The 72,089-nt window shown below is 34.7% G+C and overlaps 1 protein-coding gene across 2 annotated transcripts; it reads right to left on the reverse strand.

The window, feature by feature from the left end:
- Positions 1-2,633: 2,633 nt before the first annotated feature.
- LOC141553689 (uncharacterized) lies at positions 2,634-26,269 on the reverse strand. 2 transcript variants are annotated; one of them, XM_074285215.1, is made up of 5 exons: positions 25,989-26,269; positions 15,095-17,149; positions 6,124-6,198; positions 5,586-5,731; positions 2,634-2,996 (listed from the first exon to the last, which is right to left on the reverse strand). In XM_074285215.1, the coding sequence occupies exons 1-2, from the start codon at positions 26,029-26,031 to the stop codon at positions 15,486-15,488; spliced, it is 1,707 nt and encodes a 568-aa protein (XP_074141316.1). In that variant the 5' UTR covers positions 26,032-26,269; the 3' UTR covers positions 2,634-2,996; positions 5,586-5,731; positions 6,124-6,198; positions 15,095-15,485. The 2 variants fall into 2 exon arrangements, 1 of the variants encoding a protein (XP_074141316.1); XR_012485584.1 differs by lacking the exon at positions 15,095-17,149 and having other exon boundaries at positions 2,642-2,996.
- Between the last annotated feature and the right edge of the window lie 45,820 nt (positions 26,270-72,089).

The raw sequence follows: 72,089 nt of genomic DNA on the forward strand, positions 1-72,089 counted from the left end.
AGAAGCAATACGACCCAGTCTTCCAACAATTACTCCTAATGAATCTAGGAGTGTCAGGCTGAATAATGAAATTCATTATTCCAGTGGGAATGGGAATAAGCCAGTTCCCAGCAACATCTGTCACCTCAGAGCTTGACTGGAGATCTAGTACAGACTTTGGAAAAGGCCAGATCTAGGTGTAAGCCAACTACAGCTGTATTCCAGGGCAAAGAGCAGCCCCAGACCCAGCAGAGATTGGGCTTGCAAGTGTAGATCAGTAATAGGAGCCAGCCTCAGCTCTAGGCTCTGAGCCCAAAGTTGATTTGTGAAGCCATGTGGGCTTAGGAGAGCACCTGAGCTGACCTGTAGCTGTGTTTCCAGAGCAAAAAATAGTGACCCAGCCCACAAATCCCACTTGGATCTACTTGAGCCATGTTTTGGGCAAAGAACAGAAGGGAGCAGCAGCTGTTTGACCTCGACCCCAGAAGTTAAATTGCACGTTTCCTTCCCAGGAAGATCTGAGGCCTGCAGGTGGATGACCAGAATAAGGGTCCTGAACTTTTAGCCTGCAGAGATTTTTACCTAGATCACCAAGCCTAGAGTTATCAGCAATCTACTGGCAGTACTCCCGGGGAGAACCCACAGCTGTGTCACTCAGGACTGCTACCAGAGTCAGGCACTTGAAAAGACAAGAAGAGGTCTTGGTTAACCTGCTCAGGACAGAGGCATCCAGGGTGGAATAAAGAGGCAATGTTTCCAAGTGTAGTGAACCAGATTAAATCGTAATTGGGAAATATTTAACAGAATACAATAGAACATTGATAGTTTTAAATATATAGCTTTGTAGGGTCAATATGCAGTTCATAGTGATTCTTATATATGTCTTAGTGACCTCCCCATTTGAGTTTTGCACCATTGGCTTAAGACATGCTAAAAGTTTGCAGGTTTCTGGCCTGAGTCTCTCTGAGATGAAGAACTCAAGAGTTCAATATCCAAAGAAAGCAGCACTCCATAGATTATGTATTAGGATCAAATTAGACCCAAACATTGCCTTCTGAAGTGAACAGTCCGACCTTAAGGCAGCTATGTGGTTGATGGAATGTAGTGGTGAGCATGGAGTCAGAAAGAACTCAGACATTTACTAGTGACTCTGGGTATGTCATTTCTGTTTGCCTGTTTCTTCAACCAAAAAAATGGGGATAATCTACTTCACAAGGTTGTAGCAAATTCTGGCTCTTATTACTTCATAAATGTGTATTCCTTTCCCTCTTTTATTCCTATTCCTTTCCCTCTTTTATTCCCTTCCACTTCTTCCTAAAACAAGGTTCCCATTTTGCAAATAAAACTGGAAAAATAATCCACAGAAGAAAATGAGTTCAAAATACCTGTCCACAAATTTTCAAAGAAATGCAGCTTGGGGGGGAGGGGCACACACCAGCCCTGAAGTCAGGAGGACCTGAGTTCAAATTTGGTCTCAGACACTTAATTCTTCCTAGCTGTGTGATCCTGAGCAAGTCACCTAACCCCAATTGTCTCAGCAAAAAATAAATGCAGCTTAGTTAAAGGTTAATTAGAATTCCTAGACAGTATGAAAAGTTTGTTTTTAAATAAAAATTTTGTAAATACAAATGAAAGTTATGGGGAAAGTTTTTTTTGGGGGGGAAATGAGTGTTTTGGAAGAAAAATTAACATTTATTCAAAAGGTATAAAACCTTAACCAAGTTAACAAACTTAAGGAAATTATAATGCACCACTAAGTAGAATTTTATAAAACAGGAATAGTACCACAAAATTAAGACTGAAAAACTGTAAGAAAATTTGAGAGGCCATACATTAAACACAACCTAGAATACTGACAAATTAGAGTGGGGGCCTTGTGTGTAGATATAGCAGGTACAGATATAAAAAAATTAAGAGCTCAAAAACCAAATTTGGCAACTGATGGTTTATGGAGAGAGGAGTGAATGTGTGAAGAAAAATTGAGGATAATGCCAAGGTTCTGAATCTGAATGACTGGAAAGATGGTGGTATACTCCATAAGTTAGGAAAAGGAATTCTATTTCTCAGATGAAATTTAATTCTATTTTGAAAATAATGAATTTGGAATAATTATGAAACATCCAATAATTGAAAAAGTCTAATAGATACGTGGTCATATTGAATTGGAGCTCAGCAGAGAGATGCCTGTGTTGGTAAATTTTGGAATAATTGCCATGGAGATAACTCATGGAAGATAACAGAACTTAATAAAGCAGGGAGATTCTAGAGGGAACAAGACCAAACTCGAGAGGAGAAAAGGGAATAAGGAGTCCATCCATGCAAAGGGGAGGCGTGTGCTGATGACTGAGCAAAGGTGGCTCAGAGACAGGGGAAGAGAAGCTGAAGAGTGCAGCATCATCACAAAGACAGGGTCTGCTTGTCCCACATATATGCCTATGAAAGAACCTGATTTTCTCTAGTTCAGTCTCCTGAGTGTACCCAACAGGTAAAGATACAATGAATCTCTCTTGCCAAATATATCTTTTGCAATTCTTTATTAATAAATTGGCATTCTAATTTACCTTTTGTGAATTGAAATCACATAAACATGTTTTTTCCAGAGATCTAGAGGTCAGAGCTGACCTTGAGGTCAGGTCAGAAGGCGCACTCTGCCACAGGAAGCAAGCAGCACTGTTTGAGTTGTCATCTAAGCCTCTCATCACAGACTCATCTACCTTTTTTATAATGGGAAGGTTTTCAAGGTCTTTCACATATTATCCCACTAAAAGTTCCTCAAAATGGGTTGTGAGTTATGCATATTGGGTATTATAATGCTCATTTTATTTATGAGGAAACAGTTCAAAAAAATCAAACACCACCATTTGACAATGATTTATTGTACAAGATTAGGGAATGATGAGACAAAAATCTCTGTCGTGGGAAAAGTGGAAGATATTTTCAAATCTAACTTGTGTCTGACGCTACATATACTGCCAGACAGATGAACACCACAAGATCATTTCATTTGATCTTCAAACCTGAAAAAGGTGAAAAACAATCATCATGACTCTCAATTAATTCACTTATTCTACTTTAAATCTTTAAATTAGGAGGGCTTTAGGAGTCATTTTGTCCAAACTGCAAATAAACAGAAATCCCCTCTATTTCATCACCTCTGTTGTCAAGTGAGATGACCTCATTAATGATTATCTTAAAAAGTATGGCCAACAATGGTCCCAAAAATTCTTGAAGTCAATCTCCAAAAGTACATGTAGGATTGGTCATCTGCATCTTGAAGAAATTTCCTAATGAAAATATTGAGTATTGGAATATGAATTTGCTTCTTAAATGTGTGTGTCATACACACATACAAGCAAATCTTCATTTTCTGATTCCTTTTGTCTATACCTCTAGCAAATGTAGATCAGAGATTAAAACTTCTATCTTCCTAATTCCATTTGTCCTCTGCAGTCTTTGAAATAATGTACAGAGTTTGTCATAGATATTGAAAAATAATACATGCAAATATACATATGTATATATTCCAATATGCATATCGCTGTCCCATTCATAGAAGCTTCTTGCCTTTTCTCTTTGTGGTGGACTTAGCCACAAAGACCTAAGTCAAATCCCACCTCAGATACTTACGGAATAAGATCATGGGTGATTCACTGACGTTCTTTGTGCCTGTTTTTCTCTAAAATAGGGGGTATAGATTTGATACTTTCTAAGGTCCCTTCTAGTTCAATGTTTATAGTTCTATGACCTCCAATTCAAGACTGAAGCTATGATAGGACCTTCTCTTTGCCACATGGATCAGCAGTAGACCTCATCTCTATTTCTATTAACTTTCCCTTCTCCCCAAGGCCCCACTTGTCTTTTCCTGATGAGCATTACTAGACTACTCTCTTTCCCTAACTATAATTCTCAAACTCCATACGGGAAGTCAAAAGAAAAGAAGAAAAATTTACCATGTTCCATTTACTAGAAATTTTTAGTTAGATCCTAAATCACCAAAAAAAAAAAAAAAAAAGCTTTTTCACTTGATACTGAGAGCTATTTTATGGTAATCACCTAATTAGACTTGAAGTAACAGTGACATTAGCCTACCCCTGGAAGGCCTATCTCAGGTCTTTTGTTCTAGGAGAGAAGTGTGTTCCATTTTTTCCCCCACACTCTTTGGTAATATAGAGATACAAGGATTAAATGTGATCCTTGCTTCTTCAGGAAGGTGTTAGGAACTCTTGTTAGAGAAGTCTCACAACCAGCTAAGTGGTATCTGATTTCCACTAGATTGGAAATAACAACTTATATCCTGTCTTGGATTAGGATAAAACCACAATCAGTGGGTGAAACTTTTGGGTCTTTCCCCCCATCATCTCCAAATAATATCCTCTTCCTTTCTGTAATTCCTCACACATGAGGAATCAGTCATCTCAGGTTCTGGGGCATTAGGAAGGCAACAAGTGTTTAACTGTTGACAAACACCATATTATACTCTTAAGAATACAAATATAAATAAATACAGGGCAGTTAAGTGGTGCCATAGTGCAAAGAGTACTATGCACTCATTTGCTGAGCTCAAATCCGGCCTCAGCCACTCACTAGCCATTTAACCCTGTTTGCCTCTGCTTCCTCATCTATAAAATGAACCCGAGAAGTAAGGCACTGCTTTCTTTGCCAAGAAAAAGCCAAACGGGATCTCAAAGAGCTTGACAAAACTGAAACAACCAACAACAAATAAATGTAACTCCTGCCCACAAGGAACTCATATTTTAATGAAGAAAGACACCATATACAAAGGCACTGAAAGAGGAGGGGAAAGGGCAGGATGCTGAGGAAGACTCTCCAGTCTTTTTCTGACAGAGGAATCAGAACGTAACTGGGGGGGAGCATAGCTGATGTCTAGGAAGGTCATTCCTCATCTCGTGAGGATCTTTCCTCATGGTGAGTCAACCCCTCACCAAACTCTCTGCTTTATGTTCTGTATTCTGGGGCTCTGAGCACTGTGCCCTCTTCTTATGTCCCCTGATTTCTAAGCAGTGCTTGGTCTACTCTGACTCCAGACATTTGATGTTAATAGAAAAGCCTTATCAATCATTTGCACATTCAGAATAGTCCGTGTCTTGTTTATGTCTTAATAAATCCTTAATAATCCTTGTGAAATTTCCTTATGTTTCTGCTTGCAAAGGTGCAAAATATTATGAAATGTAGGACACAGATTTCAAGGAGATTTCAGTCCAATTGGGCAAACAAAATGTAGACAAAATTGTATAATATTACCATGTGGCACAGGATCTATAATTTAGTAGGGAATATAGATATCACTAACATGACCCACTCATTTTACAGATGTTGGAGATCACACATGTTCAAGATCATGTCTTACGAGGAAGAAAACAACTAACACAGACAACAAATGTTACAGATCCAAGTGATGGTGCAGTAAATGGAGTGCTGGTCCTGGAGTCAGGAAAACAAGATCAAGTATGACCTCCTACATTTCCTAATGGTGTGACCTTACACAAATCATCAAACCTCTTTTATAATATGGGTATAAAAATAGCACTCAATTCCCAGGATTTTTGTGAAGATAAAATAAAATATATCTAAAGATCTTTACAAACCTTAAAGTGCTTTATAAATGCTTGCTGCTGCTGTTGCCGCCACAATCGCTGCTGCCACTGCTATAGGTCTTAACAGTCTTAAGAGATCATAGTAGATACAAAATTGGAGTTGGACCTCCATTAAAGCATTAGTGGCATTTATATACCTAGAGAGATAAAAGGAGAGTAGTCCAAGCAGAGAAGTAAAGATTGGAGGTAAGACTATATATACATTGCCTTATATAAGTAATGGAATAGCTCACATAAAGTATGAGTTTAGGAGAAAAATTGACTTAGCAGCCTAAAAATGTGGTTTTTTCCCCTATTTTTGTCAGTATGGAGATTAATTTAAACAATGGATTATAGTCACAAAGAAATCTTTTAAGAATATTTTGGCAGTTATATGTAAAACAGACTGGGAGGATGAGACACCAATAAGGAAACAATTGCTGTTAGAAATCTTCAAGCTTCTTACCAGAAAGACAACCTAGGTATGACATCCTATCTGAGACATTATTTCTGTCTCATGTGGAACTGGGATTTGACAATCTGTACATACCAGTGTAAATTTCCCTAATGGAGTCTTGAGAATGAAACATCTGGCCTACCGAGCAAGTCACAGGCCTGGAGCCATCTGGAAAATAGAAAAAGGCACTGTAAAAATTAAATAAATGGAAGGGTTAACCAAAGAAAGTCAGTGACATATAATGAAAAACCAAAACATGAGATAAAGACTCAAGAAAATCAGGATTCTTGTACACATTCCTCTTCACTTACTGATATTTCAATGTGGTTTCCTTATTTGTTGAGTAAAGATCATAAGAAATGGCATACTTTCTTCATAAGGATATTGTGAACATCAAAAGAATAAATGTAATAAATATTTTTAAAAAAGAAAGAAAATGAGCAAGTAGAAGAAAAGAATCTTAACCATGGAAAGCTAATCTGGCGACAGGGAAGACCAAATACCAACTCAGAAGAGGACAAATTGCCCACAGGGGAAATTCCAAGAGTGAAATAAATTGGTTTCAAGCCCAAACAAGATGCATCTTGGAAATGTTCATAAGAGATTTGAAAAGACAAATAAGAGAGTAGAAGAAAAATTGGGAAAAGAAACAAGAGGTGTGCAGCAAAGAATCAATAATATGGAAAAGAACAAACATTGACTGAAGAAAACAATCCTTTAAAAAAATACAATTGGCCAAATGCAAAAAATCAAGAAAGAAAACAATACATTGAAAAGCATAATTCATCAAATGGAAAAAGATACCAAAGTTATGTGAAGAAAAACATACATTAAAAACTAAAGTAGGGCAAACAGAAGCTAATAACTCTGAGACATCAAGAACCTGCCAAGCAAACTTAAAAAAAATGAAAAATATGGAAGAAAATATAAAATATCTCTTTGGAAAATCATCCAACCTGGAAAATAGATCCAGGAGAGACTATTTTAAAATTATTGGTCTACCTAAAGGCTGTGACAAAAAAAAAAAAAAAAAAAAAAAAAAAAAGGCTAGATTAACATTCAAGAGATCATCAAGGAAAACTGCCCCAAAATACTAGAAACAGAGGGGTAAATAGTTATTGAAAGAAACCATCAATCACCTTTGGAAAGAGATTCCATAAGGAAAACCCCAAGAAACATTATTTAAAACTCCAGAATTATAATCTCAAAGAAAAAATATTGCAAGCTGCCAGAAAAAAAAAAGTACAAAAAATTGAAAAACAACCACGTCAAATATTGGGAAGCAACAGTCAGGATTACTCAGTATCTGGCAGCTTCTAAAATAAAGGATCAGAGGACCTGAAATACAATATTGTGGAAGGCAAAGAATCTCGATTACAACCAAGATTTAACTACCCAGTGAGATTGAACATCATCTTTCAGGCGAGGAGATGGATTTTCAATGAAGTAAAGAACTTTCAATCATTTTTATTTAAAAAAAACAGAACTAAACAGAAAATTTGATCTTTAAATATAAGACTCAAGAAAGTGTAGAAAGATGAAAAAAGAAAAAATTATTTAAAGCTTAAACTGTTAATGTTCCTAGATGAGAAAATGATGCTTATAACTCTTGAGAAACTATTATTGGAGCAATTAGAAGCTGCCTACATGGATGAAGGGTATGGATATGATGTGACTCTGATGGGATATCAACCAAAAAGGCATTAAAGAGTGAGAAAAGGATGGTACTGGGAAAAGAGAGAAGAGGAGGTAAAATGGGACAAATTAAATCATAGGAAGAGGCACAAAAGACTTTTTTGAATCAAGAGAAAGAAGAGAGGAAAACGAGCAGTCTGAAACTTAAATCTCATCAATTTTAGCTCAAAGAAGTGTAATGTCCAGACTAGCTCTCTAGAGGACCTTGGGACCGGTCTGAATCCTTGGTCTTAGTGAAGGAGTGATGAAGGCAGAAGAGCCAACACAAGGCTGGTCAAGTCTTCTGTGTCTGCAGCTGAGAGGTTCCTTCTGAGTCCTTCCAGTCCTTAAATACTTCAGCATGATTACCTCACTCACTACAGCACACTCAGCAGGCCCCAACTGTAGCTATTACATCACCATATTACACTAAATGTGTGCTCAACTAGAGAATCATTAATTATCTCATCAATTACACTGAGTAGGTGCTTACAGGAGAGAGGGTAGGTTGAGGGCAGGATGGGTCAGAAACAAAACACCTTATTAAGGAGGGACAGGTTGGAAAGAACAAGTATATACAAAGGAGAAAATAGGACAGATACATAACTGGTAATAATAACTGTAAACATGAATGGAATGAACTCCCCCATAAAACTGAAGCAGATGGCTGAGAGGATTAAAAACCAGAATCCTACAGTATGTTTACAAGAAACACATTTCAAACAGAAAGATACATATATAGAGTAAAAGGGTGAAAGATTGGAGCAAAATTTGTTCATGCTTCAGCTGTAGCAAAAACAAACAAAAAAAAAGAAGATAATCTCAGACAAAGCAAAAATAGATCTGATTAAAAGAAATACAAAAGGAAACTACTTCATGTTAACAGACAATGAAGTGGATCAATAGCAAGTGTATATGCACCAAGTAGTAGAGCATCCAAATTCTTAGAGAAGTCAAGTCAGTTATAGGAAGAAATAGAAAGCAAAACTATACTAGTAAGGGACCTCAGCCTCCCCCTCAGAAACAGATAAATCTAACCACAAACAAGACAGAAACTAGAAAGGTTAATAGAATCTTAGGAAACTTAAATATGATAAACCTCTGGAGAAAACTGAATAGGGATAGTAAGGAATAAATCTTTTTCTTAGCAATACATGGCACCTACACAAAAATTAACCATGTAATAGGACATAAGACCTCACAATCAAATGCAGAAAGGCAGAAATAGTAAATATGTTTTTTTCAGCTTATAATGCAATACAAATAACATTCATTAAAGAGCCAAGGAAAGATTGACTAAAAACCTATTGGAAATTAATCTAATTCTAAAGAATGAGTTGTTCAAACAAAAAATCATAGAAACAATAATTTCATCCAAGAGAATGACAACATATTGAAACCTATGGGATGCACTCAAAGCAGTTATTTTTTTCCCGTATTTTATTTTATTTTAATTTTTTTTTAAATTAAAGCTTTTTATCTACATAATTTTCGACATTCATCCTTACAAAATGCTATGTTTAACTTTTTGTATTTAACTTTTTTCCCTCCTTTTTCATCATCTTCCCCAATGGACAAGTGATCCAATATATGTTAAGTGTGTGCAATTCCTCTATACATATTTCCACAAATATCATTCTGTACAAGAAAAATCAGATCAAAAAGGAAAAAGAAATTAAGAAAACAAAATGCAAGCATACAACAACAAAGAGTGAAAATACTATGTTGTGGTGCACATTCAATTCCCACTATCCTCTGTGGGTTCAGATGGCTTTCTTCATCACAAGACCATTGAAACTGGCCTGAATCATTCATTGTTGATGAGAGCCATGATCATTAGAATTGATCATTGTATAATCTTGTTGTTGTTGTGTACAATGATCTCCTGGTTCTGCCCATTTCACTTAGCATCAATTCATGTAAATCTCTCCAGGCCTCTCTGAAATCATCTTACTGACTTTTTCTTATAGAACAATAATATTCCATAACATTCATATGCCACAATATTCAGCCATTCTTCAATTAATGGACATCCACTCAGTTTCCAGTTCCTTGCCACTATGAACAGGGCTGTCACAAACATTTTTGCACATGTTATGCAAACATTCCTTTCACTCTTTTATGATCTCTTTAGGATACAAGCTCAATAGAGACACTGCTGGATCAAAGGGTATGCACAGTTTGATAACTTTTTGAACATAGTTGTAATTGGTCTCCAGAATCACCAAATCAGTTCACAACTCCACCAACAATGTATTAGTGTCCCAGTTTTCTCACATCCCCTCCAACATTTGTCATCTTTTCCTATTATTTTAGCCAATCTGAGAGGTATGTAGTGCTACCTCAGAGTTGTCTTAATTCACTTTTTCTGATCAATAATAATTTAGAGCAACTTTTCATATGACTAGAAATGGTTTCAGTTTTTTCATCTGAAAATTGCCTGTTAATATACTTTGATGACCATTTATCAATTGGAGAATGGCTTGAATTCTTATAAATTTGAGTCAATTCTCTATATATTTTAGAAATGAGGCCTTTATCAGAACCCCAGAATGTAAAATGGGAAAAAAAAATTTTGTCTGCATTGGTTCTGTTTGTAAAACCCTCCCCCCCACAAAAACTATTTAACTTAACATAATCAAAATTATCCATTTTGCTTTCCATAATGTACTCAAGTTCTTCTTTGGCCACAAATTCCTTCCTTCCTCCACAGATGTGAGAGGTAAACTATCCTTAGCTCTTCTAATTTGCTTATAACATCACTCTTTATATTTAAATTAAGAATACATTTTGATCTTATCTTGTTATAGGGTGTTAGGTGTGGGTCAGTGTCTAGTTTCTTCTAGGCAGTTCTTAAAGAGAAATTTTACATCTTTAAATTAGTTACATGAATATAATACAGAAAGAAGAGATCAATGAATTGGATGCACAACTAAAAATACAGAAAAAGAACAAATTAACCCCCCCATTAAAATACCAAATTAGAAATTCTGAAAATCCAAGGAGAGATTAATAAAATTGAAAGTAAGAAAACTGTTGAGCTAATAAAATGAGTTGATTTTATGAAAAAAGCAGTAACAAAATAGATAAATCTTTAGTTATTTTGATTCAAAAAAGGAAAGAACAAATCAAATTACAGTTATCAAAAATGATAGCCAATTGTATGCCAACAAATATGACCATCTAACTGAAATGGATGAATATTTACAGAGATATAAGTTACCCAATTTAACAGAGGGGAAAAACAAATTACTTAAATAACCTTATTTTAGAAAAAAAGAAATAGTACAAGCCATCAATGAACTCTCTAAGAAAAATTTCCAGGGTCAGAGGGATTTAGAAGTGAATTAGATCTACCTGACAGTTAAAGAACAATTAATTCCAATATTATGTAAACTATTTGGAAAAAAAAAAGCAAGGAAAGAGTTCTGTCAAATTATTTTAACACCACAAATATGATGCTGATACCTAAACCAGGAAAAGCTAAAACAGAGAAAGAAAATTACAAATCAATCTCTCTAATAAATATTAATGCAAAAATTTTCAAAAAAGTATTAGCAAAGAGATTATAACTTATCAGCAATATAATACACTATGACCAAGTGGAATTTATACCAGGAATGCAGGGCTAGTTCAATAATAAAAAAAAATACTGGCATAATTAACCATATATCAGTAACAAAACTAGCAAAAATCATCTGTTAATCTCAATAGATGCAGAAAAAGTTTTTGGCAAAATATAGCACACATTCCTATTAAAACACTAGAAAGCATAGGAATAAATGGAGTTTTTCTTAACATGATAAGTAGCATCTATATAAAACCATCAGCAAGCATTTTTTGTAATGGGCAGAAGCTAGATATATTGCCAATAAGATCGGGGTAAAAAAAGGATGCCCATTTTCCCCACTATTATTCAATCTTGTACTAGAAATGTTGACTTTAGCAATAAGAAAAGAAAAATAAATTAAAGGAATTAGAGTTGGCAATGAAGAGATAAAACAATCATTCTTTGCAGCTGATAGGATGGTATACTTAAAGTGAATCTAGAGAAGCATCCAAAAATCTACTTGAAACAACAGTTTTAGCAAAGTTGCGGGACATACAATAAACTCACACAAATTACTGGCATTTCTATTGTTACCTACAAAGATCAACCACAAGATAAGAAGAGAAATCCCATTTAAAATAACTGTAGTCAAAATACTTGGGTATTTCCCTGCCAAGACAAATCCAGGAACTATATGAACACAATTACAAAATTCTTTTTAAACAAAGTCAGAACTAAGTAATTGGAAATACTCAAGGGTAAGCCAAACTAATTTAATAAAAATGACAATTAAATCTACATTAGTCTACTTATACCATACCAATCAAACTGCCCTCAAAAAAGTATTTTATAAAGCTAGGAAAACATAATAAGGGAAAAAATGAGAAAGAACACAAAGGAAGGATGAATAGCATTACTGGACCTAAAACTCTATTTTAAAGTAGCCATCATCAAAATCATATGGTATTGGCTAAAAAATGAATGATGTTATTAGTGCAATAAGTTAGATATACTTGATACAATAATTAATAACTATAGTAATCTATATATTTGATAAACCCCAAAACTCTAGCTTCTGTGATAAAGAACTATTTCACAAAATTTGCTGGGAAAACTGGAAAATAATATGTCAGAAACTTGGCATAAACCTACATCTTACATCTCATTTTAAAATAAGGTCAAAATTAGTACATGACTTAGGCATAAAGGATGATACTATAAGTAAATTAGGAGAGCAAGTATAATTTACCTATTAGATTTTTGAAAGAGGGAGGAATTAAAAGAGAAGTAGAAAGCTGGGAATTTTTTTTTAAACAATCAATGTTTCTGATAAAGGCCTCATTTCTATAATAAATAAAGAACTGATTTTAATTTATAAGAATACAAGTCATTCCCCAATTGATAAATAGTCAAAGGACATGAACAGAATTTTCAGATAAAGAAATTAAATCCATCTATATTCATATAAAAATAATCTAAATCACTAATGATTATAGAAATGCAATCTCAAATTGGCTAAAATGACAGGAAAAGATAATGATAAACGTTGGGAGGGGATGTGGGAAAACTGGGACACTAATGCATTGTTGGAGGAGTTGTGAATTGATTAAGCTATTCTGGAGAATAACTTGGAACTATGCCCAAATGACTATAAAACTTTGCATACACTTTGATCCAGCAGTACCACTCCTGGATCTGTATCCCAAGAACCCACATGGGCAAAAAAAAATAAAATAATATATTTTAGTAGCAAAGAATTGGAAAATTAGTAAATTTCCATCAATTGGGGAATGGCTGAATAAGTTATAGTATATGAAAATAACGTACTATTATTGTTTTATAAAAAGTGATGAACAGGCTGATTTTAGAATGACCTGGAAAAATTTATATGAACTGATGTAAAACAAGCAGAATCAGGAAAACATTGTTCTCAGTATATCAAGATTATGTGATGAACAACTATGACTGACTTGGTCAGTGATTCAAGCCAATTCCAATAAACTTTGAATGGAAAACACCTTCTGCATCCAGAAAGAGAACTATGGTGACTGAATATAAATCAACACATGTTATATTCACTTTCTTTTCCTTTCTTTTTTTCTTTTTGTGATTTTTCCTTTTGTTCTGATTTTTCTCAACATGATTCATAAGGGAATATATATATATATGGATGTACATGTATAACCAAAAAATGTTTTTATGTGTAACTGGGGAAATAAGAATTTAAAAACTGCAAGCAGTCATCATCATTATTAATAACAACTGTAATGATAATGAGGATAATATAGTTTGAGATTTTTGTAATAAGACCCTGATCTGAAGTCTTGTCTTTGGAAGGGTTGCATATGAGACAGTATGAAAAAAGATTAAACAGACCTTGGTAACTGCTTGGTTTAGGGAGTGAGAGAGATGAAAATACTCCATCCCCAAATTCTGAGCATTTCCATTGCTGTTCTATACACAGAATGCTCTCCCTTGTCATCTCTACTCCCGAGTTTGTTGGCTTCTTTCTGGTCTTATTTCAAATTTCATCTTCCCCAAGAAAACTTAATTGATGTCCCTTGATTCTAGTGCCTTCCTTCTATTGATTATCACCAATTTTTCCTGTGTATGCCTTGCTTATATATGTTTAGATGTTGTCCTTCCTATTAGATGATAAGCTCCTTGAAGGCAGGGATTACTTTCTCCTCTCATTGCTCAGCACAGTGCCTGGTATACAGCAGGCACTCTCAGCTTATTGATTACAGCCTCTTCCCTCCACTCCTCTCCCCTACCCTTTCATTTCTGCGCAATAAAGGACATTTCTCTTATCTGGGTATTGGTTGTATATAAGAATAATCAAGGTGTACATTCACCTGTTAGTTTCCTTAGAGTTCTTTCCAACTTGTACCATTGGACAACTGCAAAGATTCACTGGGATTGGATCTCACACTCACCAGATCTCTTATGAGCCCATATAGTCTCACTATGAACTATATAGTAGCCCCCTATACAAATCCAGGAAAAGTGACATTTCATTCTTCTCTTGAAGACCTCGAACAAGGTAGATCCTACTGCCTACAGAGGCAATCTATTCTGCTGCTGCACAACTATTAAATTGTAGGAAGCAGGAACTTACATTGAACTGAAATCTGCCTATCCATCAGTACTGTTCAGTGATCTTAGTTTTCCCCTCCATCAATCATTCTATGTCTAGAGGTCATACAATTTAAGTATTTAGACATGGAAGGGAGCTACAAGGCTATCAAGTTCAGCCCCCTCTTCACAGACGGTGAAACTGAGGCCAGAGGAGTGAAAGGACTTAACCAGTGACATAACAGTGAGTGCCTGAGGCAGAATTGAACCCGGTCTTCTAGATCTCAAGGCAGATCTCTAACCATTCTTCCGACACTGCTTTATCCCTATGGCATCATCATTAATTCTGCTTCAGTCTTGCTCTGTGGCTTGGTCTTTGATTGGGAAAATGAGATCAACTTCCTGTTCTCCCCATAGACCCGGGACTCAGAGCAATGTTTATGGAGACAGTGGAGGGATCTGTCTGGTCACTGCTCTCTGTGCCTTAGAAAGAATTCAGGGCTGCCGATCCTTGGCGTTTGTCTCTGGACTTTCAAATAATTACAATATACACACAGAAATATACGCATGCATATATATATATATATGTGTATATATATATATATGTACTTTTAGAGGGGGTCTCAACCTAAAACACTCCTTTTTAGAGAGGAGGGACTGGGTAGAAGAAATAAAAACGCATCCTAAGGAACAAATGTTTCTGAACTAGTTCGAATTGTCCAAAGTAGCCCAACTGTTACAAGCGGTGAAGGGACTCGAGCTCACCTATTTTCCTAGAAAGACAGATTCCCCTTTCTCCCGAAGGGTCCCCGGTCTCCTCGTCCTCGTGGCCCTCCACACTCCTCCTAGTAAGTGACATCGCTCCGAGCTCGGCCCGCTTCCTTGCCTCCGGACTGTGCTGCCATCTTCTCGGTCCTCCACGTGACAGCAGCTTGGCGCCCAGCTGCACCTCCTCCCTCTGGCAGATATTTAAGTTTGGAGACGGAGGATTGGGGTAGAAAGCGTGGAATCTCTCCTTGGGCGCGCTGGGGCTCCTCCACATCCTGCTCGCCCCCTCTGGGGAGGGATTCAGCTCGGGCTCCTGGCGGGTGCCCTGGCCCCTCTGGGCTTGGGGTGAAACAGCAGGCTCTCTCTGAAGGCGCTCCTGGACTTCCGGTCAGCGACGCTGGGCGTGGGCTTGATGATGCCGTATCACGGTTCTCCGGTGCTGCGCCCGAGCCTGGTGGCGGTGGGTTTCCCGCGCCCTGTGCTGCTCCTCGGCGGCTTGATGGAGCTGGGCTTCGCGCTGGTCCCGCATAGTCTCCAGTCTGTGACGCGGGGCTTGGGCCTGATGCGGACGGCGGATTTCAAGCTGATGGTGCCAGACGCCGCTCGGGTAGAGCGGGGCCTCTCGCTGGTGGTGCACCGCCTCAAACGGGCAGTACTGGGCCTGCTCTGGAGTCAGCTGGCCCTCCTGCTGGTGGTGCACGCTCTCTAGCTGATGGTAGCCAGTTCGGGCCCGATGGTGCGGGGTCTCTCGGTGGCGGTGCTGGGCCTCCGCGAGGTGGCGCGCTTCTCGCTGGTGACGCTGGGCCTCCAGCCTCAGCCGCCGCGCCCGGGCCTGATGGCACCACGTTTCGAGGCGATGATGACGAGCCTCGGCTTGCTGCAGCTGGCTCTCCCGGTGCCGATGCACGGCCTCCAGTCTGTGGCGCCACGCCTGGGTCTGGTTGTTCCACGTGTCCAGCTGGTGGCACCTGTTGAGGCCTTGCTGGATCTGGCTTTCTCGGCGATGATGTAGGGCCTCCAGGCGATGGCGGTTCTGCCCTTGATGATGCTGGGACTCTTGCTGACGATACTGGGCCCGAAGCGGATTAAACTGAGTCTCCTGCTGATGCTGGGACTCCTGGTGGCGGTGCTCCCCTCGAAGCTGATTAAAGTGGGTCTGGATCCGTCGCCGCCGGGCCTGCGCTTGTCGGTGCCAGGTCTCGAGGTGCCGCCGCCGCACCTGCGCTTGATTAAACGGGGGCTCCTGGTGATGCCCAGCCTCCAAGCCGTGGCGCCAGTTGTGCACATGCCGCTGCCAGGTCTCCAGCTGATGACGCCGGACTTCCGCTTGCCGCCAGCGAATCTCTCGCTTTTTCTCCTGATTACACCTCATTTCCAGCATTGCCTCGTTAAAGACTCTGCAGCTGAAACCCTCCTTCACCCCGTACCGGGCGTGCTCCATGAGGGCCTCCAGGGTCAGAAACACCCGGCAGCAGGCCAGGCAGCGGAAGCCTTTGTCCGTGGTGACCAGCCAGTCCGGGGTGGCCACCCGGGGTCTCTCCTCCTCTTCCCTGTTTGAGGGCCCAGGCTTCTCATCCTCACTGGGGTCTTCAAAAGGCTCTTCCTCCACATTCTGGGAGACCTGGAAAGTGATTTCCTCCATTTTAATCTCACAAGGATCCTCCACCGAAGAGTGAGTTTCAATATCCTGGCGCATGGTGGTAACGCTACTGGTGGGAGGGGAGCCGATCGTGGTTTCCCCCGACACCTCCGCTTCGTACATCCGGGGCTTTTTGCCCACGGCCCGGAAGCCGGCGGAGGTGTGCCATTTAACAGCCACGCCTTTCACGGTCCTGACCCGGGCGTAGTAAGCACAGCTGTAGCAAGAGTCTTCCGCCGAGCTGACTTTCCGGTTGGAGGTGGTGTGGGGCTTCTCGTACACAAAATAGGGAGAAGAGGAGGAAGAGTCCTCCCTTTTTTCCACTTCCTCCTCATTAAAGGCAGGGGTCGGGGCGAGGCCTCTCGGTGCCGATGGTCCGGGCTGGGGTGAAGGCTGTTCTGCTTCTGAGATTCCTGGAAACCAATAAAATACAGTGAATGTAAGGGGTCTCAGGCCAAGGGGCACAGCGCTAAAACAAAGTTATTTCACGCTACAATTAGGGAAGCATTTTAACCCACCCAGAGAGAGGCAAACCAAGAAGATGTGTTTGTTAAGCAGAAAGGAGGAGGTTGACGTTGTTGAGCCTCCTCTTTTGTCAAACTCAGTAGTCTTGGGTATGGGTGAGCACAACGCTGTCCCTCGTGTTTTCAGTTGTATAAAATTTAAAATGGCTACCATGTAATTTTAAACTTATTTTTAATAAGTTTGTATTGGTCTTCTAAAAAATATCATCATAGTTTTCTTCAGTATCTCTTCCCCTACTCTTCTAGCGGGCTATCTCAAATAATTACATCTTTTAAAGGGAAAATTTAGGGAAATCAGTGTAACTAAACACAACTTTGAAAAAACCTGAAAACATATGCTGTGTGTAACATTTGTGGGCTTCTCGCCTCTGCGAAGGAAGTAGTATGGGAGTTTCTCCTCAGATCTCTCAAACTGTTCTTGTTCTAATTTTGCAATGTTCCTTTTTAGGAAATTTCTCTTCCCATTTTATTCTGTGGGTATCTCTTAATCCCATCCAGATCTTCATGGCAATGATACTAGACTAGTGTGCCATTTCCTTCTTCTGTTCATTTTACAGATTAGGAAACTGAGGCAAACTGTATTAAGTGACTTGCCCAGGGTCAGTGTATTAGTTAAGTGGCTGGATTTGAACCCCGTCCTGTGTTCTATCCAATGCACCACCTCGTTATTTGAGGCCTCCTCTCACCTCCCATTATAGATCCCAGCCATCTCTTCCTTTGCCATCAAATTCTCTGCTTGGTTTCAGTTCCACCATCTTCATTATGCTCAAGTCATGATAAACTCACCACCGAAAATTTATCATCATGGAGACTGCTCACACCTGATCTGTACCTTAGCTGCTTCTGGAATGGAAATTCTCTAATGGAAAAACTGGAGGGTTAGAGTAAAAAATAAAAACTCCTCCATCCTTCCTTTATAGAAAACTCAAAATCGCAGCCATCTTTCTTTTTCCCATCAGGAGGTCTGCTTGGTTTCAACTCCCCCTTCGGATCCTGCCCCTGACCTAGATATTCTTTGGCTAGTCTACTCCTCGACCTCCACCCTTTTTCAGCCTCTTTTTGTCTATAATCTTTCCCCCTGAAATTGTAAACTCCTCGAGGACAGGAACTATCTTTTCTTTTCTTATTTATATCCCCAGCATATAAGATAGCGTGTCTGCATATAGTGGGCACTTAATGTTTATCATATCAAGTTTTTATTCTTTCCATATACATTGTTATACTTTGCATCAGTTCATGTGAGTTCCTTCCATGCTTCTCTATTTTCAATTAACTTTGTCATTTTCTGTGCTTCAGTAGATCAATCTAATGTATTTTATCTTTTAAATGGAATTTGCTTTTTATTTACTTTTTGGATTTTGTTAATTTATATGATTATATAGAAATGTTGATTTTTTAAAGGTTATTTTGTAGTTTGCAGTTTTGTAGTCTGATATTTTGCTGAAGCCATTAGGTATCAGTAACTTTCATGCTCCTTAGGATTTTCCAAGTACACTATTATATTAATAAATAGGGATAGTTTTATTTCTGTTTTTGCTTATCTTTATACATTTCTTTCTTGTGTCTTATTGCTATTACTAATATCTCCAGATTGTCTTAGTGAGAGTAAACATTCTTGTTTCACACCCATTTTTATTTGATAAAGTTTTACTGTGTGATTATTGCATATGATGTTTGATTTTTGAATTTAGAGGCTTTTCATATTAAAAAGATCTGTGTCTTCATTTTGTAGCACTTTTAGCATAATTTAAATATTGTTCTTTATCAAAAGAACTTTATCAAAAAACTTTTTCTGTATCTACTAAGATAATCAGATATTTTTGGATCTTTCTGTTTTTAATCAAAGTAATTATGTGGATTATTTTACTAAGGCTGAACCATCCTTTCATATCTAATAAAAATTCAACTTGATTATTAATGATTGATTTTTGGACTTTTTTTTTAGTTTATCTGTCTAGTATTTTACAACTCTGAATCAATATTTTAAAGAATATTGATCTTTAGTTTTCCTGTGGCTTTATTCTTTCCTGGTTTCAATTTTAAAACTACATTTATCTAACAAGGCAAACTGGCAGAAGACTTGTATCAATTTTAAAGAATAATTTTAGTTATATTGTGTAAATTTATCCATTAAAAATTAAATAGAATTAAATCCATCAGAACCATGAGGTTTTGTCCTTTTCTTTTTGTAGTTCCTTTGAAGCTTGTTCTAGTTCTGAGATTGCCTGAGTAAAATTTATGTAACTAATTAAAAAGAAGCTCTTATTTGACATATATATGTGACAAAATCATTTGCATCTCCTAAAAATTATGTTATCCAAAATAATAAGACTAATACAAGTCATAAAAGAATATGAACAATTTTCTAAAGAAAAATATGAAAAAGACTTGGAAAATATATGATGGAAGATAGTACATGGCTCTCAAATCCTGCCTCCTTCAGTTAACGTGTAATATGTACTGGTATATGCTAATTGCTATCTCAGCAAGAATAGACAATGATAGGAACAATTTAAATCAATGTAAAAGTTTCTTAAATTGTATCTTGAAATTATTAACCCTCACTACTGACTACAACCCAACTATGTCATATTTTGTACAACTTGCCACACAGACTTACATTTTTAACTTGGCATCATTTTTAATGCTCCCTTTTGACAATGACAATATAGGTCCTAACACCAGTCCTTAATGAGGTAAAAAGGATTGTGAAGAATATGGAAAGGAAACCTATCAATGCAGATGTTCTGTGTCAGGGATAAAGAGCAAACAAATTAAGGTTCTGTTATTCCTTAAGAGATCCACAAAAGAAGGATCTGAACAAATATTTTCATTTCTCAGTTTAAAGGAGGGCTCTAAAATCACCAAGCCCTGGTGGTCTGGGCTAAGTCAGTGACTGAAGGCCAAAAGAATTGATATCTCAAATGGTAACTTATTAGAAGGGAAGGAACAAGAAATCCAATAAAAAAAAGCTTGTCAACTCCTTGAGGGGTTTAATCTATCTTCCCTTTTAATCTTAATTTGTCACAGTGGCTAACACACAATTAGAAACTTAATAATACTTAATGCCTATTGATTAAATTCTGAAAAAAATAAAAACTAAGAAAATTTTTTAAAAAGGAAAGTAAGTACAGAACAAATAAATATCACAACACATTAAGAAATGTGCTATTAAAGAAAAATAACACAAAACTCAGAATAAAAAACAAATCAGTTGGGAGAGGATTCTGGGAAGATGGTTCAGTTAAGTCAGTAATTTCCAAACTCTTCAGATTTACCCCACAAGCAAAACAAAATTGCCCCTCAAGTAAGATGGGGCAGAACTGGGGTCCTTCTGGGATGACTCAGAAGACTGACCTGAGTGGGAAATGTAAACTCAAATTCCATAACTCCCAGGTCAAGGAGAAAATATTGCAAGCATCCAGAAACAAACAATTCAAGTAGAGTTGAGCCACAGTAAAGATAACACAAGATTTAGCAGCCTCTACATTAAAGAATCTGAAGGCTTGGAATATGCTATTTTGGAAAGCAAAGGAAATAGAATTACAACCAAGAATCACTTACCCAGCAAAACAGAAAAGTTCATTAAATAGAAGACTTTCAAGCATTCATGATGAAAAGACCATAGTTGAATAAGCAATTTGATTTTCAAATACAGAATTCAGGACATAAGAAGGGCAAAAAATTGGAAATTGAGGGGATGCTCATCAGTTGTGAATGGCTGAATTGTGGTATGTGATTTTGATGTAATATTATGGTTTTTTGGGGAAATGTGAGCACGATGCTCTCAGGAAAACCTGGAAAATCCTCCATGAACTCAAGTAAAGTGAAACATACCATTTACAAAGTAATAGTAATTTTGTGGAAAGATCAACTGTGAATGAATTTGTTATTCTCAGCAATACAATGATGTATGACTAACCTGAAGGACTTATGAAAAATGGTATCCATATATCCTTACCCAGAGAAAAAAAAAACTGATTTTATCTGATTTTGTCTGAATAAAGATTGAAGCATACTCTTTTTTACTTTATTTTTCTTTTGGTAGTAGGGGGGTGAGGAGAGATCTTTGTTTTCTTTTACAACATGTCTTACAGAAATATTTTCCATAACTTCACATGTGCCTTTTTTTAAAGATGCAAAGGAGAGAATCTGGAATTCAAAAATTTTATGAAGTTTGTATGTAAAAATTGTATGTAACTGGGGAAAATATAAATATTAAATAAAAAAGACAATTAGAATTTGGCAAGGGTGAGTTAGTGAAGCTATTAGAGACTAAGACATAACAAAATAAAATATATAGAATGAAAAAATAAGAGAGATTGAAACATAATAGCAGATTCTGGAAAAAAGGTTAACAAAAGAAAACATAATAATTTGATTATCTTCTAGCTATGACCAAAAAAAGAACCTTGACACAATAATATAAGAAATAATCAAATAAAATTGTCCAGAAGTGATAGAAAAAGAGAGGAAAGTAGAAATAGAAAATACATATATATATATATATATATATATATATATATATATATATATATACTGATCCTATAGGGGAAACAAAGAGAAATATTGTTGCTAAATTTTGAAATCCCCAGATCAAAGAGAAAATTTTACAAGATGAAAAAAAAATTTCAGTTATGCTGAAGCTACAATTAGTATTCTACAAGATTAGCAATTACAATAAAAAGTCACAGGTCCTGGAATACTTATTTCCACAAATAAAAGAACAAGGATTGTGACTGAAAATATTGTATCCAGCATTATTAAGTGTAATATTGAATGAAGAAAATGGATAATCAATGAATTCTCATATTTTCAGGTTTTTGTCTCAAACAAATCTGAACTCAATAGAAAATTTACCATATAAGAGCAAACCTCAAAGACTAAATTCAAGGGACCTCAATAAGGACAAACTGTTTTATGTTTTTTGTGTGGAAACAAACTATATGGCTAATATTGACACTAGTACTTGGGTAGTCAAAAAGAAAGATTATGGTAGAGGTATGCTGTGATTCAAAAAAGCAAACAATAAAGCAAAAATAGTAATTATGCTATATAAATGAGCTATGTGAGCAAGGGCCCACAGAATATAAAAAGGAATTAGATGGGGAAGAAGAGTTGGGAGTTCTGAAAATCTATTCATATCAGCAATGAGTCAAATAGAGAAACATATACTATATATATGTATATATATAAATATATATATAATTTGCAAAGAGGGGAGGGAATAGGATAAGGTGGGATATAGAAGGGTGTGGGACAAGGTATGCAAATCCATGGGAATGGGATGAAGAGGGAGGGAAAGGGTAGGAGGACAAGATAAGGAAGGAATTCATGGGGAGATTAAGTAATAACAAGGAAAGTAGAGAAATAGAAGATATGGCAGGGATAGGAAATAAAAGAGATATACACAAACATCATAACAATGATCAGGAATAGAATTTATTAGGAAAAAATAGAGGTTGTAATCAATGATCTCAGACAAATTCAAACAAAGATTCAATCAAGAGAGAAATTATACATTATCTGTCAGCCATATTAATACTACTTTAGATGCTTGTCTATATATGTGTTTATGTATACACGTAAGTAGATAGATGTATTTCTGTATATAGATATATATATGGGGATGGTACAAAAAAAGCAAGGAATTATAGTTGTAAAAGTGGATTACTTATTCTCAAGTTCAATATTATATTATACACATGCATATATGTATTCAGCCTTCTAATCAACTTTGTTATCCTCTTTTGTTTTATAGGAGAGTTCATTCCATTCATTTTAATATGTGTTTTAAACTACTACCTATATTTTTGTTTCAATGATTTATTATTTGGAAGTTTTTATTTCAATCCTAATTGTGAATTTTTTCTTATAATTTTTTTATTTCTCTTTGAACTGATTTACTTATTTTTTTAATATTTAAAAATTAAGTGCAAAATATGAAAAAACAAAATACAGAAAAAGCAGGAAAAAGTCATGTGCTCAGCAGAACATCAGGGAAGATTCAAAATATGTAATAATAAATTTCCACTTCAATAAAACTTATATAATAATAGAGACATTATATTGAGTATTACATATCTTTTCTTTGCTTCCTTGTAGTTTTTGGTTCTCTGCTGTGCACTTTTTATTTAATTTTTTCTTCTTTCCATCCTGCCCACCCCCAAAAAGGCTATAGGTAAGCATAAATATATTTATGCATCCACATATATGTATGTATGTAAGATGTATGTTAAGACCAAGAAATCATAGGCGCCTTACCCCAGTCCAATCTCTATTGAATTAGTAAGAAAATATTGAACTCCATATAGGAAGAAGTAATCCAGTTTCCCAACTATAATGCCTTGCATTTTTTGTGTTTTATTTAGGGACATATGTTTGGCACGGACTATAGAGATGTAAAGTAATTATAAATTAAGAAACTTATAAATTTTGGCTCACTTCTCCCTCCTTCCTGAAATATAATGCAAATACTACAAAACTTCATATTTTCTTTCTGCATATTAGGCAAGAAAAAAAAAGAATGCTTTATTTTTATTCCACAGAGACACAGAAAACACTGTTATACAGTATACTTAGAAGAGGATTTTACTTGTTTCAAGTAAAGTGGACTTCTCTAATTGATAATCTTAACAAGGAATTATTGAATTATTATTGCCCATTGAAACATGAAAAACTTTCATAAATGCTTCCAAAATAATCTATACATGCACTAATCAAATATTGGTGCTATTCCTTTTTTAAGGATCTTACAGAATTCTCTTTAGAAATAATCCAGTTGTCCCTTCCCCTGCCAATTCTGTCAAATTCTGTCCCATTAGTATTTGAAAATAATCTTCATTATTCATTAATTCATGTTGACTGGCAGTTCTATGTGGGCAAATTAATGAAAGGGAAAAAGAGGAGAGGAAGAATCTTTGATAGGATGAGGGTGAGTGAAAAGAATTAGGAAAACAAAAGATAGTGCAAAAAAGTAGGGGGGTGAAAGTTTGGAAAATGTCAGGAAGGAAAATAAGTAAAGGTTGACAGAGAGAGAAAAGGATAGTGAAAAGATATAGAGAGAAAAGATTTGTCTATATAAGGGACTGAGGAAGGAGAGTTCTCAGTACAAAGGAAAAAGGAAAAAAGAGGGCAGTAGAATGGTCCATAAACTAGACAGTCATATTTTCTGCCTCTATTAAAGTCCCATTTGCAAGATTCATCAAGAATTTTGGAATCTGCTTTCTTCCATTCACTCTTCCCCAATATGCATACCTTAAAAACTTTCTCTCACTTCTCAAAGAACTCAATTAGCTTTTGGTCCCACAGAGAAATTTTCCATTTCTTCAGGAATGACCTAGCATTTTTGTCATCTTCCAGGTTCTTTGGCCCAATCCATTCTTCTTTACCCTCCACCACAATGAGTTTCTGCACTAAACTTTTTCATGTTTTAACTATGTATTTTTTTTTCTTTGTGGAACACTCCCATCTGGGTCAATGATGTTCCAAAATCAGTGAGGTTTATTTCTCTGAGTGTGACTGTTGGTGGATATCTCCAAATTCTTTTGGCAACAATGATTTTCAAAATCTTTTCCTACCACTTTACTTCAGCGTTAGGGATCATGTAATCAACTTGGTATTCCAAAGGGCAGAGACCCTGCTGATAAGATTTAGTCTCCCAGAAATTTCTACTTTTAGTACTGTGGAGAAAAAAGTCAGAGCTAATAAAATCATTCTCAACTGTGTTCAGTTTGCACTAAGACATTACCTCATCTGGTGAGTTATGGGTCTCATTCTTCCCTATATTAATTTCTTCATCACTTTCTATTTTCCATCCTCATCACTTCACCTAAGTTTCTCACTATAATGACTGTAACAAAAATTTATCTCTTGCTTAGAATTAAAACTATCTTTCTTCCTGCTGCCTTTCAAAATCTTACCTCCTATCACTTTACCATTTATTCTCTTACAATGTGGAAGAGAAAGAGGAAGACTAAGAGATCATAGAATCATAGTGATAGAGAGGAAGCCAAAGCCAAAACAATCATCTACTTCATTTGGTCCATTTTACAGATGAGTAAACTAAGGTACAGTTAATCATAAGCATTTATTAAGTGCCTATTGTGTGCCAGTCATTGTTCTAGGCATTGGCAATACAAAGATAGTTTTTTGCCCTCACAGAGCTTACATAGTGAACAACAGAGGCAACATTAGAACCACTACAAAAAAGTCTTTGAAATTCCAAAGTTTAAATCCAGCATCAATTTGAGTTATCTTTTCCAAAGATCAGCATAGCAAAACATTGTTAAAGCTTTCATTGAACACAGCCTTCAGTAATGAGCCAATCCCTTGGAAGCATCTATTGATGCTTTTAGGAAGCTCATAGCTTTCAGTAAAAATGGCATCAAACAGGTACCACAGAAAACTAACTCCCCAAAACCATTAATCATAACATCTGAATTCATTGGCATTTATCAGAGCTTAGGGGTAAAATAAACCTTAGAGATAATCTAATTTCACCTCCATATCCTTTCCCATGTTATACACAAGAAAATAAATTCAGAGGATGGGAGAGCTTACTGCAGTTCACACAACGACTAAGTGGCAGATTCAGAATTTCAATTAGGTTTCCTGATTCTGAATCCACTGTGTTGCCATTCCTTCACCTGCTGCCATTTTAACTGAACCAGACCTGCTCTCTGCTAATCCTTAATGCTTAGGACAGACCTCCCTCTAGTAATCGAACCTGAAGTTTTCGCGGTAGCCCTTTTCTCTTGTGGTTCCTTCATTGGATGTTCACAGCGTTGCTTCTTCCTTCAAAGATGAAGGAAAATATGGGAGTAAGGTCGCTAAAAAGTTTCTAGTGTCCTTATCCCAGGTAAAGTTGACATCTGAGCTTCTTGACCGGTCAGATGACCTCACTTTATCCCTGGTTTTCACACACACAAAAACCAGATCATTAATATCTCCAAACAGAAATATTCAAAGCCACAACAGCCAAAGGCAGCAGTTATGGTCAGAATGGTCAGAGAGGCCTCTGCACAGTCTATGACCTCATCAGTGACATGGCACAAATTCTATGGTACCCAAGTTAAAGTCAAACATAGCAACAGTGGGATCCTTGCATCCCAGGTCGGGGAGATGTGGTATTTCCTCAGGGAGGCTCGTGCCCCGGTAGTATGTCAGGCACATTCACACTGTACACATTCATTGAAATGAACAGATTTCAGATGGCCTGCATTGACTGATGCTAGCTCACACAAAGTCTTGCCCAAAGGAAAGGAATTAAAGCTCATAAACAATTCCAGCTGGATGAATCTTAGATGTCATCTGGCCCACTCCTCTCTTCCAACAGATGAATCAATCAAAGCCCACAATGGCTACCTGATTTGCCCATGATCACATGGCTAGTTATTGGTAGAGCCAAGGTCTCAAAGCCCTCTCAGATTCCTTTACATCCACTGGCATCATCACACTTCATCACACCTAAGAAGTTCCTCGGTTTAGTGAGAGACAAGGACAGGGGGTTGAATTGCAGTAGGAGAACCACAAACTATTTTTCTATGAGGATGAATTCATCAGAACCCTTCTTGATTTAGAGTGTAGCAGTCAGTAATAGTGCAAGAATAGTCTAATCTTCATCTGATTCATTAGATTGTAAATTCCTTGATAGCAGGGAGCTATCTATGTGCCTCTTTTTATCTTTTTTTGTATCCTGAGAATTTAGTACAATACTTGGCACATAGTGGGTACTTAATAAATATTTTTGATTGATTGATCTCAAAGAGGTATCTAAATCATCAGAATCATCATATATTTCAGTTATTCAAATGATATATACCCTTGTGAGTAAAAAACCTGATCTGGTCAAGGAGAGGGAAGAAAATCTATAGGCAATGAGTACCCCAGGCAGGCAGGGAGGGTAGAGAAACCTAATTTCTGGAAGAGGGAGGAAAACATATAATGTAGAAATAAATGCTGTAAGATCCACAGAAATGAAGCAAATGTAAGAAGCACAGAAAAACGAACAGATTTGTAGCTAAAAGGGACCTTGAAGACCATTTAATCTAACTCTTAAGATCAATAAAATAAATAAAAGTAGAAATAATGAAGGAAATTAGGAGTGAAACTAGAACTTTTAAAGAATACCTTGATAAGAGAAAAGCAAATAAAAAAATAGAATTATAGAAAATCAAAACAATGAATATAACAATCATTTATTAAACACTTATTGTATGCTACACATTTAGAATATAAAGACAAAAAATAAATATGTTGGACTTGTTTCAGGATTTAGAACAAATGATGGGAAACTAGAACAATGTAAATTCAACAAACAAATTCAACACTTACTCTGTGCCATGCAATGTATTAGTCACCTAAGATTCAAGGACAAAAAAAGAAAAAAGCTCCTGGGTTCCTATTCATTATTAAAATAAAGTTGAAAACAAGACTAAAAGATAGCTGAACTCAGATTAATTCTAATGGTTAATAGTGTTTCTAAAGAACAAGTTATGTAATTCCCTTAAGTATTTTCATGTTTTAAAGTAATCATCCTTTTTTGCAAATGTTTTAAGATATTTTTTCTGCTTTGAGGGTTACTTTTATTATTATTTTTATTGCATTATAGCCTGTGAAGGACCTTCACTTATTGTTTTTTTTAATGTTACATTTTCTTTATATCCCAGAACATGATCAATTTGTGGAAAGATTCCATATGAGACTAAGAAATATATATATTTCTTGACCTTTCCATTCAACATAGACCATCAACCTTGCAAGTATAATTTTTGAAAGAAATCTATTTAGATCTCTATTTTTCATGATGTTCATCTTTTTTGGTGGATTTATTCAATTGTGTTTAAGGAATTTTGAAAAACATTATTGACCTGTTACTTTTAATGCCTTTTGCAATTCAACTAGAATTCCCTTTAGTAATTTTCATGTCATGCAGTTTGGTACATACACATACAAGATGTCCCAAAAAGTTTTAATACCTTAAAACTACACAATTCTAAAAGAATTCTAAAAAGAATTTAATTTAATAGAAGGAAACATACAGAAAATGATTATATGCCTAACTGTGAATTTATTGAATTCCTCAATAAAAGAGAATAGAAGACTAGATAAGAAAATGAAATACCAATAACTTGCTACACACATCTTTTCTTTATACTGCTCTTCCCCCCTTCCCTTTTAAAGAATAAAAACATATATAAAGCAAAAACAAACATTGGAACAAAACTTATGCTTTAAATAATTTCAGGAAGAAATTAATTTTAAAAATGAAAAGTGAGCACAGTCAAGGCACACACAAAGAAAATTATCAGAAATTATAGTATACAATAAAATGCCTGAAACCTGAGAATTGAAAGGAAATTGATCATTAGTTTTAAAAATATATAAAATTCATAAATAAAATAAAATATAGATATGTTTTTAAATATTAATTTCAGAAAGAGAAATTGAAAAAAGCAATAATCTATCAAAGAGAATGGGAGGTGACCTTGTGTAAAGAATAAAATTAATGCTTATGAAAACTGTTCTCAATAACAAAGAAAAAACATAAGATCTTTTTATGAAAGAAATATGATCTTGCAACACAATTCAGGGAAGGATAAAACAGAGGGAAAGAATTATTTCATTTCATTTCACTAATGAATATAAATGGAAAATTTTAAATAAAGTCCTAGGAAAGAAACTATACCATTTCCAAAAACTAATTGAAATGATTAGGTTCAGCAGAGTAACAAAATAGAAAATAAATCTCCCCCACCTGCTCCCCACCTTTTACAAATCATCAGCATTTCTGTACAATAGTAAACCAGAATGAGTCTTAATGAATTCTAAGAATTACTTTGGAAAATCAGAATTAGACCTTTGAAATAGGACATTGGATAAAAGAAAGCTAAGAAAAGCAAACAACTCTAAATCCATCTAAAAGGTTATATGAGGATCTATTGCTTATATAATCAAAAAGAGAGAAAAGATTGATCTCCACAGGGAGTCACACTCTTTCTAAGGTCACTGAGAAAACAAAGAGAGATGGTGTTCAAAAAGAAGTTGCTTAGAGAAAAAGGAAGAAGGAACTCATTTCTTGAAATTGGGGAAAAAAACAGGGGAAGATCATTCAAACACAGAGTTAGGGGATGAGGGAAAGAGGATTTCATAAGCTTTATACAGATCAGTAAAAAAGAAATCACAGAAATAAACTAAAAAAGGGGATAGAGCTGATCCCATATAGAGAAAAAAGAGTCCTATTTAATATGAAGATTTGGTCTAAGAAGGGACTGCCTCAAGCAAAATAAAATTTTAAAAAATAAAATAAAAAGGGAGAGACAGAAAACCAGTTATTTGAGCCTATGCCATAGGAAGATGGGGGGAGCAAATAACAGAACCCCAATAATCACTTGTTTTTCAAAAATGGGGAAAAGAAAATTGTTAACAATATCTCAAGGGTAAAAACAATTATCTTAATGGTCATTGTGAAAAACTTACCTATAAAAATGAAGAATGTGAATGAATGGATTAGAAAGGATATTTAAAACACAAAATTTCAAAGAGTTAAAATGAGGGGTTCCAATTGAATTTAAATTAAAACAGATATGAAAAAAAAAGACAAGCAAGAACATTGTATTGTACTTAAAGATACCAAAACTAAATTATTCACCAAACAAGTGATTTTACTATCCCTCTTTCAGATTTGGACAAACTGAGTATCTGTATGGAATGTTAGGAAAATCCAGAAAGTACAGGGGTTACAGTGGATAAAACACTGGAAGTAGAGTCAAGAAGACCCAAGTTCAAATCTAACCACAGATACTAGTTGTATGACCAGGAGTAATTAATTTAGCTTCTACATGTCTCAATTCCCTCATTTGTAAAATTGGGAAAATACTAGTGCCTTACTCTCAAATTATTGTGAGGATCAAATGAGATAATATTTGCAAAGAGCTTAGCACAGTACCTGGTGCATAATATATTTTATATAAATATTAGATATGATAGATATTTGGTGATTGTTGAATTCATATACCTACTTTTCAGCATTGTGTTACACCTTTACAAAAGTTGCCAAAGCAAAAATAAAAACTTTATGATGATCATGACAGTACAACCTGTCAGTTTCAGAAATGTGGAAATAATAAAATATTTCATAGATACTGACAATAAAAATTGGAATCAATAAGGGAAATATGAAAAAAGAAACAGATTTATATAATTTTAAATAAGTGCCAAAAAAAAGAAAAGAAAAGAAAGTAGTAGAACTAATACATGATGTTGTATTGGTCAACCTGCTATCTGGGGAGGGGGTGGGGGGAAGGAGGGGAAAAATTGGAACAAAAGGTTTGACAATTGTCAATGCTGTAAAATTAGCCATGCATATATCTGGTAAATAAAAACTATAATTTAAAAAATAAAAAGACTTATAAGAAATTTAAAAAAAGAAATAATACATGATGTGTTTTAAATGGTAGTAATGAAACAAGATACCAAAACTTTTGGGATGTAGCTACTTAGAAAGAAATCTTAAGTCATACTAAGAAGAAAATCTCTCAATCTATTATTTATCTGTCTGCCTATTATCTATTACTATCTATTTCTTATTTATCAGTCTTTTATATAGCTATTTTTCTGTCTGCCTATTATTTGTCTATTATCTATTAATCAAGATATCTGAACATTTACATTTTTTTAAAAAGATAAAGAGATCAATCTATCAATAATTACTAATACTCTCTTGATCTTTTATATAGTAAGATTTCAGTCTTCCTCTCAAGTCTTTCAGATTCACTAAACAAACACAAATAATGTCCTCATAAAAATAGACGTTCTCTGTGCATATTTTATCTAGACCAGTGGTTCTTTATATCTTTGTTTTCTTCAGTACAATTTCTTCGTCTTCATGCAACAAATCAGGGGCTATGATGTTACAAATCAAATGTGGTTGTTCTATTGTCCCTGATGAAGAAAAGACTTTATTATAAAATGCTAACAAATCTTTTCCATTTTTCATGTTTGTTCTTTCTAGTTTCATCCTTATATACCCTCAGGTTTGCCTAGTCAAGTCTCTTATACAGCTTTTTAAAAACTTGTTTGTTTTTTCCCTCCTCTGACATTGTATCTCATTGCTTTATGAAAAGATGTAGTATATAATCTTCCACTATCCTTTTTCATAAGTTTTCATAAACGAATTTGTATACTAAATCAGCATTGCCCTTGGCTGCCAAAAGCAAATGTTATGGGCCAGAACTCTGTACATAAAACAAGGATTCTTACAAAGTGCTAACTAAGTGGAATTGATAAGACAATGGTTATCCAGTTTAGCATGGTGATTAATAGTTCTCTAGTTCAGTATGATTGATTTAATCTTACAAATAATGGTTCCCTAGTGCTATAATGTTTGGTTTATACTCAGTATGGTGAATGGATTTAACTGTTATAGAGCATATAAGCTGGGTCAGACTGAGCCAGATTCATTCCATCTCACACTATCATGGTGGCAGGCCTGTCCTCCTGCATTTCTCCATTAAAACCAAGTGGTCTGAAGACCACTGAGAAAGGTAGCTGAGCCCCAGGCAAGGAAATTAGACTTTAAACGAGATAATAAAGAATTTGGAGTTTAACACCTGGTTATTCTCATGGTGATTACTCCCTTGAAAGGAAGGCTGGTCCAGAGACCTCCAGAAAACCAACTAGAATATTTCAAGCAAGGAAATCACATTTGCTGATTGAGATAGTTTTTAGGCTCCTTTGTTCACCTCATTGTGGCAATTGATTTGCAATGTTTAAACTTCTTTAGGAAATGGGTATAATGTGTGCCAATGCGCATTCCATTTCCTATTTTTAGGCATCCATAGCTCACTTAAATAAGTTAGGCTGGAATTATCTTACTTGCATGCCACATTCTTTTGTCATATTGATTTTGCCTTCTATTTTTAGATTTTTTTTTCCTTTAACGTGTGCGAATTTAACAAACACCAAAAGTATTATTTTCATGTAAAAAGCAGAACAATGATTATATCTGGAAATTCAAATATCTATAGTTTGCTTTTTTTTTAAGTGTGTAATAAGTGCAGTCTTTATTTTCAAAGTCATCTGATTGTCTATTTTTCCTTCTGAATTTCCTGCAGTTCTCTTCACTATAAAAAATGTTGCAGTAGCTTATTATCTCTCTTTTCCTTTTTTAAACAATCTAATAACTAGCTCCCCCCCCCTCTCAATTTCCCCTGCCAATACAAGAAGAAAAAATAAAATGTAACAAATAAGCATAGTCAACAAACAACACTTTGGCCATATCCAAAAAAAAATGTCTATCTTATTTTATTCCTTGAATTCATTATGCTCTGTCAGAAAATGGGGAAGAGGCTTCATCCCAGGTCCCCTGGAATTGTGCTTAGCCATTTAGTTTTTTGAACTTCTCTTTTCAATATTGTTATTGTATAAATTGTTTTAAATTAATTTTGATTGTAGCTCTGACAAGTCAATGCTATCATTGTAAACAGACTCAGGAATGATTCTTAAATTGTTCAGCATCTTTCAGTTCTGATTTTCCAATACTTAAAATAGTTTTATCTGTCTTTTCCCTTTTTTCCACAGTTCCTTCTTATGACTTGGAAATAACTTTGGGTTCTGAAAGGCTATGCCAGCATATTAAAAAGTTCTTAAAGATTCTACATGCTGGTAGTTCTGGAAACAAGCTATGAATGATTTCTAATGATTTGGGGGGTCTTGGAATGCCATGAAACCAATAAAAATACAAAATAGTCCTCAGCACCATGTGGTTTGCTAACAATGGCAAAAGAGGATCTGAAAATCATAAGTTTTAGATTGTATCTAAACATTAAAGGCTGTTGGCCCAGTAAATATAAAATTCTTATCTGAAGATAAATGAATGAGTAAATGAACTGGATAAATGGAGAAGCTGCTTTTCTAAGATTTCTTTTTTAAAATTATTGATTTGTAATACTATTTTTGTCCTTCTATAACCTTTATTTCCAAATATTCTTTTCCCTTCCTCTAGCTATCAAACCATTCCTTGTAATGAATAATTTAAAAAAGAATATGAATCAGTTATCCAAAATCAATTAAAATAATAAAAGTCTGAAAGTGTTTATAATTTCCCATGCTTATAATTCACCACCTCTGCAAAGAAGGGAGATGAAATTTCTTTTTTTTTAAATTAAATTTAGCCATTTTAATCACCCATCCTTCAATTTTTTTCTATTGTTGTTCCTTACATTTACATTGTTGTAATTACACATATAATTTTACTACTTCAGTTTACTTCACTATGCATGAGTTCACCTAATTTTTATGATTTTTTGATGAATCATTATTCTTGTCTTTGTAAAGCTATAGATAAATGACAAAACACTAGGACTTTTCAAAAGACCCTATATACTTTAGTTGGGGAAAAGCAAAGCTATAGGATCAGTCTTATGTTGAAATTTATATAAAATTCTAAAATAAAATCCCAGCAAAAAGGCTATAGCAGTTTTGTTTTTTCTCCAGCTGTTAGTAGAATCTGTTTTATGATATATTCAGAAACATCAAGAAATTTTAATTTAGGGGCACTCGGCAATATTACAGTCATCAGTCAACTAGTATTTAAGTGCTTACCTTGTTTCAGGCACTATCCTAAGTGCTGGAGATACAAAGATGCCGCTATTATTTTGAGGGAGCTTGAGGAGATAGCATGAAAAGCAACTGTGTACAGACAGGATTTATCCAGAATGAAGCGGGAAAGGTCTGAGAAGGAAGGCAGTAAGATCGAGGAGGACCAGGAAAGACTTCTTTCTCATTCTGACACTTTGACACAAAGGAAGCCAAAGGAGAGGGGGAAGAGCTTTGCAGACGTGGTCAGTCAGGAGATGAGATGCCTTGTGTCACTGCATTCCAGAGTACCTGAGGCTAACTAAGGGGAAAGGTAGGAAGAGAGCTTTTAAAAGCCCAGCAGGATTCTAGAGTTGAGCTTCCAGGTGATCAGGAGCCACAGGACTTACTTGAACACGGGTGTAATACAATCAGAGCTTTGCTTTAGAATCATCAGCCTGACAGATAAATGGGAAATGGACAGGGTCAAGCTTCTCAGGCAGAAGCCCTGTCACCATAATCTGGACATGAGGGGTAAAGCCCTGAGCCAGAGTGGTCGGTGTCAGAGGAAGGAGCACAGAGAAGAGACATTCTGAAGGTAACCCTGATAGCACTCACTAGCTGGGGGCACCCAGGGCAGATGATACCTCGTTGGGCACCTGGGTGCCTGGAAGGATGCCAGAAGAGAGAAGGCTTGTTTGTTTTTGTTTTGTTTGGGGGGGGGGGAGTGGGTGTGATGGTAACGAGTTCAGTAGTGAGATTAGACCTGTTGAACTTAAAATGTCTGTGGGACATCCAGTTTGAGGCATCCAAGAGACCATTGGCTGCTGATCAGGAGAGAAATTAGGGCTAGACAAGTAGATTTGATATTTTTCTTAACGGAGACAATAATTGAAACCATGGGATGTTGTCACCAAGTGAAAAAGTATACAGTGAGAAGAGGGGCTTGAGACTGTGTGGAAAAAAAAAAAACATTTGAAAAATATCACTGTGAATATAACTGTAGATTATGTAGCAACATATATTGCAGAGAATAGAGAGATAAAGAAGGGAAAGAAAGACCCTAAAACACGGAGTGCCTCCCCAGTTTTAATTTTGGGAGAGAACATAGTAAAGAATCTTTCAGGTTTGGCAGTCATGGATGGACTGCAATTTGCATTAATAGAGTGAATAATTAAACCACTGAAATTACAAGTAATTTTGAGTAGTGCTACAGTCTTTTTGCTGGGATTTTATTTTAGAATTTTATTTAAATTTCAATATAAGACTGATCATATAGTTATCTTTGCTTTTCCTCAATTAAAGTATAGGGCCTTTTGAAAGGAGTTTGCTAGTGTTTTTGTAAGTCATTAAGTATCATTTTTGTAATATAATTTTTAATTGTTCTTTAAACATTTGATAGAATTAATTTGTAAATCTACTTCAATAGAGACTTTCCCCCTTTGTTTGCTGATTTATATATAGCCTGCTCTATTTCTTTCTGAAATTGTATAAATATAATCTCTATTTTTCATTAATTTGAATATTTATATTATTATAAATAACTATTTCCTCTAAATTTTCAGTCCTAATAGCATGTAATTATATATATTAATTCCTGAAAAAATTCTGTCTATTAGGCTGGCAGCTTCCTGAGAATAGAGGTTGTCTTTTGTATCTCTAGCACTTAGCATAGTGCCTAAAACAAGGTAAACACTTAAATATTAGTTGACTGATGACAGTACACATAAGATTGCCAAATGTTCCATAAATTAATATTTCTTGTTATTTCTGTTCATTTTATGTTCACTTTGTTCACTTTTAACTTTTAAGTTCTTAATTTAATTTTTCCTTTTTCTTTTTTTAAAAATCAAGTTAACTTTATCTTGGTATTTTAAGGATATCAGTGAAACACATGATCTATACATAATTTTTCTCTTGCATTTTTCACATATTCAACCTATCTCCTATATTTCTTTGTGGCTTCCTTTATTCTGCTACTCACACTTAATTTGTTACTTATTTAATGTGTCACAGCCTGCTTGTGCTTCATAATGCACCATTACAATGCCCTTTGGGAGGTCATCAATTTAAATTCTTGAGACATTGTTGTATTCCATAATTTGCAGACATACAACACCAGAAACAATAGTAACATAATAATGCAATTCTCTATGTCCAAGTTAGATTTGTACCAAGCATGCAGGAATGAGTCAGCATTAAGAAACTAGCATAATGATTCATATGAGTGAGAAAAACAATAAAACCATATGACTATATGTAATGTTCTTCTCCAAATTATAATGTTCTCCGGGAGCAGGTTATTTGGGGGGCTTCTGGGAGTAGCCTTCCTTTCTGTTTACTGTAATCACCCCAAATTCAGCCAGGAGTTAAAGTCCAAATTCTTTACAGTCACGTCCAAAATCTTATCTCCTTCACTTGGGGCTCGGCTATTTTTTTGGAGACCTTCGGATCTTGGTTTCAGTGTTCTCCACAGGACAACCTGCCGCCATTTCTCTGCCTTCCTTTGTTCTACCCAACTTGTGAATCTCCTCGACTGAATTCTGGCTCTAAATCTCCCGAAGTCCCCAGCCAGCACAAAGGTGGAAGTTAGAATGATTCTGACTCTGCCTCCCAGAGAGTGGGCTTGTGGGAGCTCCTCCTTATATATGCTCTCTTAAAGGTGTGAACTCTAATAAGTACTAAGTACATAATCATTATCTCTATCAATTCCAGTGACTTAGTATCTTGTGAGAATTCTAACAACTATATCAAGAAAGGCAAAATGAGACTTTGACAGAATAGAAAAGAGGGGAAAGGAATAAGCATTAATATAGTATCTACAGTGTTTCAGGAACTAAGCTAAATGCTATATCTCATTTGATCCCTACAACAACCCTGTGAGAAAAGTGTTATTATTCCCCCCCCTTTACAGTTGAGACAAACAGAAGTTTAAAAACTTGCTCAGGCTCACAGAGCTAGCAAACCAAGTGTCTGAGATGGGATTGGAACTCAAGAGCTCAAATTGTCTGCACAAGTTTAAGTTAAAAAATCTTAAGAATTATAAATAAGAAACTGTATTTCATTAAAGATCATTGATTAAAAAATGTGTGTATGTATGTATATTATATATATATATACACACATATATATATACATTATATATATGTATCTATATGTTATGTATCTGACACTTACATATACTTACACATGACAGACCAGTGGACTAGACCTAGACTAACACTAGACTTGGAGTCAGGAAGATACTTCTTCCTGAGTTCAAATCTGGCCTCAAATACTTACTAGCTGTGTATTTTGAGTAAATCACCTTACCTTGCACTCCAGTATCTCTGCCAAGAAAACCCCATGAGATTATGAAGAGTCAGAAATGATTGAACAACAACAAAGCAAAAAATATATCTATAAGTATATATTTACATATATAATATTTTACAAGTATTACTCTTAATAATTAATACTTAATTTCTATTAACAAAGAATTCCCATATAATATTAAGAAACATAAAGAGGAAATGACACAAATAGAAATTCCACTCAAAATGACTTCAGAATTAAAACAATATCACTAAGTCTATCAACTAAGATGCATAGGTTATATAAAACTGTACTAAAAGACAAAACGGAGAACAAATAAATGAAAAGATCCATTTTTTTTCAAAAACAAAAAACTTTTCTATTAAAAGAATCTTCTAGCAGCATGATCTGTAATAGGAAAAAATAAAACTACAAAGAAAACTTTAAAACTGTAAACAATCAACAGTAGAGAAAAGTTTTAAAATAGTAATTATCATAGTTAACATGTATATAGTGCTTACTATGTACCAGGCACTCTGTTAATACTATAAAGTAATTATCTTGAAAAGAAATAAAAAAGGAGAGATAATGTGAAACAAAGAAATAAAATATCAGATTCTGATACAGATATTGTTCCATTTGATCCTCATAATAACCCTGTGACCTAGGTGGTATTATTATTTTCCCCATTTTACAGATGAGGAGATTGAGGCAAATAGAAGTTGTATAATTTGCTCAGGATCAAGGAGCTAGGAATTCAGATGTGAAATGTAATATATTAGTGTAATATAATTCTGTTATATAATTAATGCCAACATGTGTATAGAATAAAAAAATTAAAAGATGTTTATAAAACATTTTAAAAATAGAACCAGAAGAAGAGAGTAACCACACAACCAAAATTTAATACAATCAAATTTTTAAAGTGAATAATAATGAATAGGCAAATAATCCTAATGGTGATTTAGAAAAAAAAATTTTTAATTGAGGCATTTTCTTTGTTAAAATTCCTTTCCATAAATATTAATAAAATAAATGTAGTTATTTGTATTATGATTAGTATTGTTTATAATGAGAAATTTCCCTATTGGAAATAGTCTACACAAATGAAACTAGACATTCAGACATTAAAGAAAAAAACAACAAAAATAAACCCACCTAAATGAAAGCTGTTGTTTTTAAGAAAAGGGAAGGCCATTAACAACTGTTTCATTCAAAGAACATACATGTCATCATCAATTATTAACAATTCTAGTAATCATGAATTCATTATATTTGATTCTTTTTGAAAATCTGAACTAGATCTGGTAAAACAGAACTTAGAAGCAATTTAAAAAGGCCATTTGTCAACATGCCCTATAGGAACAGTGCTTAAATTAGCCCCAAATAAAATACATTTAAAGGCAAAGGTTAAGTACAAATGAAGTCAGGAAGAAGAAGGAAGAAGAAGGAAGAAGAAGAAGAAGAAGAAGAAGAAGAAGAAGAAGAAGAAGAAGAAGAAGAAGAAGAAGAAGAAGAAGAAGAAGGAGGAGGAGGAGGAGGAGGAGGAGGAGGAGGAGGAGGAGGAGGAGGAGGAGGAGGAGGAGGAGGAGGAGGAGGAGGAGGAGGAGGAGGAGGAGGAGGAGGAGGAGGAGGAGGAGGAGGAGGAGGAGGAGGAGGAGGAGGAAGAAGAAGAAAAAGAAGAAGAAGAAGAAGAAAAAGAAGAAGAAGAAGAAGAAAAAGAAGAAGAAGAAGAAGAAGAAGAAGAAGAAGAAGAAGAAGAAGAAAAAGAAGAAGAAGAAGAAGAAGAAGAAGAAGAAGAAGAAGAAGAAGAAGAAGAAGAAGAAGAAGAAGAAGAAGAAGAAGAAGAAGAAGAAGAAGAAGAAAGAAGAAACCAAGATAAGTTCAAAATGGGTTCATGATCTAGACATAAAGGTAATATTAAAAACAAATTAGAATATAGGATAGTTTACCTCTCAGATCTGTGGAGGAGAAAGAAATTGTGACTAAAGAAGAACTAGAGGTCATTATTGATCATAAAATAGGTAATTTTTATTACATTAAGTTAAAAAGTTTTTGTACAAACAGAACTAATGCAGACAAGATTAGAAGGGAAGCAATAAACTGGAAAATATTTTTACATTCAAAGATTCTGATAAAGGCCTCATTTCTAAAATATAGAGAGAATTAATTCAGATTCATAAGAATTCAAGCCATAGCCCTTTTTGTAGTGGCCAGAAACTGGAAACTGAGTGGATGCCCATCAATTGGAGAATGGCTGAATAAATTATGGTATATGAATATTATGGAATATTGTTGTTCTGTAAGAAATAACCAGCAGGATGATTTCAGAAAGGCCTGGAGAGACTTACATGAACCGATGCTGAGCGAAATGAGCAGGACTAGGAGATCATTATATACTTCAACAACAATACTATATGATGATCAATTCTGATGGACGTGGCCCTCTTCAACAATGAGATGAACCAAATAGAGCAGTAATGAACTGAACCAGCTACACCCAGTGAAAGAACTCTGGGAGATGACCACTACATAGAATTCCCAATCCCTCTATTTTTGTCCGCCTGCATTTTTTATTTCCTTCACAGGCTAATTGTACACTATTTCAAAGTCCTATTCTTTTTGTACAGTAAAATAACTGTTTGGACATGTATACATATGTTGTATTTAATTTATACTTTAACATATTTAACATGTATTGGTCAACCTGCCATCTGGGGGAAGGTGTGGGAGGAAGGAGGGGAAAAGTTGAAACAAAAGGTTTGGCAATTGCCAATGCTGTAAAATTACCCATGCATATATCTGGTAAATAAAAAAACTATAATTTAAAAAATTTTTTAAAAAGAATTCAAGCCATTCTCCAATTGATAAATGGTGAAAGGATATGAACAATTTTCAGATGAAGAAATTGAAACTATTTCTAGTCATATGAAATATGATCACTATTGATCAGAGAAATGCAAATTAAAACAACTCTGAGATACTACTACACACCTGTCAGATTTGCTAAGATGGCAGGAAAAGATTGTGAGGAATGTTAGAGGGAATGTGGGAAAACTGGGACACTGATACATTGCTGGTGGAACTGTGAACAAATCCAACCAATTTGGAGACTATGTTCAAAGAGTATATTTGGAACTATGCTCAAAAAGTTATCAAACTGTGTATACCCTCTGATCCAGCAGTGTTTCTACTAGGATTAGATCCTAAGGAGATCTTAATGGAGGGAAATGTGCAAAAATGTTGTGGCAGCCCTTTTTGTAGTGTCAAGAAACTGGAAACTGAATGGATGTCCATCAAATGGAGAATGGCTGAATAAATTATGGTATATGAATTGTATGGAATATTATTGTTCTATAAGAAACAACCAGCAGGATGTTTTCAGAGAGGTTTGGAGAGACGTGAACTGATGCTAAGTGAAATGAGCAGAACCAGGAGACCATTATATACAGTAATAAGACATACAATGATCAATTTTGATGCACGTGGCTCTCTTCAACAATAAGATGATTCAAATCAGTTCCCACTATTCAATGATGAAGAGAGCCATATACACCTAGAAAGAGGCCTGTGGGAACTGAGTGTGGACCATATCATAGCATTTTCATGCTTTCTGTTGATGTCTACTTGAATTTTATTTTCTTTCTCAGGTTTTTTCTTTCTACATCCGATTTTTCTTGTGCAACAAGATAATTATATAAATGTTTACATATATTGGATTTAACATGTATTTTAACATAGTTAACATGTATTGGACTACCTGCCATCTAGGGGAGGAGGTGAGGGGGAAGGAGGAAAAAGTTGAAACAAAAGGTTTTGCAAGGGTCAATATTGAAAAATTACCCATGCATATGTTTTGTAAATAAAAAAAAAAGAAAATACTCAATGGGAGCAATATATTGTAGAATAAAGTTTCTGAATAAAACACCAGCTAGAAAAATATAAGTTTACTTGAACAACCCTAGAAATAAAGCTAGTTCTAACTCAACATGTGTTTAGCTCCTTAAGGCCAGTACTGTCTGTCCTTTTTTATGTTTACATCCCTAGCATTCAGCAGAGATTCTGGCAAATAATATTTATTGATTGTCTGATTAATTAAAGGACAAAAAGGGAGAAATTTTGTTAATGAATGAAAAATGTTTCTTAAATGTTTAATATGTACATAGATGGCATTAGACTAATCTCTGTGAGGAAAATAGAAAAACAAAACAGTTCCTGCTTTCAAGGAGTTTACACTAATAAAGGAAACAACATATAAGAAAATTTTCAACCACAAAATAAATGGAAAGCCCACATGATCCTTGGGGTTCAATAGCAAAGCATATGGCAATACATCTTCTTGGATGTTTTTAAAACAAAATCTTATCTTTTATTAGTAAATATTCTTTTTCTCACCTCTTCTTCCATTGGAAAAACAAAAACAAAATAATGTAATATTGTGAGGGATAGAAAACCCTATCCAAAAATGACTTCTTAGAGACCTCTCGAAGTAAAAAGCAGAAAAGTTGTTTATTTAACAAATTCTCATGAGAATGAGCAATTCCACCGTGAGGACGGAAAGAAAGAAAGCTCACGGTAGAAGGGCTAAAGAACTAAAGGAAGATATACCGTTTTTATAGGTTTAATTGCAAAAGGATTACATCATGAGTTTGGGGAACATTAAGAGATAGGTGCCCCCCCTTCCCCACCAGTTAATTGAATGTCATCATATATTTCAAAAACTAAACAATTAGTACCCTAAACATCAATAGCCTGGACAGACATAAATGTCATCAAAAAATCTAAGCAATTAGTAGCCTAAACATTGAACATACCTATGCAGGTCACAGAGACCTAGAGAAGATAGAATACAGAAAAGAAATTTCTGTAAGTTCTTCACCATATCCTTACTTCATACTTGCTCCACACAATATGAATCAAATGAAACAAATTCTCATACATTAGCCATAACCAAATACATATCTTAATGTGCTACTTTAATTCATCACCTCTGTCAGGGGCTGACTAGTGTGATAAATCATTGGTTCTCTGATGAGAAGCCAATGATACTGGAGACCTCTAAATAAAGTTTTTACCACAGTCCCTGGCACTGTAATACAATTCTACATCAAAGATGGACATGGTTTTATCAGTGGCAACAAAAGGAAAAAAATATATAGAATATCAAAAGGATTCATATATACAAAATTATGTAGAATAGATTCTTTTTGTAATGCAAAGAACTGGAAAGTAAATAAATGTTCATTAATTGGGGAATGGCTGAACAAATCATGGTGTATGAATGTAATAGAATACTTTTATATTCTAAGAAATAATAAAGGAGAGCTTCAGAGAAGTCTGGGAAGACAACAAGTGATACAGTGAAGTAAACAGAACTGGGAGCACAATTTATACAACAAGAATAGTATTGGAAAGACAAACAAGTTTGAAAAATTCAATAATCTTTATCACTGCAATTATACAACCATGACTTATGACAATGGAGTACACAGATAAAATTGAAGTATTTGGACAACCTCCCAAATAGAAAGTCTAACTAACAAAAAGTTGTATTAAAAAGAATCTATTAAAATCATGGGTCAGATAACAGATTGGCAGTATGCTTTGGATGATAAGAGAAAGAAACATCTATTAGAACTCATTAAGACATATTGTGAAACTCCAAAAATTCATTAACTAAGAATTTCTTTGTAGTGGACAGAAACTGGAAACTATGTGGATGCCCATCAATTGGATAATGGCTGAATAAATTTTGGTATATGAATATTATGGAATATTATTGTTCTGTAAGAAATGACCAGAAGAATGAATATAGAGGGGTTTGGAGAGCCTTACATAAACTGATGTTGAGTGAAATGAGCAGGATCAAGAGATCATTATACACTTCAACAATATCGTATGATGGACTTCCGGCCAAGATGGCAGCGTGGAGGCAGACAGCTGCTTGAGCTCTGTGTTTTCTCTCAGGACTTATTTCATGACAAGCCTCAGAGTTAATGCTTGACCAGAAAAGAAACCCACAAATAATCACCAAGAGATGACATTCTTGAAATTCGCCAGAGAAGATCTGTGTTTGCTCGGGGGAGGGTCGAACAGACTGGGCCCAGACTGAGGGCAGGCAAGCCAGAGTGAGACAGACAGCTCACACAGCTCAGACTGGAGTGGGGAGGGGTACGATCTCTGCCATTTCTGCAAAAAGACTTTTACCCCAGTGTGGATATTCCATCTTGGCAGCAAGCCAGGAGCATCAGAGAGGGTGTAAACACCAGAGGTGAACAATAAAACCCCAGAAAGCTACCATCTCTCCGAACCCGGCCACCTCCAACCCCCACATGGAGTAACTTAGCCGTTCTCAGAGCCTCAGAGCCTCAGAGCACAGACGAAGCGCAACCATCGCTGTCCTGTTAGTGGCTTGCTGCTGCCCTCCCCCCAGTCTGTAGAGGAAGCCCATTAATACCATCCAGCCCCATCCCCCCCAAAACAGACCAATTGCTTCTCTTGTCAATTTGTTTTCTTCCATTCGCACTGACAAAATGAACAAAAAATTTAAAAGGGCTCTAACCATCAACAGCTTCTGTATGGAGAGAGAGCAGACTTCAAATACTGAGGACACTAAAAGCAGATTGTCCCCAGAGGAATCCCCTAAGGGGAATATGATCTGCTCCTCAATACAAAAGAGTCTCATAGAGGCAATCAAAAAGGCTCTCACAAGAGAGCTAGAAGAGAAATGGGAAGCTTGGCAAGAGAGCCTGGAGAAGTCATTTCACACATTTAAAGACAGAGTGGATAAAGAAAACAAATCATTGAGAAACAAAATTAGTGAATTGGAAAAGGTAAACAACTCCAAGGAAAACAGGATTAGTGAGCTGGAAAAAGAAAACAGCTCTCTAAAAAATAAAATGGATAAAATGGAAAAAAATTCCATAGAAGAAAAAAACTCACTTAAAAACACAATTGGACAATTACAAAAAGATATAAGAAAAAGTGAGTGAAGAAAATACATCATTGAAAATTAGACTTGAACAAGTAAAAATGAATGAATCAAGAAGAAACCAAGAAGTAGTCAAGTGAAACCAGAGAAATGAAACAATTGAAAAGAATGTCAAGTACCTTATTAGAAAGACAACAGACCTGGAAAACACATCCAGGAGAGACAATTTGAGAATAATCGGACTCCCTGAAAAATGTGAGGAAAAAAAGAGCTTGGACACTATTTTTGAGGAAATTATCAAAGAGAACTGCCCATTAGAAATAATTCAGAATTTTAGCAAAGTCGTAGGATACAAAATAAATCCACATAAATCCTCAGCATTTTTATACATTACCAACACAATCCAACAGCAAGAAATACAAAGAGAAATTCCATTCAATATAACTGTCCATAATATAAAATATTTGGGAATATATCTACCAATGGAGAGTCAGGAATTATATGAGCAAAATTACAAAACACTTGCCACAAAAATAAAGTCAGATTTAAATAATTGGAAAGACATTCAGTGCTCTTGGATAGGCCGAGCGAATATAATTAAGATGACAATACTCCCTAAACTAATCTATTTATTTAGTGCTATACCAATCAGACTTCCAAGAAACTATTTTAATAACCTAGAAAAAATAACAACAGAATTCATATGGAAGAATAAAAGGTCGAGAATTTCAAGGGAAGTAATGAAAAAAAAAAATTAAGTGAAGGTGGTCTAGCTGTACCTGATCTAGAACTATATTATAAAGCAACAGTCACCAAAACCATTTGGTATTGGCTAAGAAATAGACTAGTTGATCAGTGGCATAGGTTAGGTTCAGAGGGCAAGATAGTGAATAAAAATAGCAATCTAGTGTTTGACAAACCCAAACATCCCAACTTTTGGGATAAGAATTCATTATTTGACAAAAACTGCTGGGAAAACTGGAAATTAGTATGGCAGAAACTAGGCATGGACCCACATTTAACACCACATACTAAGATTAGATCAAAATGGGTCCAAAATTTAGGCATAAAGAACAAAATCATAAATAAATTGGAGGAACATGGGATGGTTTACCTCTTGGACTTGTGGAGGAGGAAGGAGTTTGTGTCCAAGGGAGAACTAGAGACCATTATTGATCACAAAATAGAAAATTTTGATTACACCAAATTAAAAAGTTTCTGCACAAACAAAACTAATGCAAACAAGATTAGAAGGGAAGTAACAAATTGGGAAAACATTTTTACAGTTAAAGATTCTGATAAAGGCCTCATTTCCAAAATTTCCAAAATCAGAGAATTGACTTTAATTTATAAGAAATCAAGCCATTCTCCAATTGATAAATGGTCAAAGGATATGAACAGACAATTTTCAGATGATGAAATTAAAACTATTTCCACTCATATGAAAGAGTGTTCCAAATCACTATTGATCAGAGAAATGCAAATTAAGACAACTCTGAGATATCATTACACACCTGTCAGATTGGCTAGATGACAGGAACAAATAACGATGAATGTTGGAGGGGCTGTGGGAAAACTGGGACACTGGTGCATTGTTGGTGGAGTTGTGAAAGAATCCAACCATTCTGGAGAGCAATCTGGAATTATGCCCAAAAAGTTAGCAAAATGTGCATACCCTTTGACCCAGCCATACTACTACTGGGCTTATATCCCAAGGAAATACTAAAGAAGGGAAAGGGACCTGTATGTGCCAAAATGTTTGTGGCAGCCCTTTTCATAGTGGCTAGAAATTGGAAAATGAATGGATGTCCATCAATTGGAGAATGGTTGGGTAAATTATGGTATATGATGGTTATGGAATATTATTGTTCTGTAAGAAATGACCAACAGGAGGAATACAGAGAGGCTTGGAGAGACTTACATCAACTGATGCTGAATGAAACGAGCAGAACTAGGGGATCATTATACACTTCAACAATGATATTATATGAGGATGTATTCTGATGGAAATGGATATCTTCAACATAGAGAAGAGCTAATCCAATTCCAATTGATCAATGATGGACAGAATCAGCTACATCCAGAAAAGGAACACTGGGAAATGAGTGTAAACTGTGAGCATTATTTTTTGTTTTGTTTTGTTTCTCTTCCCAGATTATTTTTACCTTCTGAATACAATCCTTCCTTTGCAACAGCAACAACAACAAAATTCGGTTCTGTACATATATATTGTACCTAGGATATACTATAAGATATTTAATATATATGGGAATGCCTGCCATCTAGGGGAGGGGGTGGAGGGAAGGAGGGGAAAAACTTGTAACAGAAGGGAGTACAAGGGATAATGTTGTAAAAAAAAAATTACCTATGCATATGTACTGTCAAAGAAAATGTTATAATTATAAAAATTAATAAAAAGGAAAAAAAACAATACCATATGATGATCAATTCTGATGGATGTGGCCTTCTTCAGCTATGAGATGAACCAAATGAGTTCCAATAGAACAGTAATGAACTGAACCAGCTACACCCAGTGAAAGAACTCTGGGAAATGCGTGTGAACCACTACACAGAATTCCCAATCCCTCTATTTTTGTCCACCTGCATTTTTGATTTCCTTCACAGGCTAATTATACCCTATTTCAAAGTCCGATTCTTTTTGTGCAGCAAAATAACTGTATGAACATGTATAAATATATTGTATTTAACATATACTTTAACATATTTAAGATGTATCGGTCTACCTGCCATCTAGGGGAGGGGGTGGGGAGAAGGAGGGGAAAAATTGGAACAAAAGGTTTGGTAATTGTCAATGCTGAAAAATTACCCTTGCATATATCTTGTAAATAAAAAGTTATAATAAAAAAATTTTAAATAAATAAACTAAGGATTTTTCCCCCTGCAGCTAAGTGGAAAAATGTTAGTTACTAAGGAAGTTGATGTCTAATTACACAGGTTTATTAATCTATCCTCAGAAAATCCAGAAAACAATTTGTCCAAAGTCAAAGGAAGTAAAATTATATCACAGAATGTTCTTCCCAAATAAATACAGAATATTGTTTATAGATTAAACAAATGTAAATTTTTGAATCTCCATAAGATTTCTCAACATTTCCATAGTCAAAGAAAAAAACTGCATTAGACTTTTGCTATATGAATCATCACAGAATAATATTCCAGGTAATACTAAGAGGGAGCAGGCCAGCCTTTGAGAAGGAAACCAATAGTGAGCTTTAATTTGGCCAGCTTTAGTTAGACCAGCTTTAAGATACTAAAATACTAAAATGAAATTAAACTGTAAATGCAAAAATACAATATTATCAAAGCCACAGAAGCGATATTATGATTTGAAAATGTTTAAAGAAATTAAAAAACAGAGCCAGGAAGGAGGTTTGGTAGAACCACTGCATAGCAAAATACAGAAAGGGTTGTTCTCATTTTCAGTGACTTCTAAGAATTTGGGATTAGGCAAGAGGAAGAGAATTCATTTTATACAAGGATAGGAAAACTATGCAGGTTGTTGCAATCTGCAGTTATTTAGCAGATGGGAATTGAAAAACCACAAAAGAAATCATCATTTAGAATTGATAGAGAAAAACATGGCAACAAAATCTATAACTTGATCAATAAGTGACCAAGTAATTTTGATTGGCAAGTAAAGATCACAGATGGACTTGGGGAAAAGCAGGGGGAAAATCAATACAAAAAATAACAATATCAAATATCAAAATATCAAAAAAATAAAATGGGGGACTAAAAAGAGGGAACTTTTTCAAAAACAAAATTATGAATGTTTCATATTGAATGAGACAAAGATAAAAGAAGAATGTATTTAGTCAAAAGCAGTTTATAGGTAAATAAATGTTTAACTAAATGCCTGTTTGTGTACAAAAGACTGACTTTAAATGACCTCTAAAGAAATAACTGAATGTACTTATTCTTGGGAAGACTAATAAATTAACTAAATATGTTAGAATAAAGATCAAACAATTTTAATATTAAGTGTATGTAATTTGAATCCCCTTATTTAAAAAAGATTGGTTTTAAACATATAAAAAGAGATGGATTTAAATGGTTTTTTAAAAATAATAAGCAAAAAACCCAGTCATCCGCAAGTTGTTTCCAGATGAATCATAATCAATAGCAGAGAATCTAGAATTATCATGACACTATCAATGAAAACTGAGAAATAATTCAGTGTGACATGCAAAGTAATGATATCATTCTTAAAATTAACAGAGATGATTAATATCTGCCACTTAGGCATCTGATGACAAAACAATTAAATTCATAAAGAAAAAGTTAAATAGAAAGTGAATTAGAGAACCAATAATAATGAAAGATTTTAATACCAAACTATTATCATATTTAAATTTTAAATTAATCTTCTTATTAGATTATTCAAATTTACCATTACTCACCAGAATGTGAATACATATCCCCTGCCATCAGAATTGACAATTCAACCCTTGCTGGTTCCTCCATAATCCAGATAATTCATCCTTTGGCTCAGCTATCTGAATCCTCAGCTTAAATGCTTTAAGGGATTTCATTTGTTAGTTTTTCTGTCATTCACCATCCTTATTAACTGACTTACCCAATGTCTTTCATATAATAGACTGTTTCCAATAGATTGGAGCCCTTAACTTTGTATAGAATAATTTGGGTGTTCTTCACTCTGAGTCTGCATTTTACCCATTGTGTCTGCCTGAACAAAAAACAAAATTCAACAGCAATAGCAACAACAAAACAGCAGCAGCAACAACAATAGTACTTGACATCTCTATATGAGCTAATGTTGTTTATACATAGCTGAAATTAATCCATCTATTTTAGAGTTCATCCTCCTTTCTACCACACTTGCTTAAGGTTAGTGAATAATGTACAGTATGCCATTGCCTTTTGAACCTCTAAGATCTATATATTTCATGTCTTACGTGTGGATTTCATTTCATGTTCACTCTGTTTTATTAATTTTCATTTCTGAGATGCTCTCTGTGGCAGTTGGAGTTTACTTGGAGCTCTGGACAGAAATTGAAAACTTTCCTCATTTGTACCTATTTGAATATCTAGTAAATAATAACTGTAATGATCATTTAAAGCCAACTTCTCAAATGCATAGTGTCAAAAGGAGGATGAGGGAAGGGGACAGCAAAGTTTTATGCTCACTTAGAAAACTGTTCTCTATTTCAAACTGTGCCACTAGCAAAAAATTGTCAAGAACAATTGACATAAAATATGTAATTTTTCAGAGAGACAGTTTAAACACATTATAGTTCTAACTTTAAATCCATTATCATCTCTCTTAAATCGAACTAAGTATGGTTTTCAAATTAAAGGAGTTGAACCAAAACATCTTATTAACTACTTAATGTATATAGATTACATCTGACTATATGACTCCACTAAAAAACAAATTTAAAACCCCCCTCATCTCATGGAATCTTTCCCCATTAATATCAAAAAGTCATTTGAACTCATTAAGTGTAAAATTCTTAACTAAAACCAAAGAAAGATAAAAAAAAAAAAAAACTAAAGGCTTAACGTTTGAAACAGTAGATAGCATTGAGCCAATAATAGATGAAGGTTATATATATAAATACATTGGAATTTTCCAGAATAGAAGCATCTAGAATAAAGCTAACAGAGAAAAGTGGGGCTATATTTGTTAAGAGGCTCCTGGCCCCTAGGAATCAAAGCTGCATTAGAAGTACAGGTTTAATCCTACCTTCTTAACATCTCTCTCTTTTTTAAATTAATTCTTTTATTTTCAAAATATATACATGGATAATTTTTCAACATTAACCCTTGCAAAACCTTGTGTTCCAATTTCCTCCCTTCCCTCATCCCCTCTCTTTGATGGCAAGTAGTCCAGTATATATTAACATGGTAGAAATATATCTTCCCAACATCTCTTGCATAATCCTCTCAACACAACATGCATGCAGGCTCTTGTCACCTCAAACCTAGACTATTATAAAAGCCTTATAATTGACCTCTGAATTGTCTCTTTACTCTAGCCTGTCCTCCTCTCAGCTGCCAAAATGATCCTTCCTATGCCACTTCCCTACTCAATAGACATCTATAATCTCCAGGATGAAATATAAAATTTATCCACTTCACTATTCCTGAAGCATTGCAAGTCCAGAGACAGCTGGTGATGGCCTGGGATCCAGGAGATGATCTTGGCATTTTTAATGTCCGAACAGGCTCTAAATCTCTACAATACCTATGTCTGTGGCCTTTTTGGCCATTGGAGCAAGCTGTTTTCATCTGCCATTCTGCCATCCCTCTTACTCATCATCAGTTTTGAAGCTTGTTGATTACCCTCAACTTGATTTAGGTTGTCTGCTGAGATGGGTTATCAGGGTGTGGCTGCTGTTCATTCTGCAGCTTTTGGAAGTCATAGCTCCAAATAGTTGAACACAGATATTTTGGTGAGGGTGGACACCAAAGGTGGAACCAGCACAATATTAGTTACACAGAACCCATCACCTTAAAGCAGTAATAGAATGATGATTAATGATTCCTTTAAAAAGGGATGAAGATTGATATCCATTATTATAGCACATGACAAAGGTGATGAAAAGTTCCAGAAATACTTATGGAATAAAAATCACTTTACTGAACAACTGGATTTGTCAAAATGTCATCATGTCAGCTCAAGATGAAGCCTATGAAATGACAATATCCAAGAATTAAAAAGCCCTTTAAAGATGTATTCACACAAACTTAATCAATACTATGTTAACAAAAAACATGAAATACATAGCTGAAAATGTGGCTTTGTTTGAAGACTTTAATAAGCATTGATTAATTTCTTTCTATGTGCCTGGTACTATGCTGAGTATGAATAGAAGGAAAGATAACTCTTACCTTCATGGAGCTTATCTTCTAAAAGAAAATAATAACACATAAAAGACAGATAAAAAGCCATTGTGCTTTGGGTAAGAAGAGTGTTCCATCCAGTATCTATGGCTCTTTGCCTGATTAAGAATGTAAATGGAGTCAAGTGTCAAGAAAAGAGAATTGTAAATTATGGCAATTTAGGACCAAATGATAATCCTCAGAAACTAAAGTAGGATCAACTTTTATATATATATATATATATATATATATATATATATATATATATATATATATATATATATATATATATATATATATATATATATATATATATATATATATATATATATATGAATGTATGTTATGCAAGGAAATAGTAGAGACAGGGCAACACATAATAATAAAAATCGGGCACTTACTGAATACTTAGAAAGATAACTCCTCATAGCTGGAATTATAGATTAGATAGATTGCTGTCTTTCATGGACTAACAGATAATAAATCCCTAATGCATAGATAGACCTCCAAATATTTTAGAAAACTCAACCAGTAGACTTTATAGGAAGTAAACCATTATCATAGACTGGATGATCCAAATTTAATATAAATTATAATAATTTAAGAATAATATTTATATAAACGTTGCCATTCCAAATACTGACAGTCTCCAAGCTTCATGGGATACAAAAGTTTTAAAAATGTGGAAATCTTACTCAAGAGATGAGAATCATAACAAAAAATATTTTTCCATCATTATTTCTATATTTCTGTCTATTACTTTTGTTCAACTGGAGCAGCTAGGTGGCGCAGTGGACAGAGCACCAGCCCTGAATTCAGGAGGGACTGGAGTTCAAATTTGGTTTCAGACACTTAACACTTCCTAGCTGTGTGACCCTGGGCAAGTCACTTAACCCCAGCTTCAGGGAAAAAACAAACAAAAAGAAACACTTTTGTTCAACTAAAAGAAGGAATTATTTTATCTACTTCTAAGAATCAATTGACACTAAGAGAAGGAATAAAAATAGAATAGTGACTTGTTCCAGATTTCTTTCTATCTGAGATGAAAATAAAAGAACAAAATGAAGGAAATTATTTTTCTCCATGCCACATAAAAATTTATTGTTAACTAGTGTCAAGTAATCATTTTTAAAAATGTTTTCATCCCTAAGCATTAGATAAAATAAAAGATAAAATTGATGAACTGCTGAAATCTAAAGGAGGGAAAAATAAAGACTTTGAGATCACTGAAAATCTTAATATTGAAGTAATATTAAAACAAACTCTTAGAATCATATCTAGTAACAAAATGAATAACAGAAAAAGGACTGATCTCAAATGATATTGAAAGCAAGATATAAGTATACTTTAACCGGAATTCCCATAAGGCCCTTTCTGAGTATAATGGCATGTATCTAGCTAGCAGACCAATTAGAACAAAAGAGAATAATTTTTTAAAAATAACTGTTATATTTAACATTATTGGTCAATCTAATCTCAGGGAAGGGGTGGGGGGAAGGAGGTGAAAAATTGAAACAAAAGATTTGGCAATGATCAAATCTGTAAAATTACCCATTCATATATCTGGTAAATAAAAAGCCATAATAAAAAATAAAAAATAAAAATAAATTAAAAAAAAAAATAACTGCTATTTGCAATAATCAGCATGAATGAATATATCCTTTCATAGTATTTGACAGAAAGTGAAAAATATTTTAGGACCTACATGTAGTACTATTTGAGGCAGCCATTGTGATTAATGAGATAATATTTGCAAAGTCCTTAGCATAGAGCCTGGCATGTAATTGGTGCTTAATAAATGCTTGATCCCTTTCTTGACTTCCCCTCTGTGCCATGATAAAAATCACAGAAATAAAGGTGGAATAGTCATGGAATTCCCCTAGCAACACAACTATTGCCAAAATAACTTGGAAGAACTGTTGAAAATCTATGGAAAGACATTGGAAGATTCCATAAATTTCTAGCTATCATACACTGTACTAATATATAATATGTACACATAGTAGAAAATTGTAACTCCATATTACCAAAGGCAACAAAAAGAAATATGCAGAAAGAACTCTAGGCAACCCAAGAATATCAGAAGTTCTAAATGGTCTTAGTTAGAATTGAAAGCCAAGGTCAAGGCAATACAAATAATTATAATAGCACACAAGAAACAAACAAACAAAAAAAAAAAAACCCTACATCATTCAAAAATTCTACAAAGGGGCTTGGATAGTAAAGAAATCAGAAGAAAAACATTCAAAGAAAAAGGACTAAAATTTTTCTTTTGATATCAAGAAGTCCAACAATAAAAATCCAAGTTGGATCAAAAATGAAAGAAAAGTTTGCATATTGTTAATGTAATTAACAACAGAATGACTGTGTCAAAGGAAGTAACTAAAACTACTTTTTCTGTAAAACTAAAAAGTTTTGAGATCAGATAAAAAAAACACCTGATTGGTTCAAATGCTACACAGAGGCCCAAGAATTGCAACATATTTTACCAGTTTCCCTTCCTCCTTATTTGATCCCACCTCTTAAAAGAAAGTTTTACTTGTTTATTACTAAAAGAAAGAAGAAAAAAAAAATTAGAGAAAGAGAGCACATAAGAAATCCTTACAAAAATAGTCCAATTGTGTGTGCATTACTACAGCACTTTAAAAATGTATCACTTATATCATTTTAAAAATTTGTAAACTTATAATAAAATAATATATTTACTTTGGAGTAAAAAGTATGTGCTAAAAAAAGAAAAATCTCAAGAAGAATAAAATAAATTTATAGGCTCAGTAATTATTGAACAAGCTATCTAAAAAAAAAAAAAACATTCCTGGGTTTTTATATTGCCTTTGTTATTGAAAATTCCATATTCATGGATTCATGAATTAGTTATGTCACTTGAATATTTGCTGTACCCATGGAAAATGTTTTGAATTTAAAATACATCATGAAGAATCATTGGTATGTAATGTGACTTTTTTTTCTTCAGAAAGATAGTTTAATCCTATTATAATGATATCTAGCCTTAAATTCATTATAGTCTCTTTCAGATAAAATAAAGTATGGCTTCCAAATTTTAAAAAGTAGAAACAAAACACTTTATTAATCCCTTGATGTATATAGTTGACATCAAGCTATCTAGCTTAACTGAAAAACAAATTTTAAAGCTTCCTCTTGTATAGTCTTTCTTCAGCTATTTAAAGATGTTATTTGGACTCAAAAAAATTACATTTCTTAACATGTATCAAGGAAAGATAGAGACTTAAGACTTTGAAATTGAATCTAGAAGTCACCTTGATCCAAACTGACTATAAATACTTTGGTCTCCTCCAGGCAAGATGCATCAAGCACAAAGATATTGAAAAGAAGGCTGTGGATGACTACATTAAATGTCTGACTGGTATCCTGAAATAAGAACTTAAATGGAAGAATACCTTGAAAACAATTTCCACCTACACATTACAAAAACATATACTTTTCAAACCCATGAAATGGATTGTACTAAATTTGGATAGCCTAACCAAAAAACCATACAATATTAAAGGATACCCAGGACCAATGTCTTTAAGGAAATTAAAGAAAGATTGACAAAAAAGGAGGAAGAAGATTGATAGACATTCTTAGAACATATAACAAGCAGTTAAAAATGTACAGAAATATTTATTTTCTAGTTTGTTGATTTGAATTTTTGCCCTCTTATTAATCATGTGATCTAAAAATTTATTAGTTTTTTTTTTGTTCTTTTCAAACAAAAATCTTATAGTTGTGTTGCTCACTGATTTAGTCCTTTTGATTTCCAATTTATCTATTTCTCTAATTTTTAACCTCTTGTTTTATGGTTATTTTGGACTTACTTATTGACTTCTAAAGGCATATTCAGTTTTTTATTGTTTATTTATTTATTAACCTCCTTTTCTAATTTGTTAATATACTTTCTCTGATTTGTTAATATATGTTCATAGAAATGTAATTTTCCCCTGAGAAGTACTTCAGCTGCATTCTAGAAACATTATTATTTTATTTCATCATTATTGTTTTCTTTCCCATAATTATTAATTACTTGTATGATTTTTAAAATCTACTCATTATTGAACAGTATATTGTTGTCTTTTAGGTCTGTGTCTTTTGTGCTCTCTGAATTGATTACTGTTTTTGTTGCATTGTGGATTGTAAAGAACATGTTTACTATTTTTGCCATTATACCTTTATTTCCAGTATCTCTGTGCCCTAATATGTGATCAGTTTTTGGAAAATTTCCATGTGGTACTCAAAAATTTATATATTCTTTAACCATCCAATTTAGAACATGTCATAAGTCATTTAGCTCTACTTTCTCCAATAATTTCTTTGATTTTATATTTTCCTTTCTGTTTATCTTTGTATTAGATTTATTCAAAACTAAATATCCTTCTGTCATTGTGTTACTATCCATAATCTATCTACTTATGATTCAATTAATTATTTTTGTATGATTGTAGATGCTAAGGGATTTGATGCATACAAGTTTAATATAAATGTTGATTTGTTGTTCAGTATTACTTTCAAAGTAATATAGTTTCCTTGGTTATATCTTTTGATGCTGTTTTATAATTACTATTTTTTTACTTTGCTGAATAACATGATTACAACTCCTGCTATTTTTGTTTCATCAGATACACAATAAGTTTTGTTTAAGCCCATTATTTTTATTCAATGTATGTCCTTTCTTTTTAAGTGTGTTTCTTTAAGCAATAGATTATGGGGTTTTTATTTTTATTTTTTTATCAAATCTAGCATTCTTTCATTTTATTGGATAGCTTAATCTGTTCATATTTAAAGTTATGAGAATTAGGTTTATATAATGTCATTTTTTCCCTATTTTTTTCTGAATTAGGATTTTTGTTGTTAGTCTCTTTTTTTTTTACATTGACATATTTTTATTTTTTTATTATACCTTTATATTTCCAAGATATATTCATGGGTAAGTTTTCAGCATTGACAATTGCCAAACCTTTTGTTCTAATTTTTTCCCTCCTTCCTTCCACCTCCTCCCCCAGATGGCAGATAGACCAATATATCTTAAATATGTAAAAGTATATGTTAAATACAATATGTGTATACATATCCATACAGTTATTTTGCTGCACAACAAGAATGAGACTTTGAAATAATGTACAATTAACCTGTGAAGGAAATAAAAAATACAGACAGACAAAAATAGAGGGGTTAGAAATGCTATATAATGATTCACACTCATTTCCTAGAGTTCTTTTGCTGGGTGTAGCTGGTTCTATTCATTACTGCACAATTGGAACTGATTTGGTTCATCTCATTGCTGAAGAGAGCCACATCCATCCATATAGTATTGTTGTTAAAGTATATGATGATTTCCTGGTCCTGCTCATTTCACTCAGCATCAGTTCATGTAAGGCTCTCCAGGCCTTTCTGAAATCATCCTGCTGGTCATTTCTTATAGAACAATAATATTCCATAACATTTATATACCACAATTTATTTAGCCATTCTCCAATTGATGGGCATCCACTCAGTTTCCAGTTTATGGCCACTACAAAGAGGGCTGCCACAAACATTCTTGCACATACAGGTCCTTTTCCCTTCTTTAAGATCTCTTTGGGATATAAGCCCAGTAGTAACACTGCTAGATCAAAGAGTATGTACAGTTGATAACTTTTTGAGTATAGTTCCAAATCGCTCTCCAGAATGGCTGGATGTGTTCACAACTCCACCAACAATGCATCAGTGTCCCAGTTTTCCCACATCCCCTCCAACATTCAGAATTATCTTTCCCTGTCATTCTAGCCAATCTGACAGGTATGTAATGGTATCTCAGAATTGTCTTAATTTGCATTTCTCTGATTAATAATGACTTGGAGCATCTTTTCATATGGCTAGAAATAGTTTCAATTTCTTCATCTGAGAATTCTGTTCATATCCTTTGACCACTTATCAATTGAAGAATGGCTTGATTTCTTATAAATTAGAGTCAATTCTCTATATATTTTGGAAATAAGGCCTTTATCAGAACCTCTGACTATAAAAATGTTTTCCCAGTTTATTGCTTCTTTTCTAATCTTGTCTGCATTAATTTTGTTTGTACAAAAACTTTTCAATTAGATATAACCAAAATTTTCTATTTTGTGATCAATAATGACCTCGAGGGAGGCGGAGCCAAGATGGCGGAGAAGAAACACACGACTCAGTGAACGTCCTCACTCCCTCACAACCAATTAGATAAATTAAGTCTCAAAATTAGCTCAGGACTGATAGATACCACAAGGACTGGAAGCACGACTTACCAGCTGAAGAGAATCTGGAGTTTCAACAGGAAAGGTCAGTTCTCAGGGGAGGAATAAGAAAGACCAGCACAGACGGTGGGGTAGGGGCACACTGCGCCCATTGCGCTGGGAAGGGCTCTGGGATCAGAGAAGCCACTGAGGTAAAGGAATCTGGCACAGGCTGTTAGCTCTTCTCTGCTAATTATTTAGCAGTTCAGAAGAGAAAGCCAAAATATTTTAAAACTCAAATTAGATTTTCCCCGACCCGGGGGGTGACTCAGCAGAGAATCCGCACCAGGGGGTGTGGCCTCAGCTACCACCTGAGAATAGTTAAGAGATTGACAAGTGGGTGGATACGGCCCAAGGCAACACACACTGCCTAGCTTAGCTGGAGGGAGTGGAACTCAGCTCCAGGAAGTCCCAGAGAAGCGGAACCTTTGAACTAGGGACCGAGGTTTCTGGCAGACACTTCCAGTTTGAGCGCAGGGGCTTCTCACGTCACCTGCTGCAGACATCCACTCCCCACCCGGACACATAGGCTGGGCTTCGTGCTGTCTTCACTATTCTACGCCCTTGAAGCACAGTAGTGCTAATCACCTCTGAGGCACTTCCAGGGAGGGGGTGGGGAACTCTCTCCCAGAGCTCTCTCTTAGCTCAGGCTCAGGAGCCGCTGCATCCATCCGGTCTGGGAGGAAGCTGGTAAAGAAGTAAATAATTTCCTACCCCAGGGACAGACCCCAAAAGATTTTTTTAAGTATGAGCAAAAAAGCTAGAAAAACCATAGATTCCTTCTATACAGAGAAAGACCGGGTATCCAACCCCGAGGAAGTTGACAGCAGAGAATCAACAGACAACAACCTAAAGGGGAACGATTCCTGCCCCCCATCACATAACTCTCTCCTAGAAGAAGCTCTTAAAAAATTGAGGGAGATCGAAGAAAAATGGGGAAAGGAAAGGGAAGTTATGATAGAGAATAACAACGTCCTGAAACTGGAGTTGGAAAAAATAAAGAATTCACAGGAGATGCAGGGAAACAAAATTAGTGAATTAGAAAAGGTTAAAAAAACACAGGAAAGTAGGATTTCTGAATTGGAAAAGATAAAAAAGTCTCAAGAAAATAGAATTTCTGAATTGGAAAAAGAAAATAATTCTCAAAAAAAAAAAATTAGGGAAATGGAAAAAAATTCAATAGAGCAAAATAATTCATTTAAAAACGAAATTGGGCATTTACAAAAAGAACTAAAAACTGTGAAAGAAGAAAATAACTCCTTAAAAGTCAGGATGGAACAAATAGAAATGAATGATTCACAGAGAACCCAAGAATCAGTCAAACAAAACAAAAAAAATGAGAAGCTGGAGAACAACGTCAAATACTTACTGGGAAAATCTATAGACCTGGAAAATAGATCTAGGAGAGATAATCTGTGGATTATTGGACTTCCAGAAAACTATGACCAAAAAAAGAGCCTAGATTCTATTTTACAGGAAATTATCAAAGAGAACTGTCCAGAGATAATAGAAACAGAAGGGAAAGTAGATGTGGAAAGAATTCATCGAACTCCTTCTGAAATAGACCCTAAAAAAAGAACACCACGGAATATTGTGGCTAAGCTGCAGAATTACCACACAAAGGAGAAAATCCTGCAAGCAGCTAGAAAAAAACAATTTAAATACCAAGGTGCCACAATAAGGGTCACCCAAGATCTGGCTGCCTCCACATTAAAAGATAGAAGGGCCTGGAACCTGATATTCCGAAAGGCAAAAGATCAAGGACTGCAACCAAGAATGAACTACCCAGCTAAGTTTAGCATCTTTTTCCATGGAAGAAGATGGTCATTCAATGAAACAGAGGAATTCTATATGTTTCTAAGAAAAAAACCAGACTTAAACAAAAAATTTGATCTACATCCACAAGACTGAAGAGAAACAGAAAAAGGTACACAGAACCCTTGAGAACTGTAACTCTGTTGTGGGTATATAAAAAATACTCAAGGATAATTTGATTTTACTGATATAAAAGAAAAAAAGGGGGGTGTAGTAAAGGGAAGGAGGTCGGTTCAGAAAAAGGGGAAGGAGTGATAAAAAGAGGGAAACTACATCCCAGGAAGAGACATAGAAAATACACCATATCTGAGGGAACTTAGTGAGGGAGAGAATCATTGTGTGAATCTTACTCTCATCAGAAGAGGCTCAAAGAGTAAATAATTAACATATTTGTTTTTCAGAGAATTTTCTCTCACCTCATTAAAAGGGGGGAGAGGAAAAGGGAAAAGGAAAAGGAGAATAAGTGAAGGGACTTGGAGGGAGGGGGGAGGGATCCTAAAAAAAAAAAAAAAAAAAAAAGAGGGAGGGTTGCGCGTCACAAGGGGGGTCTGTAAATTAAATATCGGGGAGGGGGATCAGGGGGGTCAAGGGAAAAAAGTATAATCTGGGGATAATACGATGGCAGGAAATACAGAATTAGAAATTTTAACTGTAAATGTAAATGGGATGAACGATCCCATCAAACGGAGACGGATAGCAGATTGGATCAAAAAGCAGAACCCTACAATATGTTGCCTACAGGAAACACACTTAAAGCAGGGAGATACATACAGAGTAAAGGTAAAAGGTTGGAACAGAGCCTATTATGCTTCAGGTAAAGCCAAAAAAGCAGGGGTAGCTATCCTTATCTCAGATCAAGCAAAAGCAGAAGTAGATCTCGTTAAAAAAGATAAGGAAGGAAACTATATCCTGCTGAAAGGTAGCATAAATAATGAAGCCATATCAATACTAAACATATATGCACCAAGTGGTATAGCATCTAACTTTCTAAAGGAAAAGTTAAGAGAACTGCAAGAAGAAATAGACAGTAAAACTATAATAGTGGGAGATCTCAACCTTGCACTCTCAGATTTAGACAAATCAAACCACAAAACAAACAAGAAAGAAATTAAAAAAGTAAATAGAACATTAGAAAAACTAGGTATGATAGACCTTTGGAGAAAACTGAATGGCAATAGGAAGGAATATACTTTCTTCTCAGCAGTTCATGGATCCTATACAAAAATTGACCATATATTAGGACATAAAGATCTCAAAATTAAATGTAGGAAGGCAGAAATAATAAATGCCTTCTTCTCAGATCACAATGCAATAAAAGCTACATTCAGTAAAAAGTTAGGGGTAAATAGACCAAAAAGCAATTGGAAACTCAATAATCTCATCTTAAAGAATGACTGGGTGAAAGAGCAAATTATAGAAACAATTAACAATTTCACCCAAGATAATGATAATGATGAGACATCATATCAAAATTTTTGGGATGCAGCTAAAGCAGTAATAAGGGGAAATTTTATATCTTTAGAGGCTTATTTGAAGAAAATTGAGAAAGAGAAGATTAACGAATTGGGCTTACAACTTAAAAGGCTAGAAAAAGACCAAATTATAAACCCCCAACCAAAAATTAAACTCGAAATACAAAAATTAAAAGGAGAAATCAATAAAATTGAAAGTAAAAAAACTATTGAATTAATAAATAAAACCAAGAGTTGGTTTTATGAAAAAGCCAATAAAATAGATAAACCTTTGGTAAATTTGATCAAAAAAAAGAAAGAGGAAAATCAAATTGATAGTCTTACAAATGAAAAGGGGGATCTTTCCACCAATGAAGAGGAAATTAGAGAAATAATAAGGAGTTACTTCGCCCAACTTTATGCCAATAAATTTGATAACTTAAGTGAAATGGATGACTTTCTCCAAAAATATAGGCTCCCTAGATTAACAGAGGAGGAGATAAATTGCTTAAATAGTCCCATTTCAGAAAAAGAAATAGAACAAGCTATTAATCAACTCCCCAGGAAAAAATCCCCAGGGCCAGATGGATTCACATGTGAATTCTACCAAACATTTAAAGAACAATTAGCCCCAATGTTATATAAATTATTTGAAAAAATAGAGGATGAAGGAGTCCTACCAAACTCCTTTTATGACACAGACATGGTACTGATACCTAAACCTGGTAGATCGAAAACTGAGAAAGAAAATTATAGACCAATCTCCTTAATGAATATTGATGCTAAAATCTTAAATAAGATATTAGCAAAAAGACTTCAGAAAATCATCTCCAAGATAATACACTATGATCAAGTAGGATTTATTCCAGGAATGCAGGGCTGGTTTAATATTAGGAAAACTATTAATATAATTGACCATATTAATAATCAAATTAATAAGAACCATATGATCATCTCAATAGATGCAGAAAAAGCATTTGACAAAATCCAACATCCATTCCTACTAAAAACTCTTGAGAGTATAGGAATAAATGGATTATTCCTTAGAATAATCAGGAGTATATATTTAAGACCGTCAGTAAGCATAATATGCAATAGAAATAAACTGCAACCTTTCCCAGTAAGATCAGGAGTGAAACAAGGTTGCCCACTATCACCATTACTATTCAATATAGTACTAGAAACGCTAGCCTCGGCAATAAGAGCCGAGAAAGAGATTCAAGGAATTAGAGTAGGAAATGAGGAAATTAAACTATCACTTTTTGCAGATGACATGATGGTATACTTAGAGAACCCCAAAGACTCTGCTAAAAAGCTACTAGAAATAATTCAAAATTTCAGCAAAGTGGCAGGATACAAAATAAATCCACATAAATCCTCGGCATTTTTATATATCACTAACAAAATGCAACAGCAAGAGATACAAAGAGAAATTCCATTCCAAACAAATGTTGAGAGTATAAAATATTTGGGAATCCATCTACCAAAGAAAAGTCAGGAATTATATGAAAAAAATTACAAAACACTTGCCACAAAAATAAAATCAGATTTAAATAATTGGAAAGACATTCAGTGCTCTTGGATAGGCCGAGCGAATATAATAAAGATGACAATACTCCCCAAACTAATCTATTTATTTAGTGCTATACCAATCAGACTCCCAAGAAACTATTTTAATGACCTAGAAAAAATAACAACAAAATTCATATGGAAGAATAAAAGGTCAAGAATTGCAAGGGAACTAATGAAAAAAAACTCAGAGGAAGGTGGTCTAAGTGTACCTGATCTAAAGCTATATTATATAGCAGCAGTCACCAAAACCATTTGGTATTGGCTACGAAATAGACCGGTAGATCAGTGGAACAGATTAGATACAAAGGACAAAAAAGGGTACATCTATAGCAATCTAATCTTTGACAAACCCAAAGATTCCAACATTAGGGATAAAAATTCATTATTCAGAAAAAACTGTTGGGAAAACTGGAAATTAGTATGGCAGAAATTAGATATGGATCCACACTTAACACCATATACCAAGATAAGATCAAAATGGGTCCGTGATTTAGGCATAAAGAGGGAGATAATAAATAGATTAGAGGAACAGAGGATAATCTACCTCTCAGACTTGTGGAGGAGGAAGGAATTTATGACCAGAGGAGAACTAGAGATCATTATTGATCACAAAATAGAAGATTTTGATTACATCAAACTAAAAAGTTTCTGTACAAATAATACTAATGCAAACAAGATTAGAAGGGAAGTAACAAATTGGGAAAATATTTTTAAAAACAAAGGTTCTGACAAAGGTCTCATTTCCAAAATATATAGAGAACTGACCATAATTTATAAGAAACCGAACCATTCTCCAATTGATAAATGGTCAAAGGATATGAACAGACAATTCTCAGAGGAAGAAATTGAAATTATATCCACTCACACGAAAGAGTGTTCCAAATCACTACTGATCAGAGAAATGCAAATTAAGACCACTCTGAGATACCACTACACACCTGTCAGATTGGCTAAGATGACAGGAACAAATAATGACAAATGTTGGAGGGGATGTGGGGAAATTGGGACACTAATACATTGCTGGTGGAGTTGTGAAAGAATCCAGCCATTCTGGAGAGCAATCTGGAATTATGCCCAAAAAGTTATCAAACTGTGCATACCCTTTGACCTAGCAGCGCTACTACTGGGATTATATCCCAAAGAAATACTAAAGAGCGGAAAGAGACATATATGTGCCAAAATGTTTGTGGCAGCTCTTTTTGTTGTAGCTAGAAACTGGAAGATGAATGGATGTCCATCAGTTGGAGAATGGTTGGGTAAATTGTGGTATATGAAGGTTATGGAATATTATTGCTCGGTAAGAAATGACCAGCAGGAGGAATATAGAGAGGCCTGGAGAGACTTAAATCAACTGATGCTGAGCGAAATGAGCAGAACCAGAAGATCACTGTACACTTCAACAACAATATTGTATGAGGATGTATTCTGATGGAAGTGGAAATCTTCAACATAAAGAAGATCCAACTCACTTCCAGTTGATCAATGATGGACAGAGGTAGCTACACCCAGAGAAGAAACACTGGGAGGGGAATGAAAATTGTTAGCACTAATATCTGTCTGCCCAGGTTGCATATACCTTCGGATTCTAATGTTTATTGTGCAACAAGAAAATGATATTCGCACACATGTATTGTACCTAGACTATATTGTAACACATGTAAAATGTATGGTATTGCCTGTCGTCGGGGGGAGGGAATAGAGGGAGGGGGGGTAATTTGGAAAAATGAATACAAGGGATAATATTATAAAATATATATATATATATATATATATATATATATATAATAAAAAAAAAAAAAAAGAAAAGAAAAGTCAGGGATGGGGAGGAAAAAACAAAAAAACAAAACAAAAAAAAAAAAAAATAAAAATAATGACCTCGAGTTCTTCTTTGGTCCAAAATTCCTTCCTCCTCCACAGGTCTGAGAGGTAAACTATCCTATGTTCTTCTAATTTATTTATAATTTCATTCTTTATGCCTAAATCATGAACCCATTTTGACCTTATCTTGGTGTATGGCCAGTTTGATATGAAATGAAATCTTATAATTCTAGCATGTATTTTTCTTATTATTATTGGTTTGGTGCATTTCTATGTGGCTGCTGATAATTTATACTTCTTTTTTATTCATTAGCTCACTTTTCTCTTAAGAAATGACTTCTACTCATGTATTTGCATCACTTCTCTTTATAATTTAGATGTAAGTTAATTAAGATTAATTAATACTATTTTATCTGTGATAATTAGTGAGATAGTTATTTTATAATAATAATATTTCCATTATACTTTCTTGTCTTATTCTAGTTGTATTAGTTTTGTGTTACCTGTCCTGCTCCTGTGAAAAGATTGTGAGAAGAATAAGAGAGCAGATAAGACTTGATTTGAAAAGGAAGAAAGAAATTGTGAAGCTGATTTGGGAAAGGTTGTAGTGATATAAAAGGCCAGAGATTGAATTGGAGGGATGGAGAATCTAGGAACATATTTGGAAAAGATCAAGGAACACAATATGAACTAAAGAATTGAAAGGGCTCAATTTAAAGACAGAAATGGATGGAGTAAAGACCAGAGAATATGAATTTAAGGAGAAATAACTAGTATGGAGGATGTTTGGGGAGGACTAGCACTTTTGGTGTGAAGGGTTGCTTAGACCTTGTCAATGTTGCCCATCCTTCTTTGCTGTCCACTTGCCCTCCCCCGCACACTCTCATGTGTAGCTGCAAGAAATTATAACATGTAGTGGTCATGCCTTAGTAAAACACTGGCAGTTTGAGAGACACCAATAGGCCCCAAGCCCTGAGGGTTTAGAGGGATGTCTACCCCTCGCATTTGAAACCCATAGAATGGGTAGATGAGAACAATTTGTTCCAATAGCCATGAGGTTGCTGAAGAAGTCACTTAGAGCTTGGCCAGACAAAAAAAGACCCTAAGTCTCTCTACTGCACCCAAGCCCATCATTGAATAAGTGTCTTGCCCCTGGACTTTTATGATACTGAAGACAGAACAAGGTTGACCATTTATATGCAACTCTGCCTTTACTTAAATCCAGTTCATCAAGACATCACCCTGTGATGTCACTTATATTTTGAAAATGAAGGATGAACAAAAGTAGGTGAAGATGCAAAGCAGGGGAAGTAAGGAAATACAAATGAAACAACAGTAAATAAAGTATGTTGGTAATTGTTAAGGGACAGGTCAGTTCTCCTAGAGCCTCCACAGCTGTGGATCATAACATCTGAAAGGAGTTGCAGGGCAGCCTTTGCTGACACAGATGTTGTAGACTGGGAATGAAATAAACTGAGGCAGAGGGAAGAGGAGAGAGGTCAGAGAACACAACTGCCTCTCAGTCTCCTTGTATCATCATCTCACAAGAGGAGCTCCATTCTCCAGCAGCCACTGTCAGGTGGCTTCCATGTATTCCAGCCCCTCTCCTGTGTATTCTAACATATGGCACCCAAACATGGGGTATAAGAAGCACAAGAATTTCAAGAAGAACCAGAGCTGTTCATGAGAAGGATCCTTCCAGAGTTAAGGAAGAAGAGCTCAGATAAGACTTTTTTAGTCAGGGTAATTAAATAGGCCAACACATCAAAGGGCCAAGCCAGGAGACTGATGAGAGACTTAAATGCCTACTACAATTCTCTTCTCCACTTGAAAGTTTGCCTCCATAATAAGATCAATACCTGCTACAACCATCCAAAAGTGATAGTGCTGCCTACATTTCTTAGTATGCAGACCATCCTATGGGAGGCAGGGGAGAAATAACAGCAAAAAACAAAAAACAGGGAATTGTTAAGGTATAGGTCAATTCTCTGAGACCCTCCACAGCTGTGGATCATAGCACCTGAAGGAGTTGAAGGGTAGCCTTTGCTGACACAGGTGTTGTGGACTGGGAATGAGATAAATTGGAGGCAGAGGGAAGAGGAGGAAAGTCAGACAACACAACTACCTCTCAGTGAGAGATGTTAGAGAACAGCAACTGCCTCTCAGTCTCCTTGTATTATCCTCTCACAAGAGGAGATTCATTCTGTACGTCTGGGTTGGATCTCCAGCAGTCACTGTCAGGTGGCTCCAGAGTATTCCAACATCTCTCCCATGTATTCTAACAGGTAATGAAAAAACTTCTAAAACAAGGACTTAGAGAAGAAAAAGGAATTATATGTGGCTACCAAATTGCTTAGAAGTGCTGAAGAGCCATTAGATTTTTTATTGGGTATTTAGGAGGGAAGGCATAGCAAACAGTTTCAAAATCAAGACTAAGAATCTCAATCTTGTGAAGATCAAGGAACTTTTGTAGTGTTGTAGATAGAGTATTGTTATTGTTTGTATTTATGCCATTGTCAAATTACTGCTTTCTATGTTTCAAGATCAAGAAAATTTCTATTCTCATAAGAAGGTGAAAAGAATCAAGAAGCATCTCTCCACACTAAAGGTCAATAAAAACAATAAAATGTTCCTAAAATAACTAGAAGAAATCCAATTGTAATAAAGCATTTTTAAAAGTATTTAAGTCCTTAAAAAAAAAAGGATCTGAAGTAACCAAAGTAAAGCAATCCTTATCAGAAAGTCAAAGTGGAAAAATTTCAGGTAGAAGAGGAAAGGTAGGAAATGAGCAACTATATATTTGAGCATTAAACAAAAACAATAAATCTGAAGGGGAAAAAAATCTGTTTTCTGAGAAAGAAGCTGCTACTTGTCCTTCAAGGAATGAATGGCAGAGCTACATAAGCTATCTTCTGCTAATAGTTAAATGAAAATGAGAAGATCATTAACAGTAGCCTTTTTTTCTCTGATAAAAACCATAAATAGTTCTATGATCTTCCTCTTGGTGCATGTATCCAAGACATAACAGGGAAGCTTCCAGAATTTGTTAAAACATGTGACTTCTAACTACATCTAATAATTCACACACTTAGGCTGCAGTGATACTACCAGAAGGAATCTATAAAATATTGGTAATGATTAAAATTCTTTCTAAACTGGAGACCATAGAGGCCCAGTTGGTGTTTTCCTTATACCTACCCTTTAAAATAAATGAATGAAGAATGAAAAATTGATTTAGCAAGTAAAAACTTGGAGAAAATTATGACCTAAGGATGGAATTTGTATTTATGAACCACACCTTAAATTAAGATATGACAGGGTTCGTGGATAGGGAGGGAACAAAGTATTTGCCTGGTGTCTCACAAATCTAATCAAAAGCACTTTAAAATAAAACAAAAGGGAAGGGAAGAAATGCTTCTGTACATACCCTATGCTAGATATCATACAACATACCGCAACTCAGGAAGAAAAATTACAAGTGAGATACCTAGCAGTTTACAGGGACAGAATCTAAGAAAGGATCCAGTAGCAAAATCCATGACCTCAAATGTTTATACACAAATGCCCAAAGACAAGGCAGCACACAAGAAAAACTAGATAACTGAACACAAGTTGGCAATTTGACTTTACAGGTTTTTAATCTCATGATTAAAATATGGCTCTTGTTGGATTTACCCTATTTATTTTTTCTTATTTGATTTTCTTTTTTTTTTATTATAGCTTTTTATTTACAAGATATATGCATGGGTGATTTTTCAGCATTGACAATTGCAAGGATCTATCCTATTTAAAAGAAAACAGATAAAATGGCGATAGAGGCTCAGATCATATTTTAAGAATGTATACAAATGTGAGGAAATTCAGGAACTAGGTAGAGGAAGTAGTGATATATGTCAGAGTGCATTTAGTTGAGAATTGAGAAAGGGAGGAAAAAAAGCAATTTTGTTATTGGCATAATACAAGATCAAATAGATATGAAGAAGACAGAGAAGTTCAGGAAATAAATTATACCAGGCATAGAGTTATAATATAGTACTGATGGGAGATTTCAATTATTCAGACATCTGCTAGAGCTTTCTCTATGTAGAGCAGCTAATATATTATTGACTCTCCTTAATGATAATTTCATCATTTAAAATATGGAGGGACTAATAAGAGGAAATTCTATCCTGAATCTGATTCTCATTAACTGAAAAGAACCTGTTACCAAGATGGATATGATAAGAAATTTTGGAGTAAGTGACTGCCTATGGGTGTGTATAAAAAAGAAGAAAGCTGGACATAGTCTGAAATATATCACAGATTTTGGAAGTACAGATGTCATTGTTCAACAGAAGAATATAAAGATACAAGCTAGTGAAAAAATCATCAGAACTGGTTTTGCTCTAACTTTCATATAGCTTATGAAACATATACACTAAGACAAACCAAAATGGAAATCAAGAATTATCTTGGCATGCCTTAATTGCTATGGTTTTAATTTAGCTTCTAAATTCCTCATTCTGTGGCAAAGTTAGAAAAAAAACTTCCTGGTTCCCTCTTTGGTAATCTCATAAACATTCTGTTGTTGACAATCTTCCTATTGATGCCATATCAGCTCTTTAACCAACGGCTTTCTATCAATCAATTTAAGTCTTTAAATGCCTCCAGGTTTTAACTAGAGGGCATAATTCACTATATATCTGAGCAACCAATTATATGCTTCCCATGAGATCATGAAGCAAAGGAGGCCATGCACCCATACTGATCCCTAATGATTTGTATTCTTTTCATCTCTCTATAAGTAGTAATAAAGTTAAAGACTAGTTAACCACTAGTCTTCTGTGATACTATTATTATTCACCTGAACTACTTCTTCATGTTGTTTTACAAATTGATACCAGGAGTGAGGTAAAGAGCACCATCACCAGAATAGTCTTTTGAACTTCAGAAAGGGTTGCCTTGGCCTGATTCCAGAAAGATTTAAATTCTAAGAATGTTCAGTGATTGAGGGGTTTTATCCCTTAAATCTTTCAGGATCTTAACAACCAATGTCATAGGAAATTGTTAGTCTGGACAATTTTCTTTCCTGTATGGCCAAGAGGATCAGAAGGGAAAGAGGTAGCAGTATTTTGCAAATAGAAAAGAAAACCCTAGAGAGTAAAGGTTATAGCTCATGTAAGAAGTGACTTTAATGGTAGAAAGGCAGGAAGTAGTAGTGATCAATAGCTTCTTTCTGAAACTGCTGTGGCTCTTAGGCCATAGGTGCCATGAAGTAATATTGATGTGTTCCCCAACTTTGTCCTTTGACAGAAATACAGGAATGCTAAAAGACCCCTATGACAGCTCTGAAAAAAAAAAAAAAGGACATGCTAAAAAAGTAATTTGGGTGATTAGGCAAAAAAAGTGCTGCAAGCTGAAAGATTAGCATGATGATGATCCCGAACAAGGTAGCAGGTTATCTTTAGAAAGGTCATCCTTTGAACCTCAGAAAATGAAGAAGGACAGAGATTCCTTGTCTTTATCTCCATCTACTCCTCCTTCCAAAGTAGGAAAAAATGCCTCTTAGATAACTACCCTTTACTATACATCTCATTCTCTTCAAAACTGGCAAGAATAATTAGGGATGCAAAATGATTCTCAGGCTGACCTTTCATCTGGAAATGTTTGATGCTTGATGTTTGGTAGAATTCACTTGTGAATCCATCTGGCCCTGGAGATTTTTTTCTTAGGGAATTCATTAATAACTTGTTCAATTTCTTTTCCTAAAATGGTACAATTAAAATATTTTATTTCCTCTTTTGTTACCCCAGACAATTTATATTTTTTGTAAACGTTCATCCATTCCAGTTATATTGTCAGACTTGCTGCCATATATTTAAACAAAATAGCTCCTAATTATTGCTTTAATTTCTTTTTCATTGGTTGTGAATTCACCCCTTTAATTTTTGATGCTGAAGACGTTTTTTTCTTTCCTTTTTCTGATGAAATCAACCAAAGATTTATCTATTTTGTTAGTTTTTTCATAAAACTAATTCTTATTTTTGTTTGTTTGTTTAATGGTTTTTTAAGTTTCTATTTTATTCATCTCTCCTCTGAGTTTCAAAATTGCTAACTGGTATTTAATTATGGGTTTTTAATTTGTTATTTTTCTAGCTTTTTTAGTTGCATGCCTAATTCATTGATCTCCTCTTTCTCTATTTTATTTATATAGCTATTTAGAGAAATAAAATTTCCCCTAAGAACTGCTTTGGCTGCATCCTATAGGTTTTGGTATGTTGTCCCATTATTGTTATTTTCTTGGATGAAATTATGAATTGTGTTTCTTATTTGTTGTTTGACCCACTCATTCTTTAGAATTAGATTACTTAGGGACAGCTAGGTGGCGCAGTGGATAGAGCACCAGCCCTGAATTCAGTAGGACCCGAGTTCAATTCTGGTCTCAGACACTTAACACTTCCTAGCTGTGTGACCCTGAGCAAGTCACTTAACCCCAGCCTCAAAAAAAAAAAAAAAAAAAAAAAAAAAAAAAAAAATTAGATTATTTAATTTCCAACTGATTTTTATTCCATCCTTTCCTGGCTCTTCATTAAATATAAATATTGTTGCGTTGCAGTTTGATGGTAGTTTGATTAGTAAGGTACTAAATAAGTAAATTAATTTATTTAAATTTGACATTTTTATTAAATCAGTTAAACTTGAGCAATTAATACTTCTTTGGGGCAGGTAGGTGGCGCGGTGGATAGAGCACCAGCCCTGAATTCAGGAGGATCCAAGTTCAAATCTGGTCTCAGACATTTAACACTTCCTAGCTGTGTGACCCTGGGCAAGTCACTTAACCCCAGCCTCAGGGGGAGGGGAAATGTAAAAAAAAAATTTTAATACTTCTTTAATTGTTTAGATCTTTATTTGTGTGAAGAATGTTTTGTAATTTTGTTCATATAATCCCTGGGTTTTGCCTTTTCAGGTAAATACTAAAGATTTTTTTTTTTTGGCTACAGTTATTTTAAATGAAATTTTGGTTTTTTATTTATTTTTCTTTTTTTATTGCCATTTCTAACATAATACTGATGTTATCTACCATATATCTACCACAATAGTGGTGATAATGGACATCCCAGAGTCACTCCTGATCCTCCTGAGAAGGCTTTAAGCTTATCCCTATTAGAGATAATGTTTGATATAAATACTACATATCAGTTTAGCAAAGGCTCTACTATTCCTATGCTTTCTATTGTTTTTAATAGGAGTGAGTTTTATAGTTTGTAAAAAAAAAATTGCATATCTGTTATAATCATCATGATTTTTGTTCTTTTGTCATTTATGGGGTCAATTATGCAGATAGTTTTCTTAATATTAAACCATCCCTTCATATTTGGTATAAATTCCACCTGGTTATACTGTATGAGCTCCATGATACATTCATGTCATCTCTTTTCTATTATTTTATTTAAAATTTTTTATTTTACATGTAATATATTCATTTAAAAAATTGGTCTATAGTTTTTGTTCTTCTGGGTTAATATCAAAACAATGTGTCACAAGAGAAATTTGGTAAAATATTTTAAAATAATTTATATAATATTTGAATTAATTATTCCTTAAATTTTTGGTAGAATTTATTTGTAAATCCACATGATCCTGGGTATTTTTTTAGACAGCTCATTGAAGATTGTTGTGTTTCTCTTTCTAAGATGAAGTTATTTAATTATTCTATTTCCCTTTCTGTTAATTTGGGTAGTTTATATTTTTTCTAAATATTAATCCATTTCAGCTGAAAACTGAGTGATGCCCATCAGTTGGGAAATGGCTGAATAAGTTATGTTATAGAATGATATAGAATATTATTATTCTATAAGAAACAATCAGAAAGATGATTTCAGAAAGTCATGGAAAGACTTACATGAACTGATGCTAAAATAAGTGAGTAAAACCAAGTGAATATTGTACACGGCAACAACAAGATTATGCAATGATCAATTATGATGGATGTGGTTCTTTTCATCAATGAAGTGATTCAGGCCAGTTCCAATAAACTTGTAATGGAGAGAGCTATTTGCATCCTGAAAGAGGATTATGGAGACTGAATGTGGATCACAACATAGTATTTTCACCTTTTTTATTGTTGTTTGCTTGCTTTTTGTTTTATTTCTCTTTTTTTTTTTTTTTGATCTGATTTTTCTTGTGCATTCTAACTTCAATGAATTTTTGTAGTTGGCCAATTCTGTTTTTCAAGGCATTATTCTCCTTATTGG

The sequence above is a fragment of the Sminthopsis crassicaudata genome, chromosome 2 (assembly GCF_048593235.1).
Source record: "Sminthopsis crassicaudata isolate SCR6 chromosome 2, ASM4859323v1, whole genome shotgun sequence".
NCBI classification, from domain to species: domain Eukaryota; kingdom Metazoa; phylum Chordata; class Mammalia; order Dasyuromorphia; family Dasyuridae; genus Sminthopsis; species Sminthopsis crassicaudata.

Coding starts and splice junctions, on each gene's coding strand:
- LOC141553689 (XM_074285215.1), bottom strand. CDS start 26,031: ATGAAGGAACCACAAGAGAAAAGGGCTACCGCGAAAACTTCAG. Junction 17,150..25,988: donor GGCTACCGCGAAAACTTCAG/GTTCGATTACTA, acceptor ATTGGTTTCCAG/GAATCTCAGAAGCAGAACAG.